Raw genomic sequence first — 72,089 nt, 5'->3', positions numbered from 1 at the left:
TGGTGGGCTGTCACACAATTAGTTGGTTTCATTATGTGGATGGGAGGCTAAAGGCAGTCAGTTCCAAGGTTAGCCCAAATCCTTTAAAAGGATTTTAAAATGTAAATCCACATTGAAAAAAAAGCAGCATGAGCAATTGATGAACAAGAGGATCAAGTATACTTAATGTGGTTCATGTACTGGGAATTAAACCACTAACCCCGTTGTTTGTGGACGACCCCATCTATGTAGTGAGCCACAGCCGGCCCAGCTTAAGTACTCCACTGTGTAAGGGAAGCGCCATCTGTGTTTTCAATATGAGGCAAAGCAAGTTTGTATGACTCATATCAACATGTTAGCTGCTCAGAAAGCTCTCCGTGTGCTTGTTCTGGCTGTAACTCCATTCACTTCGACAGTAGGTGCACATAACTTTGTTCCTGTCAAGAGAAACTGGCAAGGTCAGGTTAGTCAAGAGAGTGAAGCCTAACCTGACGGTCAAAAGACCCCTGTCTTAATCCACTTCTGCAACAGGGCCTATCACTGCGGGTTGAACTTGAGATTCTGTTTGCTTTCCATAGCAGTACTGTTGCTGAGAACACTAATAACAATAATAATATTTAGTGGTGCAGTTTGCCCTAAGGTTAACTTTGAGACCCCTATAATGAATTAAACAATCTTTTTTTCCAGGTGTTTGTATCTGTCTCCAGCATGTCATTTACTTTAGCACAAATCATCCACTTTTTAAAACTATCCCAAAAACATGAATTTATGGACTGTACATAAAGAAGGATGGCATGACATCTCCGGAGTGGTGAAACCAAAATTTCTGAAAATCCACATCGTGAACTAATGACATTATTTGTACTCATCTGAACAATCCTAAAGAGCAAGCAAACATTTGATAGGTAAATGTAGTTAATATGTAGCTAGACAAACTAGAGACAAGCCCAAATGAATGATCATCTTGCTCTGTAACTGGATATGGAAATTAGCAACTGTTTCCAAGAGTTTAAAACTAAGCGAAGTGCCTTGGGGATTAAAGCTCTGCTGGAGTTTGTTTCAAAAGTTTTCAGACATCTTCAGAATGTGCAATGAAATATTCACCACAGCCTGCACTGGACATATTGAAAGAAGAATTAATGAGAAGGATAATCTGAAAGAGGTCGGCACTTCCTGTACACTTTTCTGTTTGATCAGCTGCTCAAGTTGATCCCCCATTAGTGCTGCGATCCACGGTCAATCAAGTTTATTGATACAATCCTAGTAACAACAGCGTGTTTCTCTTGTGTTTGCTGGATTGTATTTTGTCTGTAGTAGACCACCGGGCAAACGTTTTGGCTCAAAGGCTACACTGGGTTTTAAAATTTGACAGACAGGCCAGGTCAGGGCCAGGTCAGTAGCATTATATTGTTTTATAATGTTTTATAACGGGGATTATATTGTACTCTGTCTGTAGTAGACCACCACTGGTCTACTCTCTAGACCAGGGGTGGTCAAACGTTTTGGCTCAAAGGCCACACTGGGTTTTAAAATTTGACAGACGGGCCAGGTCAGTAGCATTACATTGTTTTATAATAGGGATTATATTTACCTGACGTACCTAATGAAGTGGTCGGTGTGTCTATATATCTCATTCATTCATTCATTCATTCATTCATTCATCTTCTGTAACCGCTTGTTCCTGTGAAGGGTCGCAGGGTCTGCTGGAGCCTATCCCAGCTGTCATGGTGCGAGAGTCGGGGTACACCCTGGACAGGTCGCTAACACAGACAGACAGACAGTCATTCAAACTCACAGTCACACCTACGGCCAATTTAGAATCACCAATTAACTCCACACCCGACCATGCAATTTCGTTGTACGTTGTATAATGACAAAATAAAGCACTTTTACTTTTGTTTCAGTTTTTTCTTATGTGGATTTGATTGCAGTGTTTTGTTCATTTGTTTGCACAATTAAGAATTATTTTTGTGACAGAATAACTGCAGAAAATGAGACACTTATTGCTTTTCATAAAAATACTGAATGCAATGTATTTGCTGTGTTGTGTTAAAATATTAGGCTATAAACGATACTAAATAAAGAGCCAGCTCTTCTTCGGGAGCCGTTGCAAAAGAGCCGGCTCTCAGAAAAGAGAAGACGATAACTTCTTCTTTTCATCTCAAGCACCCCCTTGAGGCAGCTTGCGCACCCCTGGGGGTGAGAGTCAGAATGCCTTTCTCCTGCTGCCCCTCTCTTTATCAGCAGCCTTTTCTTCTGTCAAGGAACATATAACATTATTATTATAACTTCTACTGTCTTAACAAAAGCCCTTAAATATCTACTATGATGTTATTCCAACTATTAAAAACTGTTTATACAGTATGTGAAATGTCTGCACATGCACACATAAGATCATGCGTTTCGTATCTAACTAATGGGGAGAGAAGCTTTTTGTGAGCAATAGAGCAGAACACAAGCACAACATTGTCTGAGACATGCAGAAATATTTTTGATTCGTTATGAGACCATGGAGGAGCTAATTAGACTCTGGCTGGCCGACGTAGTATATACATTGAATGGGAAACCTTGGTTGTTTGGACAGTTTTATAAATGCTTCACAGGCAGGATTAAACAGTATGACCCGTGGCCCGTAGTTTGCCTACCACTGCTCTAGACAATTAAAACCACATTTGCGTATGGCTCCAAAACTCTCCTGTCAGTCTGCTGAAAAGATCAGAATCATCTTCTCTGACAGTTAGCATTTGTCAGCCTGACATTTTTTTTAGCTCACTCATCATCTCTGACAGCTTTTCTCGCTACAATCCTGCAGAAAACACTGAGCTGTTTTTCTTCAAATTGTGGTCTCTGAATGCCATCAGAATGTCCGTTTGGAAAAACTGGATTAATAAAACTGTCTTAATGCCGACTGACTCTGAAAACCAACTGAAAACGCAAAACGGCTTAGCAACATCAAGGCTAAATGAAGGAGTACAAGTGCAACATCAAGAACATCTGATGCTGTGAACATGCATTCTGTTGAAGTATGTGTTGAAAACACCTCTTGTGTAGACTTAATGAGACATCTACACGGGAAAACCTGTGAGTGACTCAAAAGAAATCTCCTGGGGAGGAGCCACAGAGTCCTCTATCGCAAGTCATTCTCCATTTCACTATAATTTCCTGTCACCTCTTCGCTGTTGCAATAATAAACTCATAAAGTGTGCTTTTACTGCCTAATAAGTTGGTAATAGGTTGACTGACACAGTGTAACTGAAGGACTAATGCACCAAGACAAAGCCAAACATCTGTGCATTTTTCTTCTGTGCTCATATTTGTTCTGTTTAAACTAAATACAAGGCAAAATACCGACTAGGGTGTGCAAAGCTTTTTGTGCAGGTTTTCTTTTATTTAAAACATTAGCTTCTTTTAATATGACACAAGGGACATCCATGTAGTGGTTGCTGATGTGTTAATTGTATGAAGTTTAATTAATAATAACAGCCCAGAACTAATAGGGTGTATATTTCCACTGTGGATCAAGACGGCAGAACTCCAGCAGCGATCAAGAAGTGTCAAACTCTACAAGAACCCCTGGGTTTATCCTCTTGATAAGCACTGCTATGTGAGATTATTATTTCAAAGCTGTGTTTGAAGTTCTTTCTGCATAAGAGAGTGTGATGGAGCATTTTCTGCGGGTGAAAGATCAAGCCTCACAGCTAAACAGGAAACCCTTTCCATATTAACCTGAAGTCCATCAGACAGTGACCCTGCTGAGAGAGGCAGACAAGCAAGAAGAGGTTTTAATTTCAGCACCATTAATTATGTTTAATACCTGCTAGGCATGACTGTTAAATATAAATTGAAAAAGCAGAAAATGTCAATTTAAGGAGGAGAAAAGGCAGCGCAGTGTGAGAGTGCTCCTGATTCATGTCCCTGGGAGGTTCCGTGTGTTCTTCCGTGTGTTCACTGTATCACCTGAAATGACCTTCGCTGAAAAGTTCCACCTCGGGCTGGATCCACAAGATTTCTGAAGAAGAAGAAAAAAAAAAAAGTTGTCTCAGTTCAGAGATTTATGAAACGTCTGTCAACAACTTTCAATGAAAGTGAGTAAAACTTTATCTTAGTGAGAATGTGCGGTTGTTATTTTGGTAAGTTGCTGATGATAGGTGTTGTGGAATTCAGTCTGTACATAGTGTACTGAATTCTCAGAAGAGGGCAAAATCTCAAATTGATGTGTTTGTCTAAAGAATTCAGAAGTTTTGTCTGTAATGGGGCTCGAATAGCCACTGCAGTCTGACTGTGAAGCCTGTGGGGATGTTCATTTTACAGCCTTCATCTTTAGACTGTGATGTGATGGTGTTATTGTGAGGAGCTGCAGGGATAGAGAGGGTTTCTCTTGTTTGGAATGAACCAAGTCAGTTATTAATATACACATGTACAATATAACTTTTATATTATTAAATGACCTAACATGACAAAACTAGTCAAATCACTTATTGAGTGTCATTAGTATAATTCCAGAGAGTTTACATTCTACACAGATACAGATCACAGATCATTGACATACTGTGGGGTCTAACAGTGTGGGACCGCTTGTGATGGTACTCCTTTATTGCAGTTGAACACGTACACGGGGGCGGTACAGTGATGTGGTGCTTAGCACTGATGCCTCACAGCAAGAAGGTTCTGGGTTCAAATCCATGGTCCGACTGGACCTTTCTGTGTGGAGTTTGCATGTTCTCCCTGTGTCTGCGTGGGTTCTCTCTGGGTACTCCAGCATCCTCTCACTGTCCCACTGGTTAGGTTCATTGGTAATTGGTAATTGGCCATAGGTGCTCACCAGCGAACATCCAGGGAATGGACATTGACCAAGTGGACTCTTATAAGTACCTGGGTGTTCACCTCAACACCAAGCTGGACTGGACTCACCACACTGATGCACTCTACATGAAGGGACAGAGCAGGCTCTGCCTTCTGCGGTGACTGAGTTCTTTTGGAGTGAAAGGGGCACACCTGAAGACCTTCTATGACTCTGTAGTGGAATCAGCCATCCTCTACAGATCCTCACAGTAAGGGAGAGGAAGAAGCTGGATAAGGTCATCAGGAAGTCCAGCTCTGAGAATGAGAATGAGATGAGAAGCTCTTTCCTTCCTGCTGCTGTGAGGCTTCACAACGGACACTTAATATGTGTAATATTATTACATTCTCAATGCCCACAACTTGTCTCTCGTCTCTTGTCAACTGGTCCTTTGGTACCACTAACAGAGATTCTGCTGTTGACAGCACTCTTCATTTAGCAAATTCCTTTGTATCTCTCTCTGAACCAAGCTTGATATATTAATCTTCTCATGGTCTGCCTGGTGATGTATTGGGTACAACTGATGCAGAGTCTACTAAGTGTTTTAGAGCTCCATCCACTTAGAAACTTTCACTGTAGCCATGATGTGAAACTGCTTAACAGTCTGACGACTAACAACTTCACTGTCTCTCTTATCACAGTGATATTGATTACTAAGTAGCAAATAATCCATGCCCTGCTGGAAACTTAAGGCCTAGCCAAAGTTGATTTACTAGAACAAATTAAACTCTGATGACTGAATGCTGCTTCAATGCAGCTGTCAGAAATCTGACCTTTGATACAGAGTTAACAGAGTCAATTCCAGAGATAGTATAACTATCTAGAAATGGTGCAGTCCTATAAATAGAGCTCCAGCAGCTGAAGTCACCCTGCACCAGCAATCACAACATCACCATATTGACAGGAAAGCGCACTTTTCAAATTAATATTCGGTTGACAACTGCAACTAACTTGTCATTTTCTGCTCCTTAAATTGACATTGTACCGGTACAGCTGTTGTACCCCAGGATGCCAGAATAGTCAGGGACAAGAAAAGGAGAAATCAATTTATAGGATTGCCAAAGATCCCGTAAGACGACAGAGCAGCAGTCTGGAGTCAGCAAATCAAGTAGCTCTTTAATAGGCCCTATACAATATAATTCCTGGCACAGCAATCCAGAGAAGAACTGACACCACTTGGACATATAGCACCCACCTAGACCAGACCAGACTCCACCACCCCATAGCAATGGCACTCCTTGATGGCAGCAGCCATCCCCAGCAGAATGCAGTCGTCTACAGCGGCTTGGAAGAATTTTAGCCCATTCCTCAGCACAGAACTGCTTCAGTTCTGAGATGTTGGTGTGTTTCCTCACATGAACTGCTTGCTTCAAGTTGTCCCACAAGACTTCTGTAGGACTAAGGTTAGGACTTAGCCATTCCAACTTTAATGTTGTTGTTCCTTTCTATTCTTTCATAAATTGTGTTCTTGGGCTTGTTGTCTTGCTGCATGACCCAGTTTCTCTTCAGATTCAGCTCATGGACAGATGTCCTGACATTTTCTTTTAGAATTCACTGGTATAATTCAGAATTCATTGGTCCATCAATGATGACAAGCTGTCCTTGCCCATATGCAGGGAAACAGGGTCAGACAAGGACATTACCACCTCCATGTTTCACAGACAGGATGAGGTTCTGATCCTGGAATGCAGTGTTGTTTCATCTCCAAACATGAGCCTTTCCTTTACGTCAAATAATTCTACTTTGGTCTCATCCATCTACAAAACATTTTCCCAGTAGTCTTATGTCTTGTCCACATGATGTTCTTTTTCTAGATCAGCCTTTATCCTTGCCACTCTGCCATGCACACCATGGTTGTTTAGGTTTCTCCTGATGGTGGATTGATTGGTAAATAGTTGCTTAGATATAACCCTGGGTTCCTTTGTGACCTCTCAGACTACTATGCATCTTGCTTTTGGAGTGATCTTTGTTGGTCGACCACTCCTGTGGAGGGTGGCAGTCTTCTTAAATCTCGTCTATTTGTTCACATTCTCTCTGAGTGTGGATTCCAAACTTTTTAGGGATGTTTTGTAATCTGTTTTGTACACTCTAATTTGGCCTTGAAATGAACTTATAATCCTAGATGTGCACTTACTCTTTCCGCTAACATATGTGTAACACTGATTAATTTTTTTGACGTATTGTTCAACTTTTAAGTGGCACTGTAGTTACGGAAATCCTCCCCGGTCACAGTGATGTCACTGCTGTAAATATCCTGCTGAGAGTGTGAAATGAGTAAATCTCCATGACTATGTGATGCGGCTATTGTTCCTCTAGAGGCGTGTAAAATTACCTCTGATGGGGTATGTGGCTGTGGTATAATTAAACTGTGGTGCATTGAGGCAAACATAGTTGTAATGCCCTAGTTTTATTGATGTTCGCATTTCTGAACCTAGTAAATATAGTATGACTGGTCTTAGATAGGTTTGCCCCACCTGTGCCCTTCCAAACCGCCTATGGTACTAATATAAAAAAGACCAAATAGAGTATTTCTGGCGTTGCTACATCTGACGATATCTGCTGCATAACTTGAAATGTCCTTTACTGAAAAGCCATAAGATCCACCTGGAGCCAGATTCACAAACTTATAGCAAATACTCTCAGGGAGTTTTAAACTCAACCTAACAGCTCTGCAACAGCTCAAGTTTCATTTTGTATGACTCAGAGTCTCTCAAAGTGTTGGAGTGTGATTAAACTTTCATCTAAGTGAGAAAGTGTGGTTGGTAGCAACTACAGAGAATGCTCTAAAACTGAATTATTGATACATACGTTGGTTACAAATAAATGCAAAAATAAAAGTATTGTTAGCCGCAATATATCAAAATATGATGGAGACACAGAGTTTTTTTTTTAATTTAGAGAAGATATTGTCCAAACCAGCAATTAAGCAGTTATTTTGGGTTAAAGCAGCAACGTTGCCATGTTTATCACAGATCAGACGTCACTGAGGGAGTTTTAATAAGGATCTGCGGTGAGAAAACCAGCTCTATATCCAATTAGTTCAGTGTGCACACTGTTTGACTATGTGATTCAAAGGAGACGTTATGTCTAGAGTACAGATTATGTGCTTGAGGCTTGCATTGTGCATTTTTCTTTTTGCACATCATATAAAATGTTTTGTGAGCCACGTATTAATATTTACAGTATTTCATTTAAAAAAATAATTATATTTAAACATCCCAGTGTATCTGGTTCCAGAAACCCATTCATTGATATACTGGCAATTTTGGCATTGCCTGTGTTACGTTTTCTGTTCCTTCTGCCATCTTAGGAGGGAAATAATTAACACCAGCTCTTCTTTTAGTTCTCTTTTATTCACATCTCTTCTTAGTAACACACATGGCGGAAGAAAAAGTTCATAATAACAACAAAAAACGCGCCCACAACATCTCATTGGCCCAAGAGGCTCACATGACCTCCACCAAACGTACAGTAAATGAGAACACAGAACCCAAGAGCCTGCATATAAAAAAATGCATGAAAATGCAGTTTCTGAGATTTAAGGCTGGATTATGCTTCCGCGTAGTGATCACGCAATGGTCACGCAATGGCCACGCAGTTGCTTGGACGCAGTCGTGAGACCGTGATGGTTCTGCGTGGGGTTTACGTGTCGAAATGCAATTCAATGCCACACCGGTAGAGGGCGCTATGATTTTTTGTGACCGACCGACCGAGACTCTTGTGACGTATCTCGCCTCGTATAGTTATTTACCTTCTGGCTTTTGTCGTAGTCACAGTGTACGATGGACACCGAGACAGAGAGACTGGCGTTGGAGCTCCAAATTATTCAAGCAGAGGAAATTTTAAAAATGGCGGTGTTTATGAGTGGAAACCGGAAAAGCGGTCTCCAGCGGATGTAGTTAGCGGACCAATCACAGCCAATGCCGCTGCGTTGCTGCTGCGTTGCTGTTGCGTCGCCTCGACGCGTGTCGAGGATTTTTGGGAGGTGCACGTCTGGCCCTTGCGTAGGACGCACGGGGGTCCGCAAGGACGCAATAGGTCCGTAATAGGTCCGTACGCACGGACGCGCTGTGTCAATGCGGAAGCATAATTTGGGCTTTAGTGGAACACAAAATTCAGCTACCTGAAGTAATTTGTGTCTGATCCAAAGAGCTACAGTGGGCGGATTAATAGAAAATATGCAATTTTGAAATGAACTTTCCATCTCAGCCCATTGTCCAGACTGTAACCATGTTTTACTCCTGCAATCATTTTAAATATCATTAAGACGGTGACAGCCTAGGAAATCACAGAAAATAATTATTAATTTACTAACATTTATGGTCATTTTCTTTATTTCATTAGTTTTAGTTGAATAGTTTGGTCTTTATCATTTCTCCAATGTAAAGCTCGCTGGTCTTTCTTTGTTGCTTTCAGTGTTGTTCTAAAATAAAATGTTTAACTGTAGGGTTTATATTTTTTCTCAAAGGTTTTTTCCATTGTCATTGTTCTTGTTTAACACATTCTCTCATGTCAAAGAAAAAAGCTGTGCCTGGGTGTCACTGACATGTGTTCTTGTTTTCCTTTTTCCATGTGTACGTCTGTTTGGACCTGTCATGGTCCTGGGTTTCCAGTGCTGGTGGTTTTGTTCTCTTTTTCTGGCAGGAGTACATGACACAGCTGCGACCACCTCTCAATCAAACACTCTCAAAAGGTTGGCCGTGGCTTCCCTCCAGTGCCAGATAATTCCGCATGTTACGGTTTGTGCCAGCTCTCCAGCGTCGCCTTGCGCCTTTAAGGTTTAACCTTTTGCAACTTTGGATTTATCTCTTGTTTCTTTTTCTTACCTTCCAGTACCTCCCAGGGAGAGCCAGAATCCTGCCCCGGCAGCCGCTTTGACTTTTTGTTTTGTCCTGGAGTTTCCAACGCCTTTTGTTTGTCTTTTGCATTTTTGTTTTATTTCTGGGACTTACCACCAAGTTGAGTTTTGTTAATAAATTCAAAATACATTGACTTTAATACGTGGTTTTGTCTCCTGCTTTGGGGTTCCGCCCACCAGCTGGACAACCCTCACAGGACCATTGTTGCAGTATCTCAAGAAAGGCTTGAGAGAATGTCTTCCAAGAATATTCCCTTTGACCCAGGGATATAGTGGTTTCATATCTGACTCAATTGTACACTTAAATTTGAGCAGGAATAGATTAAAATTTGTTGGTCAAAGGTCAAGATCAACGTTTAATTCATTCATATTCATATAGAGCTAAATTCTGTTATGGTGTGACGGAGTTGAAGTACATTTTTGTAGTTCATTGTTCAAAGAAATACTATCACAGGTTTGTGTATCTTGTGAAGACCAACTTTTTTAGTTTGAACTGCTTTTATCAAGTCTCTTTGTCCTTTTAGAATTCTTGCAGTTAACGTGTAATGTGTCTTATGACACCAAATGTCATGCTTCCAATGTAGTTAATAAATGAGTAAATTATGATCCAACCAATTCCAGTGCAGGAGTATCTTCCAAAGTTTCACTGCTGAAAACTTACTTTAAGCGCAGGAGCTGGTGATGTGTTGTTCATGAACGAGCCGGCTCTAAGAGCCAAAGCCTCTGCTGCTCTTGAGAATCAGGACTTTAGGACTTTATTTAGATGGACAGCCCATGTGGCCATGCCAAAGACAGGGAGTGTAGTGTCATGGGCCAGATACACACAGACCGACAGAGAGATGGGAGAGAGACAGATTTAAATACAAACCCTAGGGAAAAAAGGAAGAACTGAGTAAAAAATTGATTTAGAAGCTGAGTAAATGCCAACCTGACAAGACTTTTATCTAAAGTGCCATAATGTTTAGACTTGGGCTTGTATTTATTTGATTTGTTTGCTGTGGTTCAGTTGTTCATTTAACACTTTTGATTAAAATGTTTAACAATAGCAACTGTATTTTTTTGTAACAAAAGAAAATGCATAAAAATTAGGCTTCTATGACAACAGCAATTGAAAAATTGATCACCAACACATAAACCATTCATAATCACTAAATTAGAATAAAATAAGAATAGAGGGCTAAGAGTGAAACTAAACAAAGAGCGATTTGAGCGCCATAAGCTAAAAGATCTGAATCTTCAAAACGAGCTGGATTTCCCATCACAAGCAGGAGCATATAACTGACAAAACACAGGAAGTCTATACAGTTCCTCATCCTTGAAAGCATTTTGTCAACTCTGCATTTTTAACTGTGTAACTGCTATCCTCCTCCCTGCTGAAGCTGTCTAAATTCACTGATATACAATAATCTGCACTGTTAAAGCAATTCAGGGAGAGCACGTACGGCAAATTTTGTGGATACCTGACCATGCACAAACTTAGTTACACAAAGACAGGATTTTAGAGTTGCCAAATATACTGTTAAGTGGCTGGAGTTTTGTGAGGACAGACAGGACTTGTGCTTTCAGTGCTTTTCATTTTGGTTTGAGGACTTAGGAGGGTCATGGATATATACATTCTGTATATTTGTATGTGTGTATGTGTCTTAGAAACACCCCAATTTTCCATGTTTTTTTTTTTTTTTAATTAAATTTCAGGCAGTTCCAATGAATAGCTTGAAATGGTACAAAGATAAGTAGTGTACTGCCAGAGGTGAATACTTCCAGCCTCCTCTGTCTGTATAAAAGTAGTGTTGGAACACACTGAGGTACCAGACCCTCATGAGCATTATTTGTACAGTATTGTACTGTGGCTGTGGCTCAGTAGGTAGAGCGGGTTGTCCACGAACCAACAGGTTAGCGGTTCGATCCCCGGAATGTGCCACATGCTGAAGTGTCCTTGAGCAAGACGCTGAACCCCCAGTTGCTCCCAGTGCGTGGCACTGGTGTGTGAATGTGTGTGTGCTTGTGTGAGCGAATGGGTAGATGTGTCTATGACTGTAAAGTGCTTAGAGTACCAATAGGTAGAAAAGCGCTATATATATATAAAAGCAAGGCCATTTACAAAGTAGTGTGTTTCTTTAGTAATAGTGAGAAAAAGGTGATTAACAATGGAAGAGACACAGGCCATCATTACACTTAAAAATGTAAGTCTTTCCTACAGAGAAATTGAGAGGAAAGTCAAGGTGTCAGTGAGTACAGTTTTCTTCACCATCAAAAGGCACTCAGAAACTGGGGGAAACTCTGACAGGAAGAGGTGTGGCAGACCCAAAGCCACAACTGAATCAGAGGACAAGTTTGATAGGCAGCTCACAGGACAACAGCTTCAAGCTCTGCTTAATAGTGGTCATAGTCGGCAAGTCTCAGTTTCACCTGACAAGAGAAGATTTTGAGTTGCAAGTTTGGCAGGTCGAGTAGTAGCAAGAAAGCCATCACGTCAGAATAAGAATAAGAGGCTTGACTGGACTCTGAAACCGAATGGACTACTGAAGACTGGAAGAAGGTATGAACTGATGAATCAAAACTGGTAATCTTCAGTTCATCACACAGGATTTTTGTACGCCTTTGAGAAGGCGAAAGGGTGGTTCCACAGTGTGTGACATCAATTGTCAAAATCAACTGAGGAAGTGTGATGCTCTGGGGCTGTTGGATCAGGGTTGGTGACTTGTATAGCGTGACCGGCACCCTGAACCAAAGCAGCTACCACAGCATTCTGCAGCACCATGCAGCACCCTATGGTATGCGTCTCGTTGGTCAGGGGTTCATCCTACAGCAAGATAATGACCCAAAACTTAAGTCCTTAAGGCCAGACTTTAACCCCATCGAGCTGGTTTGGGATGAACTGGTCAGAAGAGTGAAAGCCAAGCACCCTACAAGTGCCACATACAGTATTTATGGGAACTCCTGCAACATAACAGGGAAGAACGTTCTACGTGGCTACTCGAAAAGCTTAGAATACATTTTGGTTTATAAATTGATTGCATGATTTGTTTTTTAACTTCAGCTGTTTATTTGTTCCAATGCTTCCATTTCAGAAAAAAATGATGCATTAAACTGCATAAATTTCAATTGAAAAAATTTAATATTGGAGTGTTTTAAAACTTTTGACCGGTATTGTATGTGTTATGTGAATATGTATGTATGCATGTATGTGTATATACACCTATACCTTACCTATTATTATGTTCTTAGAATATATGCCCCCTACTAATATAATTACTAAAATTACTAATACACAGAAAGAGGCAAACAAAGAAACAATAATTATCCATACATTTTTCACCACAGTGCATGTGGCTCCAGACCACTCTGGGGCGCTGTTAAGAGTTGAAGCATAGGTGGAGGGAGTGGGGCCAGGCCACGATCATCCATACCTCCATACAGCATCTACTGCCAGCTCCCTAAAAAAAAACATCCTTCCTCCTCAGGGCCTGGGAGCTGTTTTGGAAGAGATCTCCTGATCGGGTCTGGGGGCGGCTCAGATTCACAAAATGTTTCAGTTAAAAAAAAAAACCCAGTTGCATCACCCTGCCGATGGTTATTTCCTCATTTCATGTTCCCTTAATATACATCCTTAATATTTTACTGTTTTGTTTCTTTGTAGTGTAAGCATTCTGTATGTGCATACCACACAAATAATCTATATCCATGATTCATATCCATACCATAGTAATCACCACTTTCATATTATGCCATATATGTTACATGTTATTATACTATATCTGTCACAAATTAACAGTGTTCTTTCTTTATCCTTTTTGTCTCTCTTTCATGTAATTATTTATGTACCTGTTTTTCCCCCATCTCCCCTTTTTCTCCCTTACATACATTCTATACCATTCATACCTTCTAGTTTCACTAGTTTCACCATTCACCCACACAACACTGGAGGCTTGCCAGACCTCTCCAAAATCACAGCAAAAATGACCTTCATGTATGTTTAGTAACAAAGAAATAAATTAAATACAGCATATGTACGACCATGGGTCAGAGTAACACGTTCATTAGTGAGCTTTAGTGCTGGTGGTAGGTGTGATTTTGACTCTGGAAAGAGCCATGCTAGTAATTTCCACCTCCTACCTAGTTTTGAGGCTTTTTTCTGTATACAGCTATGTAATGAACAAGCACTCACAGAAAGAAAAAAAGAAACATATTTTTCATTAATTAAAAGTGGAGAGCAAATATAAGATTTTTCCCCTAACTTTGACATAATGCTGTTTCTATACAGTATGCTGTCTCAGAGTCTTTTAGTCTCTGGGTTCCGTAAAGTATCTTAAAGCAATTTGCATTGTAACTAACGCTACATAAATAAAACTGAATTGAATAATCACCACGAAGAGCCCCCTCACATTCTGAGAAAGACCAGCTTGTGTTCTTGTCAACTAATTAAACTCTGCACTATGGAGGACTGTATAAGGTGGATGTGTTTAAGTACCAGGATTTCAAACCAGGCAGGACATTAATGTATGCACAGCATGCAGCAGACATGCGGACACATACATTAAAGGCTCAGCTCACAGCATGATCCTAATCATGTTGTAATACATGCTTAGAAAATGATTTCTGACACAGTTTAAAACGGAAAGAGAATTTAATTACTGTTTGACACCGGAGTGCTGTGAATACTGATGACGCAAGGCAAACCCCCCACTGTGCCTACATCTCGAACCCCTCGTCTGTCTTTCATTATTTTGTGATCTCCGGTTTTTCGTGCACAGCAGGACAGTGTTCCCATGCTGCACTGTAGAGAAAGACCTGGAGGGGGGGTTTGGGGAGATGCTTGAAATCAGACTCATTAATTCATCTTAAGGGCTCAGCCTCAAGGGTTCTGATCAGCGTCTGGACAGAACACCAAAACAAGTTTAAAAACTCCATAGTGTGTTATTTCCCTGTTTTGAACCATAATCCTCCACCGCCATTCATTTAAGAGATTTTTGAAGATAATTAACACAACAAATGGAGTCCAAAGACACAATACAGACACAAAGAGACACAAAGTGACACAGTGCAATGACATGACGTGTTCTTTGAGCCATTCTTTATTGACTGTTGAGCCAGGGAAAGGTGAATTTGTAATTGTCACTTCAGAGTGTCACAAAGATGCTGTAACTACATATGTTGGCGTTGCTGACACGTACCTTTTAAAAAATGCAACTACATGTCAGAGCTATCTTTAAAAAACACAACTGAGCCTAGGTTTGAATGAAACATCCGCCTAAGATTATGACGCTATCAACAGATCAAATCCCAGCATGTCATAAATGTTTCCCTAAAATGTTTTGCAGACGAAAACAAACCCTAGAAGAAGGAAGTTTAATAGGTGAAAGGAAAAGGCAACGGAGAAGGCATGGAGACATGGGAATAAGACAGGAGAACACAAAAGAAAACAGCATAGGATGTAAAAAGAAGCCCTGAATTAAAGGCCAGTAGAGGGGGGAGAGAAAAAAGGAGGCAAAGATTAAAAGGAAAAAGAGGGGACATATGGTGAAGCACAAGGGGCAGCAGGAGCATAAAGGACAAAGTGAGTCAAGATGAAAGGACTGCAAAGGTTATATTAGGAGAGGAGAAAAGAAGAGAGCAGAGAGGAAGCAAGAAGGAGAACTAAGAGGTAAGGGAGACAAGGAAAAGAAAATGAGATAAGAGGGGGGAAAATGATGAAAAGGGAGTGGAGGACAAGAGAAGATAAGGAGGAAGATATGGGGAGGAAATTATCACAAAATGTTCTAAATGAGAGTGAAAACAGAATGGAGAAGACAGAGGAAAAGAAAAGAGAAGATGACTTAATGGCATGAAAAATATAAGTGGAAGAGAGCAAATAGTAAAAAAACAATTAAAAAGGAGTGAGAAGAAAAGAGCAATGGAGGCGATGACAGAGCGGAGGAAAGGGAAATGAAGGAGATAAAAGAAATGAAGTGGCGAGAGACACTGGATTAAAGATGAGAAGCTGAAATGAGTGGGCCACAAGGAGAAAAAACAAGGAGGAGTGGAGAGAGGAGGAGAAGGATTTGCAAAGGAAAGAGAAAAAAACAAAGGTGGGAAGGAGAAGAGGACAGATGTATCTTTTGGCTCTGCTTGATAGGCAGAGTCATTGAGTATTTATCATCTAATCTTGACTGTTTCTGTCCGACTCACATTCACTCTCACATATTATACTGGAGCACTGACTTATTTTGAGTATTTCCAAAGAAAGGAGAGGTTTTAAACTGAATGTGTGGAAAATCCAAAAGTATGTTGGTACTGTGTCAGCTGCAAAGATTCAGTGGAAGGGTTCTAGTCATACTGCATGGATGCTTCAGTTTCCCCCTTCCCTACTACTACTATTGTCTCTGCCCCTGTGCTCCTTTTTATTCCTATAACAGTGCGTTTATGTGCGCCTATATCCACTAAATATTTCTACAATAGATATTTTGAATACATGCCCTATCCATTCTGTTTAATTCATTCTCAATCTCTAATGTCATATGCATCAGTTACAGCTTATTCTCATGCTGCATGTATGTGAATTCATCTCATTCCTTCTCCTGTCCTCTTTTTTCTTTTTTCTCTTTTTCTGTCTCTAAGAGAAGACTGATCTCAAGCATTTGGTTCCATATAAGCTGGGTTCTGCAAAAGTTTCTTCCTGTTAATTATTCTTGTTAGTATTTCCTTGCCACCATTGGTTTAGTGTTTGATCCGGGCCGTTATGCTCTGGGTTCTGTAACTGAATTGAATTGAACTTGTGTTTTTTCCAGTACTTTTGTAATAAATGTCTTTATTTGACAACCTCCAGTATTGTAACTGGTTGGCTTCATTTAAAAAGGTTCAAATATTGAGCTATTGTTATAAAGTAATGTTTCTTCTCTTCATTCCCTCTGAAATGACTCTTTTCTTGCACTGATCAGTAATGGACGTTCTACATCAGGAGAACACACGTTTAAGACCTCTATCTGTTGTTGACGTAGATGCAAACACTGTCACCTCGGGATTTTCCACATTTTCTGGCACAGCAGTCTCTCACCTCCCATTTAGCAGTCAAATCCATCTTGGGGCAGTCAAACTCATTCTCCAAGGAGTGAACATTAGCTAGCAGAATGGACAGAAGCCATGTTCTGCATGGGTTAGCTTTCAGCTTGGCTGTATGCCCCGGACTGCTGGTGTCACCAGCGTGGCAGTCCAAGCTACGCATACTCTCCAGAGTGGTCATATTCACAATTTCTACACTGCTGGATGTACATAATCCTGCTATAAACTGGTCATTCCATACTAGTTTACATTACTAGGCTGCAGATTTACAGCCAATCTGAGTGGTTTAGTTAGAGCAGCCGCGGCTGAACAGGGCATAACTCAGGCCTCCTGCCTATATTCTAACAATCCAAAACAATCACAAACAGTCCCCAGAATATTCTGAATAATCCCAAATGTTCCACATGCTCAAAAAATATGCTGTGTCTGCATGGTCTGACTGGCATGGTCTGCCTTTGGGGAGGAAGGTTCTTTGACACTTTTGATCGGCAAGTTCAGCAAGTTCTGCTCGTTTGTCTCTGCTTTCTCTCTTCTTTTTCTTCTTTTTTGGGATTTTTGTCAGTTTTGACGCAACAGGGCCCTTCCACAGCATTAGTGCTGCTTTGATCACGTCCTGATTTCCCAAACTACAGTCCAGCCTGAGGTCATTATAATAGATGCATGAGTTAATCACAACTAATATACACATACAAGGAATTTGTTCTATGTCTTTAATACTTAATGGCTATTCAGCCATGGACGTTAAGTGCAATTCAAGCTAGTAAGTCCACTTCTCTAACCACTAGTCCATGGCCCTAGTCAACAATGCCATACCGGTACATTGTTGAGCAGAGAATGTATTGACATAAATGAGTGCGTAAGGCAGAATGTGTCTGTATTGTTCACTTGCCAGTGCCATTAACAGAGAATAGAGCTGTGCTTCTTGACAAACCTCCAGCATCGTATGGCTGGAGCCCATATTTTCTAACTCAGCTAAACAACTTTATGTTACAGTAGGAAACTACAGCACAGCTGAAAACAGTAGCTGTAAAAAAAATTTGCTACACGTTTTAATAATAAACATTAGTAATTCTTTGCGCTCCCTAAGTTTTGAAGGGCTTATTCTAAGCTAATGAAAAACACTAATGGTGGTTAAACACTCATTAAATCATAATTAATCTAAATACTGCATTACATTTTTTGCTAATAGATCCTCTTTAATCCTACACAGTATATTTCCTCAAAAACACAGCCTCATTAAACATATCCTACAGTTAAGAGGGTGAATGGTATAAACTAATGTGAGTTTTGTTCAGCTGAGGGCTGTTGCTGTAGGCAGTAAAATTATCTGGTAATGGTTAATGGTAATTGTCAGCTGGTAATGAGTTGATGACTTTGTGTTTGTTGCATGAGCATGCTGTGTTTCAGTACCTGCACTGCACAAACTAAGAGCACAGGAGAATTTAATGCTCCACAATTGTGTAATTACCACTTGCTATTGGCGCCACTCATCAAAAGTTTCACAGTGTTGTTTTAAGAGTTCAGCAGATTCCTCCAACTGTTTGTATTTAACAATGTTCTGGTGCCACAAAGTCTGAAAATGATTCTTGTTCTGTTGCTTCTGTTTTGACACTAAGACACTAGAATACCATATAACTGCCATTACTTTAGTAAATAGAAAATTAAAGAGGGCAGTGTTGTTATCTCCTGATTTAATTCATGCTGGCACTGTTTAAACCAAACACAATGATACTAAGTGTATGTACACAGCATTTTCTTTGGAATTGGAGTGTTCTGATGACAACAGCTCTGCAGTGTACCAGTGGTTAGAGGTGATGAGGAATTAGTTTTATTCCATTCATGTTTAAAAGCAGAGCCACAGCAGAAAAATGACAAAGCCAAGACACATCCAAGTGATAGACCGAGGAGACGAAGGGACTGATTCAAACTGTGATAATAGTGGGAGAAAAGGACTCGTGACTTGACTGAACTCTTATCCAAGTAATTACCTCTGTTTTAATTGACTTGTGGCAGTTCCAGATTTTTTATTTAGGGCCATCTTTTTCTCATTACTCACCTAAATCTTCTAAAACGGAATAAAGGCTTGTTAACAACTTGAAGGGCATATCAGGATGTGGTTTTTTGTCAGGACTCCACAGTATTTGGCAGACGGATGGTGTCATGCCATTGTTTGTGGTACAAAAGCAAGTAAATGAACAATCAGAATGGAGCATCCTGATGAATGTCTAGCAACTTCCAGACGCTGCTAAATGGACCTGGACCTGAGCCACACAACTTCCACACCACAGAGGCCTATAAAGAGAAAACAATACACAGACAGTACAGGAAGAGATGTATATGTAATCTATCTGGATTCATACAGGACCATCCAAAATACCAGTAGAAATGAACCTGTCATTAAATACAACAGTGGTGACTAGGTAACACCAGAGAGCGTCCATCCAAACCCTGATCTGGGTTGGCTTTGGTTAAATGTAAATTAACATTGTTGCAAAAGTATAGAAGACTGTTTATCGTCTGGTCGCCATCCACCGGTTACTGTGAAGTTGTCCAGAGTATTGCATTTGGTTGCTAATGAATTCAATCAGGACCGCCAAGTCACAGTACGTTTTTTCGACGAGCATGTCCTCTTGCATTTAGTAGTCGCTTCAGATGTCTCTCACTTATATGAAAACTGTGTTTACGAGCAAGCACTGATTTAATGTCTTTATATTTGAGACCAATCTCAAAATAAAACTCTATGAACCTCTCCCACAGATGAATGCTCTCCATTGTTGTCTTCGTTTAGAGTCTCTGAGTCTAAGCAAACCCCGAAGTACATCAACTTAAATGAAATGAGATCTCGCAAAAGTTCATCTTTTTTTTCTAAATTTTGATGTTTTTCCATCTCCCTTTAGGGGATCCGTAGGTTTCTTTTTAAATGAATGTGCTGGTGAAAAATAGATGAAAAAAGATTTTTGTTTTTTTTTATTGACAGGAAGTAGCTGAGAGAAGAGATGTAGTAAAGGTCACAGGCTGGAATCAACCCTGCAATGAGGACTACATCCTCAGTTTATGGGTTGCCCACTCAATCAGGTGAGCTATCGGGCTGCCCCAGGGTTGATTCATTTGTGTCTCTGAACTAATCAAAATACAGGCTGACCTAAAAGTTCTGTAGGTTTACTTTTCCTCCCCTGGCAAATCCAAATTATTGTGGTGTAAGTTTTGAGAAAACTACAGAGCTGAGAGGGATGAGGTCTGCAAAGACACACCCAGTACACTCACAGCAGACTCAAGTGTTGCTCAGTCATGTTCAGTCAATTAGCATCCATCCTGGGACAGAACATCTCATCTCATGATGAATTTACACCACAGCATACAATTAGCCCATTAAATGTACCTTTTGCAACATCAGCCTGGTGTGTCTGCTTGAGAAATATAGCAGTTTAGCCAGTTTGACCTTTTCTCTTTTTCCATGATATTATTATATTTCTTTTAAATCCCAGTGCTCCCAGTGCAGAGTACTGCTCTCTGTTTACATTATTTTTGATTTTGAATTTTTAGTTCTTTCCAAGAGGGGCCCTCAGCTTCTGGGCTGACTTACTGTACATGTTCATGTAATCGGATGTTTACTGGGACCTTTGTCTCCTTTAGACAACAGAATTATTAACCAGTGGAACTGCCAGCCCAAAACCACAAGGCCTTGGTAGAAGAGAGACAGGGGATTAATTGCAGGGGGATTAATACGCTACTGCCTGTCAGTAAAGAGAGATTACTGTGAATGCAAAAACTATGACTGTAAAGAATGTGTTTTGCCAACATGTACTTGAACATGAACAACAAAATTAAAATTTATTTGTCTCTTCTTTTTTTGACTTGGGAACACTTGGAGTGGGAGTTCACAAAGGCAAGCATAGGTTTGTGTGCAAGTAGGGATGGAAACAACAATACACCCTTCTCATCTGAACCAAAACTGTAGAGCTTGGGTCACCATGGTGATCAGGCTTTGACACTTCATATCTAGGTGGATGTATGAAGCACACCTCAGAGCTATTAAGCCATTCATTTTAAATTAATAAACAGTGAGTTGATTAAAAACAAATCAAACACAACAGCTAGACCACCAGTTGATTAATTAAACACTCTCATGTCTGTACAGTAAAGATGAAGCTACAGCCAGCAATCAGTTAGCTTTGCTTTGTATAAAAAGAGGCAAGCTGACAATATCAAATATCACCCTATAGCAACAAAGAACATGTATGAGTGGGAATAAATCCCTAAAAATTAATTGCATAAAAAGTAATCCTACATATAAATGGCTGCTCAACTGCAGACAAGAGCGCACTGTGGAAAGACATCAGAAAAGCTGAAATCATATCATTGGATGCCCCTTTCCTTCCCAAGAAGACATTTCCAGCCCAGGTAGTAGTGGGTGGAAACGTGATGCTGTTTACTGACTCGAATTTATATGAGTCACTCACCAAAGAGAATCAGATTTTTTGAGTCACTGAGTCAGTCACTCCGCACACTCTGAGTGACCCACTTTCAGTCCCCACAGATTCATACTGCTAAAACCACTGATCGGAGATGGGAAAATTATCAATTTCATTGTTTAAAAAAAAAAAAAAAAAATGTGAACGATCAAGGGGAAACATTTATTTTTCTCTCTCTAACTCAAGGGGCGGCTGTGGCTCAGTAGGTAGAGCGGTCCCCGGAATGTGCCACATGCCGAAGTGTCCTTGAGCAAGACACTGCACCCCCAGTTGCTCCCAGTGCGTGGCACTGGTGTGTGAATGTGTGAGTGCTTGTGTGAGCGAATGGGTAGATGTGTCTGTGACTGTAAAGCGCTTTGAGTGCCAATAGGTAGAAAAGCGCTATATAAAAACAAGGCCATTTACCATTTACCATATGAAGTCGACGTGTTGAGGCCCAGTATACGTAACGTACTAGCAGCAAATGGTGGTGTAACATTATTTCATTCCGTCCATGAAATACAAAATTTAAAAATGAATTCCAGGGATTCAAACAGTACGGACAATAATGATTCAGATAAGAGTTTTTGTTGATATACTTTTTTTTTTTTCACACATGGCAAAAATCATTTTTCCAATGTCAGTTAATAACATGATGTTGAAAGGGCAGAACTCGACAGAGAGTGCACTGCAGTACGCAAAAAGTAGTGAGTTACACACTAGAATTGAAGTTATCTTCAGAACAGACAGTGCAACAGGATTCTTTTTATTTTTTTTTAATTAGACAATTTTTTTTTAATTAGACAAACAGACTTTCAAATTCAAGTAAGGGAGTAGCTCTCCCAGCAGTAAGAGAGTGCGGGTATGAGCAGTGAGTGATTTGTTTATTTTGTGAGTGGGGCCAGGCTACTGGGAGCAACTGAGCGATTTGTTCATTTCGCAAACAAATGACTCACTTGCTTGTTCACAAAATGAGCAAATTACTCGCTTGCTCAATCCTAGGCCAGCAAGTGAGTGATTTGTTTATTTTGTGAATGGGGCCAGGCTACTGGAACTAACTGAGTAATTTGTTCAACGAATCACTCAGTAGCTCGTTCACAAAATGATGGAATCACTTCTGGTATCTTCTTTGCAGTTAGCTAGCTAGCAGTAGCAGTTATGAGTCAATGAATGAGTTAATAGAGAGGAAGACTCGTGACTCATGAATCAATAAAATGACTCTCTGATTTTGAATGATTTGTTCAGGGCTGGCACATCACTAGGGGAGTTAGGGCAGTACCCGGACTCATCATGAACTGCTTGCCATCTTGCCCTCTGGGGGAGCTACAGGAGCATAAAACCCAGAACAGACTCAAAAAGGTTTCTTTCTCTTGGCCACCAGCACTGTGAATGTTGCAAAGGCATGATTTTATTTTATTTTTCCATGTGTCACTGATGTAATGTGCAATAATTGTTCATGCTGTATTTTTACATCCATCTTTAGTTGTACTATTTGTCTTGGTTCACTTCGTTTTTAATGAATGCACGTTGTCTGTTTCTTTTAAGTTGCACTGTTTCAGAAGTGGCAATCCTAATTTCGTGAGAAATGAATGACAAAGTATTCTGTTCTATTTTATAAACACAAGATCTACAGATTAATTTCTTCTGAACCCTAATCATAGGCCACATGAAGGAGATATCAGCTGCACAGATTTGATATTCTATCTTTCAGCTGTTGTTATTCCTACTCATGGTACAGATAAAGACAAGCAGCAGCAACTACAGCTGTAGCACTTGAACAGAGTGCCACTTCTGTTCATCCATTCACGTGAGGTATGAAGCCAGAGGGTGATAACAAACAAACAGAAAGGTCTATCTGTGTTTGTATGTCTCCGTACGTGAAGAAGTGAAAGTGGGAAGGATGTTATTTACAAGATGTGACAGGAGAGCAGATGCACAATCTCAGACATAATTCAAAACAACCAGCAGGACCTGCCTTGAGGGAACAGCACATTCAGCTGAAGAGGAAGGCTTACACTTTCTGAATAAAGGTTAAGCATTAGGCTGCAGCACTTTGTGAGTCAATCATGGTGTACTGGAGTACTCTGAATAAATCTTGAATTTGCATGTAATACATCTGCAGGGACAAAACCAATAGAAAACTCTCACCGCCACTGCAAGGAGGCACACAACACCCAAGTAATCTCTTATGAGCCGTTTGCGTAGTCAAGTTGAAAAGCCCCACAGCTCAATAATAATAAGCAGCTGTTATCACCCCAGCAATGAGGGTGACATTCGGAAGTGAGTCAGTTGGCATCTTTGAGCTAATGAAGTGGAATATTTCACATTTAATAAGAGTTTATTAGAACAGCCCAGAGGGAAGTGGACTTCATTTTGAAGAACTTCTGAACAATGAACAGCCTCCGATGAGATGTGAGGCTCGGTGTGCCTTATATTGTGCTGATTGTGTAGCCTCAGAATTTTTTTATTATTAACTTTGAAAAACAAAAACAATTTATCTGCTTTTGTTAAGCACAAGAAAAGAAAATGCATGGGAGTCTATCATAATCTCGAATCTAATTTCAGAGCTTGTCTCACACAGCAAAAACAAGAACAGAATGCAGCCTTTATTGAACAGCGAGGGGAGCTACATTAATCATTTCAAATCTTTTACATGTAGGGTTTATAAACTGAAACTATGGATTGTTCTGCACTGCCAACGGGTGGGCTGTTGAATGCAGATTAAAACTTTTAAAACAAAGCTGCTGTGCTCATGATACACATCAATGCACATTGCAAGTCTAGCCCTATCCTTCAGTAAAACCAAACTTAGGTAGCTTTTGAGATATAGCTTTTTCTTTATTTTTGGTAATCAGGATGAATCATCAGGACTCATTTTGGCACTTAAAATGAAGGTCACAGATGGTCACACGGATGTGGCTTATTAAACAGCCTAAACATTTTGAGTGAGCAGTTATATTTTTTTAAGTAGTCATGTACACAGACTTAGAAGGTCCCAGGTTCGAATCCATGGGCTGACTGGGCCTTTCTGTGTGGAGTTTGCATGTTCTCCCTGTGTCTGCGTGGGTTCTCACTGGGTACTCCAGCTTCCTCCCACCATCCAAAGACATGCTGGTTAGGTTCATTGGTGATTCTAAATTGGCCGTAGGTGTGAGTGTGAATGGTTGTCTGTCTCTCTGTGTTAGCCCTGTGATAGACTGGAGACCTGTCCAGGGTGGACCCCCGCCTCTTGCCTGATGACAGCTGGGATAGGCTCCAGCAGACCCCGCGACCCTTCACAGGAATAAGCGGTTACAGAAGATGAATGAATGAATGAATGAATGACTACACAGACTTTTGACTGTTCGACTGGGGGTGTTATCGTGAGTTTATTCATGTGCAAATTGAATTGTGACAACCTTTACAACTTCAGAGCAGACAGTCCACATGATGGCTCACATTTAGGAGTCCAATCACAACAAAGTAGGATACAGTAAATTGCCGTTTGCCAGACATTATAGTAAGTCCAACAGTAGTTAAATTATTTAATTCATATTACTTCATTTCACTTCTCATCATATCTAAATATGACACATGACTTTTAATGTGACGACCCAAAACAAACATATAAATTAATCCAGGGCAATTGCTGCTGGCGTCATAGTTAATCATTAAGTTAAGTTAAGCACTTTATGATATTTACAGTAACCATTTTCATTCCAGGATTCATCACACGACTATTACGCAGCTTATGTAAGTAACTGCAAAACTAATGTCAACATGGCCATTAGTTAATATTGTTTAGTTTTTATTCACGTCAGTAAATTAGTGACAAAGATAACACAGAAAGGGCAGTGAACATAACTGATAACTGCTAGCAAACTAGTGACAGATGTTGGACTCTCTGTAAACTAGCACAATGCATGTGCACATGAGCAGGTTGAGAGGAGTCTGCTTTTTTGTATGACAACATGACAGTACTGGAAACATCACATCAGTGCCTAGATGAAGAGTCACACACCAAAGGTCACAGAGCAGCTATGGCTCTTGCCTCACCGTTTTTTTTTTTTTTTCATATTATGTCTATATTCATTTTAATTATGATCCAATTATATTTGCAGTACACTGTTAGCTTCAAACTACTGATAACACTGTGACATTGCTAGATAAAGTTTAATAACCAGGCATTGCACACAGAACTCAGGCCTCATTAAAAACAACTTGAATGCCACTTTTATTATAAAATGCACCACAGTCCTGCAAGTCTGTTTTTTTGTCAGGTGGATACAAAGCAACAAAACTCTGTTAGCATATTTACATTGCAGGCCCTTCACTGTTGTAATTCCCAGCTCCATGCAGTTGGATATTTCCCACCTGACAGAGTGAGATATTGTATTTTAAAGCGTTTTTATTCCTCTGAGAGCAGCTTTGACACAGCAGGGGGGTGTTTGTCACAGAGCCAGCTCCATAAATGTCTGTAATGCGCAAGGCTTTGTTAGAAAACATTTGCAAACTGCTAAATGATTTTTCAAAAAGGAGTGACATATTAGTCAGCGTCTCCCGCTGGGAGGCATCGTTTATAGCAACTGTATTTCTATTGACTATTTAAATTCTGTTAATTACATGTGCGGATTTGTCTAAAAAATAACCTTGCTGTGGGTCATTGGGTATCCTGAGCTGCATGCAGTGTGGTATTTAAGGAATTTAGTTTGCTCTGTGGCTGATATGAGACATACAGCGAGGACATCTGTTGCTCACTGGGGGAAAAAGATTAGTCATTTATTTAGTGTGTAAGTGGCTCTTGTTTATAACAGATAGCATCGACTCATCCTTGCAATGTCCTCTGAGACTTGCAAAGAAATGCCCGGAAATGGCCTTAATACATTTTGCTTTACTCTTTGCGTAGTGCTGGGGAGGTAAATAAAAACATTCAAGGACTTTTTTTATCCCCTGCAACTGTTTATTATAATATACCCCATTATCATGGTTTTACTTTCAAATTGGGTGCTGATCTGCATTTTTTTATTTTTATTTTTTTTATCACTCTGGCAAAAGGTGCATCAGAATGAACTGATGCCATCATGTGGAGAGACACTTTGAAAGGTATATCAGGCTAATTCATTGAACCACGAATGATACATTAACTCTCCACTAAATATATAAATATATATACCGTCTTGCCAGTCAGTGTAAATGAAACATGTCCAACGTCTGGCACAAGGTCAGATTCAGCACAGGCAGCAGTTTTAAAATGTATTCTTTATTGACCGGCAGCATGGTCAAACAAAACATACAAGGTCAAAATGGAATTTTTGCAGTGCCCCTATCATTCTGCTGCTCTGCCCGGGTCTGGCCACATACGTGTGACTATGTGTGACCTCCTTCCAGCTGCATAGCTACATCACTCCTGTGTTGGAATCATCCCCATGGTGGAGGTCTGCAGCCAGACTGTCTTGTTAATTTTATGCTCCGGTTAAAAGAGAAAAGCTGAGAGCAAGGGCTGTGCTTCCAGAAACAATTGTATTTGCTTAATTTGTAAAGAGATGCGTTCATGTCTAAAATATCCAATGTACAGAGACACCATCAGACAAAATGTGGTACTGCATATGACAAGTTGTCAGCATGTGTTCTTTGATGGTCCTAGGCTGGGATCTGGTGATGGCCGTTATAGTCAGGGCTACAGTGGCTCAGCATGGGATTCCTGACATCCCTCTCTCTAGCAACACATTCTAGTTTTTCAAGGGTTAGGGTGTCTTGTAGCAGCTACATCACTACCACCAGTACTTTCATTAATACACAGGATTAGATGTTGCAATCCCTTGTGCCAAGACCCCAGGCAAAACACATTTAGAGGCCCTGTCCAACTGAGAAACCCTAACAAACCTACGGTCATGTGATATGACGATTAACCTACAATCTAAATGAACTAAGTAAATGCTGCTGGCTTGTAACCCCCACAGAGCAGCAGAGGATAAATTCAAACCTTGTGAAATATAAGCTAACCAAATGCTGCTGGCTAGATTAACCTACAATCTAAATGAACTAAGTAAATGCTGCTGGCTTGTAGGCCCAAAGAGCAGCAGAGGATAACTCAAACCTTGTGAAATATAAGTTATAAGTTAACATAAGTTATAAGTAACCCCACAGAAAGATTCATACTACATTTTTCAAGAAAGAGAAGTGACAAGTGTCAAGTTAGGCTCCACAAGGCTAATGGCTTTTGAGCTATGTAAATACAGCTCTATTAGGGATAGATTTTTTCACCCCCACCCAGAATGAGAGCAGCCTTCTGAAGAAGCATGAAGTTTTCCAAAAATGATGACCAAACAGCAGAACTCAGAGATCTGATCACTTTAATAACAACAGAAAACGTAACCTGGCAGCAGATGCCACACAAACAAAAATGAGACCCAGAATGACTTAACACATGGTCTTAAGTGCATTTGGACTAAACCATCTTTAAAGGAACAAAGGTAGAAATGAAAACAACCAAACCTAGAAACTACAAATGTAAACAAGTTTTTAAATGAAACCCTTTTAAAATACATTTACGTCAAAACAAATATTTTAATCTTAATATTAGGCTTAACAAAAAGAAAATACAAAAGAAAGCAATCCCATTCTCTCCCCCTCTAAATACTAGATGGTCTAGTCTGGATTGGAAGCACCTGGTGACTATGTGGCGTTCAAGTGCGTGCTTCTTGAACACCACCTCGACCGGAACACCTCCAAAAGAGAAAATGGTTAAAATCAAAACACCAATGAAACAAGCCCTGGAGAAAATATATTAACCCAAGTCAATGTATTAAATTAAACAGCTCCATATTTAGTTAACAGATATTAACTAAATAAAAAGATACTAAATAAATGTAAATATTCAAACAAAGAAAGAAAGGGCTGACCTGACAGGTGAGGGAGTGAGTGCAGCTCACAAGCTCACTCAAAGTTATTTAGAAGAATTCCCTGATTCTTCCCAGACTATTTGATACATGGAAGCAACTCAGCGGAACAAAACTAATTACTTTTTGCCACAGGAGTCAGGCAGAAAATGTCTTAAACTCATATCACAACTGTTTTCCTTCCAAAAGGCCCTGAGGTGCTGCAGAGCTAGAGCTGCGGGGGATGAGCCTGCCAACTTCATCAGTGTCCCTTCAAGCATGTTAGATGGGATGTGATCGTGTATATTCTTGAAACAGCAGGCTGTCACATATTTTATTCATGATATCTGACCAGCAATCAGTGTTCTGTTGTTTCCTGCAGCCTAAAATGACATAACCGCCTTGCCACGCACACATCAAGAAGCCACAACACATGAGAGATTTGATTGGAACTGAAGCGCTGCTCACGCTGTGATTGGGCCGCTGTCTCCTTGCCTCAACTTCGTAGAGATTTGTGCACAATCGCTTGCTGCTAAACCACACGCTGCTGATTGCTGAGGAGATGTATTACTATTTACAAGGCTGCCTGAATGTGTGTGTGTGTATGGGTGTGTGTGTGTGTGTGTTCCAGCAGGTGTGCTGTTGTCCACATGTTTCACTTGGCACAGCTGGTCTGGACAGGATTAAAGAACTGAACATGGTCACATGCTGTGACAACTACATTTAAATCAGCTGGAGGGGTGCATACTCAGTCATGCACGGACAAGTAGTCAAATGCTTTTTATGCCCGTCCGTAAAGAATTGGATACATGAAGCAAAATAAAATGTATATGGCAATAAAATGAAGATAGAGCAATGAAGATTCATGTTGTATAAGCCTGTGTTGTATGTGCATTGATTTTGCGGTGGTGATTCCAATCTATCTCAGTCTGTCCCAGCTCTCAGAATTTGCTGAGGCTTTTTTTAAGTAAAATATTTCAGAGCAGTTCAGAACAGTACTCTTTTTAATAGGAACCACGTTACATTTATGTGACTTCTGATCAAGGATAGAGATAAATTTTAGTCTGTACAAACACACGAGCTGAAAAAAAGGACAGTGTTGAGCCCAAAAAGTATGTGGATAAATATAAAGCACTTTATTACTTTACAAAAGTAAAGAGAGGAGCTGGTTTAAAGAACCTCCTTCTCATCAGTGTCCTGCAGTTCTGCTAGTGATTAAAAGTCAGGCTATCTAGGCCTCTGCTGCTTTGATTTTGACCATTCTTTTTAAGCCATGCCAGTGCCCCATTCTAAGGACAGCAATGCATTGTCTCTTGTCCAGGCCACCACTTTATGTTTTTGATCTGGAAAGAGTTCAGCCTCATTTTAAGAGAGCTGCAATGTGAAAAGAGTAACTTAAAATGACATATGTGCAGGAAACTGAGGACAGTGCAGACATTACAGACACTGAACAGACTATCTGTGATGAACTAGTGTCAAGACTTTCCAGAATGTCACCAGAAGCCACTGTTATGCTATTACAGTACTGGGCACCAGTGATATATAAAGACAGCTCAGCAGTTCTGCACACGGCTCATTTACTCTCAAGCTGATGGATCAGATCCCAGTGGAGCCTTGGCAGAGGGAACCGAGTTAGCAAGAGACCTAGGATGGATGGCAGAGAGAGGAGTGGAGGACATTTGCTAGATAAACTACACAGAGAAAGGAGGGAAATAGCTTTTTTTTGAATGAAAAGATCCATACACCTTTACACTGTACTTGTAATTCTTTAAATGGGGTGATGTAGCTGATATTCTGTATTTTTGACTAGAGCCAATCCAACAATGAATGTATCTCAGTCATTGCTGGATACAACCACTTAAAACCAAGTAGGTGCAAATATTGCACTGGTACTGTACTGTATTGCACAATTTCAAAATGACCTTACTTGTTTATTTGTATTGAATGCTATGTTGCCAATACCAACTCCATTGCAGATCAGAGGCAAATATTGTGCATTCTGTTCCACAATAAGAAGTGACACAAACTCAAAAAAATGTGGGAAGGTGTGTAAACATGAAGTGCTTTACAAGAAAGCAGCATTTTAAACCAATACAGAAACTGACAAGCAATGAGTACTAGGGTTCCTTCTTATTCCTTTGGGTCTAATAGTTAGAATTCCAGATGATTTCTTAACCAACAGCAAGTGATTTCTAACTTACGTGGGTGGCTCAGAGGAGAGCATTACAACACTGGGCCTGATGATAAAGAAGCACGCATATTCTCTTTTTACCCATGGACAAGGTGTTGTTGTTTTTTCCCCAGATAAAAAGCAGTTTCTCTCTCTAAGCTCTTGAATCAATAACTAAATTTTCCATTACACTCTGCTGGAGCTGTGAAAGGTTTTGTAACATCCAAGCACAGACATCTAAAAAGTTTTGTGTTGGATTAAAGACTAGATTAAAGAAGCTAACTCTCTGCTGTGAAGCCATTAAAACCAGCATTCATCCTTGGGACGCCTCTAACTGTAAAATGATGCTGAAGCTTTGATGCATCAACATTAACAAACAGATAAAGTCAAAAAAAAAGCAGTGGCCAGCTGTTTCAAGAAATTACAGAGCATTTTTTTTTTAAAAAAGCAAACGTGAGGTTTTTTGGTGATAGCTATTTGAGGACAGGCAAGGGAAGTCAATCATTCAAAGCAGAGTGTTCTTGTTGAGCCCGGTTAGTGCAGCCGTGGCAATGAATCCTAAAACAACAGATGCTTGCCCCAGTGGGCTGTAACAGTGAATCAGCATGCACAAATGCAGGAGTTCTTTCAATTTTTTTGCGGTAAACATGAGCAAGTATTTTGACGGTGGGACTCCAAGAGCGACAGTATTCCCAGGTGACGAAGGAACGTAGGGGCAGGACACACAGAATCTAGATGCTGGTGTTGGGGAAGCATCAGTCGGGGTTGAGGTGAAAGTGACAGATGTGCAATGAATTTAAAGTACAGGGGAGAATGTACGGATCGGCTGAGAAAGGGCAGGCAAGTAGAAGAGATGAGGAGTCCATAGCCCTCATTCACAGCAGAGGAAGGGAAACAGAATGTGAGGTGCTTCATTAGTACACATGCACTTTAACTAGAGTCATCCTTGAGCAAATTCAACTAAATACAGTAAGAATACTTTTACCCAGGAGAACTGACTGTTATTAATCTTTTGCTAAAATGTTTTTCAGTAAAACTTTCTCGTTTACTTGATATTTGCTTGCTCACTAACATGAGGATAGAATCATTTATAATTTATAAACCTAGCTTTGCTGGCAACTAGCTACCAATGTGTTCTTGCAACATTAAATTTACATTTTGATTAGTTATATAATAAATGATTTACTAAATGTATTCCAGGCCAACCATTCCCTTTCTAGAAAGGCTTTGTACCTGTGTTAGAGTGTGTATCTGTTGGACGCATTTGGATAATTTGCATACTTGCATAAAATTGCATTTGTCGTGTTGTCAGATAGCCAGGCCTGTATATCCTATTCCTTTGGAATGACTCCATCTCTATCTTGGATAATTGTGCCTACAATTGTTGAAACTACTTTGATTATAAATAGTGGTTCTTAAACACTGATGCAGCAAACAATTTAGTAGTGGATATAAAATCATCCACAGGGCCTCTCCTCTGCAGAATGAATATTTTTGAACTTAAGTAGGACTTGAATCATATTTAATTTATTGGACTATTTGTAAAATAATAAATGATATGTGCCTTAATTATTTTAATACTTCTTCAACCACTGAAAAAAAGAACAGCTCAGGGTATTTCCATTAGCTCTGGGGAATGGTTATGCAATCACCCTGGCCTTCCTTACAGTTCCAGTATAGCCCCGGTCTGTGATCAAAGCCACAGTTCAAATGCCATGCAACAATGAAGCCTCACAGCACTGGCACATCCAGCAGTGCAGGGTGGTACGGAGTCTGTATCTCTGACTCTGCTCCGCTGAATTATCAGCTTGCCTGACAGTGCAGACTGAGAGCCCTGCAGGAAAGCCTTTGATTGCAGAGGAAGGAGAAGAGGTGATTTGCATTCGGTGTCAAAACAGTACTTTCAGGACTCTAGTAATGAAATGGAGTGTTAAGGAGAGATGGGAGAGCATAAAGACTGCTGCGCTGAGTCGGGTGTTAGCTAAATTGGAATTTTCTCTCAGCTCAGTGTTGCGATGTGTGCGTTTCAATTTTGTTTGTGTCTTGTTCACTTTCTTCTTACACACGATTCGATCCTGTTTTCAAAGCATTACCGTAACAGTTCTGTACTTTCAAGCTACGATTTGTATTTCATCCTGATCAATTTGCACATTTCTAGGCAGCTTCACCAACCAGGTCTGCCTGCCTCCTTTGTCAAAGGTTATTTTATGTTCTTTGTACATAATAGACTCACATAAATTGCAGTGTGACAAGTACGACTTTACATTTTGTTCTCATTTTCAACTCAACTTTACTTTTAGCTTGGATCATTTTGTTCAGTTTTTCACTTTGTGAACTTTGCCCTGAATTCCTCGTCTAAACTTCTGTCCACCTTTGCATTCATAATCATTATGCAACATCCCACACAGTATCCATACATCTCTCAATAATCAACATTATATGCTCTAGACAAGCAGGTCAAAACTGGACACAGTTACGTTTTGGCATTTGACTGTCCACACAGCAAAAAGTGTTTCTATATATATATATATATGATTCGCTCAGGGCAGTACACCCATATAGTTAGGGGCCTTTAGAGGGACAGAGTCAATAAGACTCCAGTCATGCAATTTGCTCTGTGGTCCTAGGATTTTCGTAGCCCTAAACAGAAAAAATGCAGCTTCTGTCACATCATTAGCGTCACAGTGCCACTGGAAGCATTGCATGTCCATGGACATTACTCACTCGCTCGTGTTGTTTTATTTTTTTTTTTGGTAATCATGTCTTTCTATTCTCGAGGCTTATGAATGGTCTCTAGACCTTGTGATGAAAGCTCTATATTTGCTCAGAGCTGACATCAGCTGCAGCAACATACTGTATCTCACAATTACACTCAACTCCAATTGTCGTTTCTTCTGCTCATGATGTTTGGTCAGGACCAACAGTGCCCCCAAAAGGTGGTGAGACAACATTACACTTAATGGACAGCTGATTCCTGAAAGTGTATCCTCATATTCACTGATTAGCCATAACATCATGACCGCCTTCCTAATATGGTGTTGGTCCTCCTTTTGCTGTCCGTTGAGTTGTGAGGTGGGGCCTCCATGGATCGGACTTGTTTGTCCAGCACACCCCACAGATGCTGGATTGGATTGAGATCTGAGGAATCTGGAGGCCAAGTCAACACCTCAAACTCATCGTTGTGCTCCTCAAACTATTCCTGAATGCTTTTTGCTTTGTGGAAGGGCACATTATCCTGCTGAAAGAGCCACAGCCATCAGGGATTATTGTTTCCATTAAAGGGTATACATATTCTGTAACCATGGTTAGGTACAGTAGGTGGTACATGTGAAAGTAACATCCACATGGATGGCAGGACCCAAGGTTTCATCAGACCAGGCCATCTTCTTCCATTACTCCATGGTTCATTTCTGATGTTCACGTGCCCACTGTTGGCACGTCCAGCATTGGACAGTGGTCAGCATGGCCACCCTGACTGGTCTATGGCTATGCAGCCCCATACTCAACAAACTGATGCACTGTGTGTTCAGACACCTTTCTATCTAGCTCGTCTGTTGGATCAGACCACACAGGCCAGCCTTCGCTCCAAATGTGTATCAATGAGCCTTGACCCTGTTGCCGATTAACCATCATTCCTTCCTTGGACCACCTTTGATAGATACTGACCACTGCAGACTGGGAGCACCCCATGTGACACCCCTTGTCAAACTCGCTCAAATCCTTACTCTCGCCCATTATTCCTGCTTCTAACACATCAACTTTGAGGACAAAATGTTAATTTACTTCCCATTATATCCTGCCCACTAACAGGTGCTGTGATGAAAAAACAATCCGTGACTGACACTTCACCTGTCAGTGGTCATAATGTTATGCCTGATCGGTGTATGTACATTTGCCTAACCCATGCATGTCACAATATTAGTGTGTGAAACAGAGCATGCCCGGTTTGGTGTCCTCACGACTGCATCCCTTTCTTTTGTAGATGATGTGAGCCTGTTGGTGTCATCACGCTGCATTTCCAAATCCAACTGCAGCCTGCAAGTGGGGAGAACATTAATGGCAAAGTCAACATGTACTTACCAAAAGATCAAGACTGAGGATACACACATATAAAATTAATTTCCTCTTTAAGGTCTGTGGACACTTTATAGTGCATAAAATTGTTCAAAAAAAAAGTCTGATCTTCAACATCTTAATTGTGAGAGACTGATCTCCTGATTCAATGACACGAATGAGGCATGTTACTGTCACACACAGTAGCTTTTAATATGCAACTCTTTTGTACATTACATATTATTTTATAAAAATAATCACCTATAAAAGAATCATATTTTTCACTCAAACTTGAATGTAACTCCTCTCATGAATTTACAAGACTTTTAAATATAATCTCAGGAATTGATGAAAACTTGTTCACGCATTTTGTGTGTTAGTAAAGAAAAGGAGATCAAGCGAAAGATCTGGCTCGGGGTCTGCTTAAATGACAGAAAAAAAACAAAAAAAAAAACAGTTTTATCTGGCCTATTTCCTGACGTTGCCTTGAGCAGAAGTCAGCAACAAACACCTGCTGCTGTTCAGTGAGAGGTCATCCAGCAGGGAATGATAAATAAGACAACACACGTGCTGTTTTGTTCCCGCTTCCAAATACCCCAAACTCTCCTGAGCCTACGCAAGCCTTCAGAAGGATGCTCAGGAATCCTGTGACTAACACATTCAGGCACTGTGGACACACACATGTATAATTGACGGCTTCAAAGCGTTTGCTTCAGGCAGGTGGGCCGTACTCCCGTCAGTCATCTGGTTCGGTAACACACTGCTCGACAATCTCTCTCAGGTTGGGGTTTTCCATGGCGGCTGCCACTCGCTCCTTATCATTGATTTGTTTGTTAACTGGAGACAAAAACAGCAAATTTATTCATTCATTCAATCACTTACAGAGACAACAAAAACGATGTTATACACTGAAAACTCAACACTAGTAACCTGTTGTAAGATTATTTAATTCTCTTTGTTCTGTCATCTTCTGTTGAAATATGTAGACAGGTTAATAAATGCCAGTGTCTGTTATTTGGGGTATTAATCATTAACTGATTAACTCCTAAGTAACATGTTAAATAGATTTAAAACATGAACCACTAACAACAAAGGAATGTGCTCCATTTGCTGTAAAGCACCTTTTCACCAGGCAGAGCCTTTTATTTAACATGATGCCATCAAAGGTATAGGCAGACCCCCTGTGAGGGCCACACAAACAGACCTTTTTCATGGCTCAGTTTTTGACATAGCAGGGACAGTACACATGTACTGATGATGGCTGCATTCCAGCTGTGAGCATGCTGTCCCAGCCAAGGCATGATTACACAGGATTCAACACAGCTAAAACCAAACTGAAGAACTGTAACACTCTCCTGCTTTGACAGGATAAGTTGGTAGACACCTTTGATAAACGAAAAATGGGCCTGATTTTGTTTCATCTGATATAATGAAGTCTGGAAGCCGTGCGGCTGTTTACTGTGTTGAATGCTTTAGGTTTTTGTTTGAGTTTCAACTAACTGAATAGGGACACTGAACCCCGGCCTTGGCACTGGTGTGTGAATGTGTGTGTGCTTGCGTGAACGAGTGGGTAACTGGGACCTTCAGGAAGAAAAGCGCTGTATAAATACAAGCCATTCACCATGAGTATGCACACCACTGAACTATACTTGGTTGAAACACACTTTGATTTTATGACAGCACTTGTCTTGGGAATATTTTCCAAGTCTTGTTTGTAAAGATGTTCTAAAACTGTCAAATTTTGAGGGCAGCTCTTTAGGCTCTACCAGTCCCCCTACAGATTTTCTATAGGATTCATGTCTGAGCTCTGGCTCGGCCATTCCAAAACATTCCTTTCTTTTGCTGAAGCCATCCCTTTGTTGATTTGGATACGTGCTTTGTATAACTGTCAGGCTGAAAGGTGAGCTTTCTCTTCTTTTAAGATTTCTAGCAGACAGCAAAAGTTCCTAAACTTGCTGGTTCTTGGACTCATGATTGATCTTCACTAAAGCCCTAAGTTCAATCTAAAGAAAAGCAGAGCCGGAACATGATGCTGCCACCGTGCTTCATTTGCTGCTGCACTGTGTTGTTTTTGCATCACCTTTTACAATTTGGATCAAAAAGTTCAATCTTGGCGTCATCAGACCATAAGACATTTTCTGCATGGCTGTGTTCAGCTTGATATACGTTTAGCTTTAGCCTTTGATGTGTTTTTTCGTCACCTTGCCCTGTAGTCCAGACACAGGGAGCAGCCACTACTTCAGAAAGAGCGGCACCTCCTTTAATGTTGTTGCTGCCATCTTCCGCTATTTCATCATTCAGAGGATGACGAGAATTTGGTTCTGAGCACAGCCATATACCCACTTATAATATGGTGCACACTTAGAACGGTTAGATTATTCTTTATTTACTTTTAATTGGTTTTCACTGCCATTGAAAAGATTGCATTTTTAAAATAAAGACTGGGAAGTTCTGATATGATTATTGATCTATTTTTTATATTTATCTAATAACATTTTTAGATGTATATACAGTGTATATTGTATATATATATTTTCACATCACAAAAAAACTGCACACATGGGTTGGCGGCCATTATATGCACTGTATTTATACTCAGTGTTACAGTGTTTAACAATCTTCCCATACCTTTATGCGAGTGCTATCCCATTGTTTGTGTGAGCAGATTTACAATTAATAAATATGCTTGTAAAAATATATGATCAAACTATGGCTTTGAGCTAGTGTTAATAGATTTTGAAGAATAACTGACTAAGTTAACTGACTGAATAACTGTCCCAAGTATGGCACCAGAGGAAAGTTCTAGGACCTTGTTAAAGCTCTGACTCAGACCTCACTTGGTTCACTTTTACGCACTCAATCAAACGTCAGCGTTTTATGCAAAGTTGACCAAAACAAGTTTCCAAAATGGAAAACTTTTAAGGCCAATGTCACAATTTGTAGAGCTTCGGCTTTCTTTTCTAGAGACCCTGACACATATGACATCTTACATGTACAAAAGGTCAAAATGTCATCAAAATTAGGATTTTGATTAGGAGATACCTACAGCTCATTACAGGACAAACAGACATGTTCTGAACCACAAAGTAGAAATGTACTGAGGAGCAACTTAGTTTTGTATAAAAAGAATTAAATACAACTGTACAGTCACAGCTTAGATAATGTGGCTTCTATCTACACTTACCGTGAGCTAAAGAAAAAAATTATTTAGGCAAACATGCGGCCTTTGTTGACCACATTTCTAGATGACATAAAGCAGTGTGCAGTACACCCCACCTGACTTGTAACTGTCTCAGTAGGAGACCGTTTAATCCAAAATAAAAATAAAAATAAATGTACGGTACATAAAACAGACTTACTATCTTCCTCAGTAGAATGGGTTCCTTCTGAAATGTAAATTTCCAACTGAGAAGAGAAGGGAAAACAAGTGATGTTAAAAAGCTGCATGTTTCTTACTATCTTCTTCAATAGAATGGGTTCCCTCTGAAATGTAAATTTCCAACCGAGACGAGAATGGAAAACAAGCAGTGGTAAAAAACTCCATGTTTCTGTCTATTTATTAAGCTGTTACTTAAGAAATGAAATTAAGAACAAAGGAAATATGATTTATGCTTGCTTGGTGTAAAAGAGAAGAATAAATACACAGTACAAGGTGTGCTTTAACAATACAATCGGTGCTCCGAAGAATTACTGACATGCTAGTCTTTAATTTTGTGCTTTTTGCTGCTGGGCAGGTAGTATACTGATACTGTTTAATAAAAACAACTTTACAGCAACACCAAGAATGTGCATGTGCAGCAAAAACATGGAAGGGGCTACAATTTTTAGTAGAGATGGTCATTTGATACATTATTAATAAAAATTCTGACTTTTCTACAGTCCAGTCTCGCTTTAAGTAAAGTTCTTTCTTTATACTGGTACTTTTTCCTAGCCTGGCTCCGCCTGCCTACGTACTTCCGCTCATTTGCATTCCCTACAGTACTCCGTCTGGAATAGCTTGATCCGCTAACGTTTACTCCGGCCAACTGGTTGGCGAACCAATCAGCGAACAGAGGGCGGATCTGAGAGCGATTACGTTTCAGTTGCGCGCCGAGTTTGAAATGTTTACACGAACGGAGACGGATATACTCGAAGCCATTCGCTCCGTTGTGGATATGCTTCCTGGCATTACAGCACTTTTATTCCAATTTCGCGTCCTTAATTGCAATTGATGGTAGAGTAGCGATTTGTTTACTTGTTGCGTTCTTGAAAGCGGAAGTACGAGGCAGCAGAGCCTGAAGGCTCCGGAGCATAACATACGTCATTACCAAACGTTAGTGATTGGTTAAAGGATGATTTTAAACCTCAAACTGTGCCCTCCCACCAGGAAATAAACGTTTGCCAATGGAGCTAGGCCAGACTCTCTGCGAAGTCAGAGAGTCTGGTATCCAGGCTAACTTTTTCCACCACAGAAATGTGAAGCTGCAGTGTGCTTGTTATGTTCTCTGCATTGAGCTGATGTTGAGCAGCTCTGTGATAAAAACACTCTTTGAAACAAAAGGCTACTCATCTCATCTGTAAAGGAGATTTAGTGGTGTACGGTTAAATCCCACTGCTCTCCACCTGCCTCCAAACACTGCGGGCTGTCTGATGACTGTCCAACAACGCCTCTGTCCCTGATGCTGGACCTCTGACTGGATTATAAATAAACATTAAATCGACTCAATCTGTACCTCAAAGTTCTACTCGTGCAATTGCTAATGAAACAGCTGTGTCATGACTGAAGTGAGCTCCAGAGAGTAAAGAACGGCTCCCTCAGATAACCTGGTCTCTGCAATCATCTGACTACCAACCTAAGAAATGCAGCAAGCGCTCAATAGATGTGGGAAGCCATCTAAGCCATCCTTTTTTTTTTTTTTTAACAGAGGAGGTTTACTGAGACTGAGAGAATGAGATCACTTATTAGCGTCTTACAAAGCAGTCTGAATATTTGTCTCTAAAAAGTTCCACCCCCATCCACTCTTTGAGGCTAGAGTTTCTGGCCATTCATGGGGTTTTTCAGTACCATGAATCATGTAAAAAGAGGAACCATTCCAGGTTATTCTGCACAGTATTTGGCAATTCTGGTGACTACTGGGTTGTGAGCAGACCCTGGATATGTGAGTGGACCCCACCAACAGAAATTCCAAAGTAGAAGACTCCCCGGCAATCATTTAGAACTGAAGAAGCCACTTAGATGAGAGATAAAGTGTCTTCAAGAAAACTCAAACAAGTTTAGTTGCCTTTTTTTGGTTTAGCTTTGTAGCTATACCATGGCCTGGATGATTGAGAGACGTCACGGACATACAGTATGAGGAACCCCCTTCATAACTGTTGGAAAAGCTTTCAAGGTGACACCATGCAGCTGACTGAGAAAGTTATGAAGGCTGTTATCAAAGCAGCTGTTGCCATGAGTGCCGAACATCAGTAGCCTCAGCAAGAAGGCCTAGCAGAGGATGGACTTCCCGTGGCAGCTGATGAATTTCAACCTGCCAAAGTCAGTGATGGTGCACTTGTGGTAACAGCTGCTTTGGAAACAGATCACAGATGAATACCTACTTCTTCACAATATTGTCCAGTGCTGTAGCTGCCAGAACCGAGGGCAGACAGCCACATATCATCTCCTTTGCTGAGAGCTCTTTAACAACAAGACACCATTCTGGTACTCACCTTATGTTTAAATGGCAAACACCGCTGTAGCTTCACTTGTAAGCACAGGCCTGCAGACACAAAAACATCACCATTAGAGAGTCGTGAACAGAGCTGTTTCATCAAAAACTGATGTCTCCTTGGAAATAATGTTGTGCTGATGCTCTTGACCAACAAGATGGCGATTATAAAATATACAAATGTTAATAATTAACAACAATTTGCAATTCATGTATGACTGACTTGGTCTCATGTCCGACCAAATGGCAACAACATTGCTTGAAATTAAAGAAAATGAAAGAAAACAGATTCTTAAGTAAAAGTTATATTATGTTGACTGAAAGGAAATGAGTAGGAATATCAGGGTTATGGGGATTCTTTAAAGAGAGACTTTATAAAATGGATGTTTGGTTTATCACAGCAGTACAACCACTGTTCACAACATTCTTATCTGCAATTACTTGATCAAGTAGAGTGAGTTTTGCCTGACTGGTAGTCAATGCATGGGAGTCGATGTTGTGTCCCATGGGTTTCAAACAATGAAGACTCCCTTGAGCATACCTAAAAAAAAAGCAACTGGACCTGTTGCGTCTTCTCAAAGATGTTTTAGCACTCATCCAAGAGTCTGAGGATGGCACAATTAACAGAAAACCCTGTCTGCCAACCAGCTCTCAGCAAGTCCAGGTGCATTTGTTGTAGTTTTGTTTTAGATACGTGACCTGGATGACTGAGAACCATTACACACATACTCCCTAGAGCTAATGGCTACAGTGATGCTTTCTAGTGCATTTGCAAGTAGCTATGCTAATTATTGGCAGAATATAACAAATAACTGACTGACTGAAACAGTAAAGTTGCAGCCCTAAAAACAGCAGCAGACAAGATCTTGACATATCTGAAAGTGAATACAGTATATGATTTGATGCCACTACGGCAAAAATGCATTTTTTGGTCTACCGTGAACTATGACTATGCTTTCTGTATGTTTTTATAACAACAAGGAAGCACTGACACCTCTAACTGACTGACATTAAACCCTGTCATTTACTTGCTTTGGTGTTAATGAGGTATTTGTGCTCCCAATTTCTGGACCAAATGGACAGCAAAATGCCCTAAAATGGATCCAGAGACGCGAGTCCAACCACCTGCAGCTGTGTTAAAAGCCTCCGACGGCAGCTCTGCTCCACAATGACACAGCTGGTCGCTTAATAAAGGAAAGTGAGGCGGAGGACGAGCAGCCCCCTCAGGTTAACAATTTATCTGCTGCATGAACAGAACCCCCTGCGTGCTGCTGGAGTCAAGAGAGATGAAACACCTTGGCCTTAATTTTCCATCCTATTAAGAAGAACGTCCTTAGGGCAAATCGTTTCATGCATACTCAAACTGAGTGATGTCTGCTGACATTGTGTATAGGTACTGAATAATAGATCAGCCTAACGGCTTTCTGCATACACTGTATAGTGGCTCAAAAACCGTGTATCTTTTAGCACAAAAAGGAATGAGCAACAGAATCCCTGAGCATATAACTCAAAACTGCAAACAAGATCTCTTTGCGAGGCATTATGAGACATGTCTATGTCTGTTTATGTGTTGAAGCACACCTGTGTGAAAAGACACCTAAAAGACGAAAGACATCTAATGGAACTGCATCTATAGCCCTAATAAGGAAAGATGTTTTTACTATATTCTGTAATTAATCAGCAAAGGTGGCGTTGAGCATGATTTAACTTCCTCCGTTTTTGATTGTAACTGGAAAAACACCTGTTTTTCCAACGATTTATTAACATTAATGGAATTCTATGTTGTTTACAACTTGCAGGAAAACAGTATTGTCATGCCTGCCATTAGCAGCTGCTCTAGGGAGTCTTTGGGGAGTTCTCGTCTGAAAATTGCATGACAATCCCTCTGCACTGGCTACAAAGCAGGAAAGAGACGAAACTCGCTGTAATAGACGAGAAGGTCCATGTATTATTTGTCCTTTTAATACTCTATTGAGAATCCAAAATCAGTTATTTTTGCAAAAGCTTTTTTTTTAATGACTGTGATATAGGAAAAAAAAAAAATAAAGGTCAATTTTTCTCACTTTTAAAAACTGTGCCCAAGGACAGTATTAAATCTGTATTACGTTTACCAAGTTTACCAAGATAGCACCTTCTGGAGAATTTGCTCCAACACTTTCAGACATGTGATGTCAGAGCTCATTATGAGTGTTGCCAGATACAGCTGATATTATTTTTTTTTTGCCCAAAAGCTGTTCAGAAACTGCCAAAGCGCACACAAAACTACTTAAAATATTCACTCGATACTTTTATTATAAGTTTAACTAACCAGATTGCTAACACTAGTGGAGTCTATCAGAAAAACAATGCAGCTTAAGCACAGAATAGTAAATGCATATTAGTTTTGTTTTAAACTAGCATTAAAACGTCATTAGATAAACTACCAAAATGACCCCAAACCAGCCCAAATTTTGTTCACTCAAAACTTTTTCACCTAAGAATATTTTTTTTTAGAACCAAAGCAGTGCATCAGTTTTTGTATTTTTAATTCTGTCCCTCTTCTAAATTATGTCTACTGCTTTCTAAGTAAACTGAAAACACCTGAAAAAACACAAAAAGCTCCTGAAGCCATTCAAAAATAAAAACAAGTCATCAAACAAGCCATCTTTGCCAACACTAAAAACACAACACCTGTATCAACCTTCCAAAAGTTGCCGTCTCTTTTGGAAGCTGAGGTCACTCAGATCCTAGGCACTCACCGATCAGAGTAGCCAGAGAGCAGTGAGGGACGGTCGGAGAGAACTTGATAATGATGAGGTACTCGTCCTCTGAGAGCTCCTGGACTTCCACACACTTCTCTGTCACTACATCCAGCTCTTCCAGGGTGTTGGGCTTTTCTGGGTCACGGATCGATCGAATCACATCTGACAGAATGAAAGAAACAAGACGAGCTTCATTAAATACTACAACACTGAGTTGAAAATTAGAACCTAAGCAATGTATAGTGTATGATGGTAAAAAACGAAAGCAAAAAACTGAAACTATGCCACCGACATAGTAAATAAGATGATGACAAATTAAGACGACAAGAGATGTTTTTATGGAAATGACCTCTGTTCACACAAACTTCCTGTGTTGAACAGAGCTGGTCCCAGGACTATAGGATCTGTTTATCAATCCAAACGATATGCACAATACTTGAGATCTGTAATAGTTTCCACCGTATGTTTCATTTACTCTGACAAAAACAATCTCAACTCAAGTTCTGGTTCGGGATTCTGAAACTAAAATACATTACCCAGTTTCTTAACAGACGAACCAAATGCCAGCCTCCATATCTCAGCTGGCCTTAAAGACACTTACCGTACACTTCTAACGCTTTCTCTTCCATCTTTTTGGTTCTCAGGGCATTCCTGTTATCGACAAGTCCTGTAAATTGTAAAACCTTGGCGACACTTAACGACACAACGTTGAACACTATTTCCATCTTTTAGAAAACGCCATAATAAAAGGGAACGACTGTGGTGACTTTGACAAGATGTGTGTGTGTGTGTTTGTGTTTGTCGGCGCGCAGCTTTAGCAGATCTCTATTCGCGTAAATAGAATGAACAGCTACACACACTAACTGCAAAATTGTACATAGGTCGAGTTCAACGGCTAATACTTCATTGACTTCCGGTTTCCGCATAGCTTCAGGGGGAAGCAATCGATTAACGATGGTGACGCAACGCTAGTCATCATTGGCAGGTTATGTACTAATGTACTTATACTTGATGGGAGGTTAATTGAGTTTCAACCATTTGGAATAATATGTTACTATAATACTTATTATGCGTTTATTCTTGAACAAATATTCATGGAAGCTGCACTGAAGAGTTTGTTACATGGAACACAAATGCAGTACTTCTATTGTTGTATTATTTACATTGTGGGACATTTATTCAAATGTAATTTTAGTGTGTGTTGTTGTTTTTATTTTTTATTTTTATTGTACGTGGAACGGTGTATAAACTACAGCTTTTAGCTTTTAGCTTTTAGCTTTTTAGTTTACTTGCAGTCTGAAATTTTAAATCGTTAACTAACATCGTCTCTCGATTAAGTCGGCTTTGCAGTGTTTTCTATTGGCCAGTCTCGGTCAGCTGACAGCGTACAGCGCATGTGACTAGCAGGCTGTTTACATGACAGGAGGAAATGGCCAAACTTCCCTAACACAGCCTTTTATCTGTTGTGCAAAGGGGGGTTCTAACAGCTGTGTCCCCCCGAAAATGTCTCTTTAACTGCCACGTGAAGTCTCAGTTTGCTTATTAAGCTTCCCGTTATCCGTGGGACGATGTTAGAGACGGCTCAGCGGCTGGAGAGTAACTCCATAGAGGTGGCAGTGATCCCAGAGAACCAGCACTGGGGAGAGGTAGCGGACATTCAGAAGGCTGAACTAGCTCCTGCAGGATCTCTGCTTGGCTGTCTGGGCGTCCGGGGACAGCTGGTGGTGTGTGACCCGGCGGACAGAGAGGCTCTTCCGGCTTCTGTGGACGGCTGCTACAGAGAGTAAGTCCTCCCGTCACTTTACGTTTAAAGAATACCACTCATGTCCCATGTGATGGATGCAGGCCATAGGCATCTGAAGTCTCTCCTTAAATAATCAAGTCAACTGAAAAAAAAAAGTCCTATCCAACTACAAAGCATGAACTAAATGTTAAAAGAAATCATGATTTCTTTTAACAGATTGTCAGACCCAGATGCTGTACAGCTATTCCAAACACAAGTTAAATTAACCACAAACGTATTGTCCACACATGCAGGGATGCAACAATAAAATCACTAAACTCTGTGCAGAGAACCATGAGTCCCAATGATATGCACATCCAAACCTATGCACATTTAATGTGTTAACGCACAGAAGAAATGATCTATTTAACCCACCTTTAACCTACTGTTAGTTAAAACTGACTCTAATTTAGTCTTAACATGAAATGTCTGGAGAGTGACTTAAAACATGCGCCAGATAATCTACACTGATGTTTGCAACAAACATTCAGTTCACCGACATTATTCAGCACGCTCCTCTGATCGAGTAGCCTTAACACAGTTTGCTCATGACCAGTTCTAGATTTCTAGATTTCATTATAAACTTTATATTCCCTCACAGAAAGTTCTCGGCCAAAGCAATCAGCACACTGAATCAATACAGCAAACAAACTAACCAAATGAAGCATAATATTCTTTATGGATTGAACTAATCCCTGCTCTACAGAGTTAATGAGAGTGAATGATCAACAAATTAAGTAATAAAAAATAGCGAGAGATGCAGATGAGCATAACTGTTCTTTGAAGGGTAAAATAAAACAGTTGGACTATGGGAAAAGAGATGTGTTTAATTATTCTAGAATTATCAAGCATGTAATATTGAGATTGGAGGTGATAGATGTTCAGACATCAGTTAGACAACATTGTGATATTTTGCCAGCTGGATGCCTCCTTTGATTGGATCTCCAGACTGTTGCTACAGGACCTCATTTATCACAACGGTCTCTGTGGAACTTTCAAAGTTGTCTTTGAAGACTTCTCTCTCTGTCAATACACCAGTGTTGTTCTATCGGTACACAAATGTGCAACCTACAGGTCTCCATGTAAGAATTATTCACATTCTACTTTCCTTAATTATGATTAATAATCTTGAACAGAGTTGTTTGGCCAGGTAAACTTTCCTAGGGAGGGACAGAAACAAAAACTGGAGAAGAAGAAAAAAAGGCAAAAAGTTGGAAGACAGAGAGACTCTATGTTAATGATGACGGACTGTTTGTAGAGTCAGTTGCAGTTTGCAGTAATGGAACATAAACTACATTAAGGCTGCTTTGATATTAGATGATATAACTCAGAAATGCATCATAAAAATAAAACATACAACCATGGAATTTAATGGCACCCTGTATGTGCTTTAGTCTTTGTATAAAATGTTTCTACTCGTTAATACAAGACCTTAACCATCATTAAGAAAGCTGCTCCCTATTGTTGGATTCAAATGGTCAGAACCGTGTTGTGGAAGAATGTTCGCAGAATGCCATGATGCCAACTACACTAACACTTTTTTATGTCCCTAGCTTTTTATGGGAAGAGGTGGCCACCCACAGTCTTGGTTTCAGCAACTTCAGGTTGTTGGCCGTTGGATCTCAGTGTGACCTCAAGTTGCTGGAGGTCAAAGCGGAGCGGTCGGCCTTTATTTCTCTGCTCAGTGTGTCTGAATGTCCTGCAGACCGTCTACTCCAAACTGTCAAAGAGCAAGACCACAGTGAGTACTGCAACCATTTTTAGAGTCCCACCGCAGAGGTCTAAATAACCTATCAAATGTTTAAAGGCACCGAAACATATCTGTTGCTTTAGGATTATGGTTATATATCTTATTAATGTGTCAGTTTTACTGATTGAGTCTTTATTTCCAGGTGTGTGTGAGCTGAAGTCGGTGCGTGTGTTGTCTTTTGCGGTTGGCCGCTGCTACGTACTGCTGAACTGCAACTGGCTGCTGCAGCTGCAATGGGATCAGGCAAAGGAGGAGCCACCGACGTTATCCTGTTGCAGCCTCCACCTGACTGACAGTGAAAGACTCACGGCAGCCCATCACTGTGTCACCACAGACACCCTTTTCGTCCTCAGCTCCACAGGACTCATATGTATCCTCCACTTGCAAAGGCTTTAAAAATTAGTAAATAGGGTGGAACTATAGTAACTATTATAATGAAAGATATGTAAGCTAAGGCTTATGTCTCCTTAGCCGATGTTTGGCCAGCAGAGGGTAACACCGCTGGTTCATATGAGTTTATGATCTCAGTAGCTACTTTTGAGTTTTCTTCAATACAACATTCAATTCAATTCAATTCAATTCAATTTTATTTTAACATGATGTTCATTTTGGAAAATGTTGTCCTTTAGAGTATAGAGCATGGGGTGCTTTAGGGAGTGGCTAAGTTGCTGCCAGTTGGGCAAATATGGTGTCCATTGATTCTCAGATCAGATCCACACCATGATCCGCACAAATCCTGATCCGAATGTGGCCATTTGGGCTAAAAAATCCAAAAACTAAGCAGTGTAGCCAGGTGATCTTCATTGTATTTGTATGAAAATGGAGTGCTGTATAAAGCTTTTGTATACTGTGAGCATCGGTGACTGCAAAAACACTGCAGTGTGTGCTATTTTCAAAGCTTGATTATTCATAGTGCATTAACATATTATGCATTAATGATATCATGATAAGACATGTTTATCAATCCCACGTATGGGAAATTACCTTGTCACAGTAGCGCGGAATTTGGCAAAAATATATACAAAACAATAACGACTTTGACAGGGGAATTTACCCAAAAAAACACATGATAATGTAATAATGTAAAACTGCTGCAGGTTCTGACCATGCAGTGAGATATAGGCCCCACTCAGACCTTGCGTTAACATCCGTCTTGGGTTATCTGACCGCAAGTGACCAGCTTTAGGTACGTGTGTTTAAAATGCGCCTCCAAATGCGTCTCCAGGTCCGATCTCAGTTTCATTCATCTTCTGTAACCGCTTCTCCTCTGGAGGGTCGTGGGGACGCTGGAGAATATCCCAGCTGTCGTTGGGCTTGAGAGTACACCCTGGACAGGTCTTAAAGAGCACCTCTGTCTAGTAGGCACTCTTTAATGTGACTTAGGATGTATTGTGTGTTCACATTACCACAGGAATGTGGACATATGCGACCCATACAACCTCCAAATGTGGTCAGACATCGGATCCCTCAAATTCACCACACCTGTACTGGTCACTTGTGATCGAGTTATGATCGATGGATGTTAATGCAAGGTCTGAACGGAGCCACAGAAAATACATGGTCCTGTAGTTGGAATAAGTCATGTTGCTGAGCCACAGCAAAGCAATGAAGAATTCTGATCATTTTGGTTGTGATTACACTGTGATTACACTGTGATTACACTTCCACTGCTTTGTAGATCTCAACAGTGTTTTCTTTAACACTTTACCCCAGCTGTGTATAACATCACTAATGGCAGTCTGCTGGCCAGAATTAACCTGCCAGCCTACCTGACGTCAGGCTTGGCAGAGGAGGCGCTGACCTCCTCTCCTCTCTCTTCCTTCTGCCTCATCCAGGTTTCAGCTGATCTCAGTACAGCTGTAGCTCTCACTCAGTCCCACACAGCTATAGCTATCGACCTTAACCACTATTTCAGGTACAGAAGCATGAAACCTACTTTTCATGAAGTTTGTCTTTTCTTTCCATTTTGCATTTTCCCCTTAAGCCCTAGGTTATTTGTCCGGTATTTCCACCTGCACATTTGATGCAATAGAACTGAACTTCTTTATTTAGAGAGCTTTGGAGAACTGATTGTGCCACGCTCTGTGACCTGACATTCAGCAGGACTGCTACTGCTAATCGAAAGCCCCACTGCAACAATAAAACACTCAGAAATCATTATCAAAGTGAGGATTGGAGACGTAATTTTCAGGGCAGACAGAAAGCCTATTACACCGATAACACTGGGGGAACAATTTGAGCAATGGATTTGTGTGCCCACTGAGCAATTTTGATCCTGTTTAGCGAGAGCTTGCCATCTTCCAGGTTGCCTTTTCAGCCAAATTCGTCATGCCGAATGGTCTAATGTGAGTTATGATGATTCACTGATTCATTACAACAAACAGGCGAAATCACATCAGCATAACAACTGCCTTCTACTGGGACACAAGTGAAATTTAATCAGGAACAGTCTGACTTTGCTTTGTTTAAAACCAACACAAAACAAACTTTTGTATGTGTGTGTTCCAGTATGTATCCAGACCACCTACTGTGTGCTGTCCAGCAGTCTCGTCCCCCTCTGCGGCCCCAGCCCTCAAGTGACCAAGACAGCTTGTCCAGCTCCAGCTACAACCCCGCCGCCCTCAAATTGACTTTCAGCAGTGACCGGTACATTGCTATACATAAACTTAACTTTCATAGACTTTCATAGTCTTAAGGTCTTCCTACAAGAGCTTTCATTTGGATGTTACAGTTATGTGGTATGAGCATTAACCTTTAGGCTGAAACCTCAGAATGACACAATTTATACAACATTTTAGCAGAAATCTGTAGGCTCCAGTAAGGAGCAATCATGGATTTGGTGCTAATCAGTAAAGCAGGTGTTGATATTTTTCACAGCCATTAGAGTTTAACCTCAATGGATCCATAAGGTCAGGAGCAAATTCAGTGACAATCCATCAACAAGCTGAATATCATGGTCACACTAGAAGAAAAGTCGGTGAATCATCAGAGTCATTAGGATTCATCCTTGTGAAGGATGTGTACCGTTTTTGCAAAAATGATGCTTAAATATACAGTGCATTCACAGTGCTTCACTTTTTCCTCATTTTGTTATGTTACAGCCTTATTCTAAAATGGATTAAATTAATTTTTTTCCTCCAAAATTCTACACACAACACCCCATAAGATTTTTACTAATTTATTAAAAATAAAAAACTAACAAATCACATGTTCATAAGTATTCACAGCCTACATGACTACGTGTTGAGCACTTTTGCTTTGGGGAACTTTTTCAATCAATGATATTCATGTTGATAACATGGCTAAGCCTGATCCTACTAGACATAATAATAATAATAATTTTATAATTTCAGAGTTACAATGATAAGTTGATAGTTCAGTCAATATCTTCACTCCAAATGCCAAATCTTCAGTGTTATCTCTCTTATGCAGTCGTAAACTTTGTGAGAAGCTTTTTTAACCATTGATTGACATTTAATTGAACATTACATTTGAAGATCATCCGTATCTTTTACCCTGACCTCTAACATTAACTGTAGCTCGTGGAAAGCTCGTCTGGCCTCCATGTACAACAGAGCCAAACAGGCTGCCACTCCTTCCTCCTCCCCCCAACCTGCCGGGACCTTCTGGGCGTCTTCTCTCCCCCACTTGGAGTCCCACCTGGCTCCATCCTCGGCCTGTAGCAGAGCTCCTCCTGGTGGGACGATTGTTGAGTTCTCAGTTCCTGAATCATCCGCTGCATCTCTGCTCACAGTCTCTGAGTTCTCTGCCCTGCTGACATTCGTCAGCCCTGGTAACAAAGAGACTACAGTGGCCTTATGGGATATGGAGTCCGGGAGCGTGAGCTACCACAAGTCAGAGGCTGAGGCAGCTCCGGTTCAGTATTGTGGAGAGAGACACCACAGGCTGCTGCTAAAGAGTAAGTCAACCACTGACACAGCAGCTATCATGAACTTTGATAGCTGATGATTACTTTGATAGGTGTCTAAACTAAACATATAGAAATGAAAACATTAATTGAAAGAGCATGCAGTCCACTCTGTTGTTTGAAAAATGTATGTCACTTCAACAGTTCAATACAAGGGGACCAAAAGTGATTACAACCACTTCCCAATCATCTGATATATTGGTTATAGTTTTTCATTTCTCTTTCATCTTATCATTTAAAAATTGGATGTTCACAGTGAACTCTCTACATCAGTAAAATATTTAACACAGTATGAAAGAAAAATGTACATCATTTCTCACATTTCACATCAAATCTGTTCTAAAATGATCTAGTCAGCAATTACTGTATTAAGCAATTACCTGGTTTTTGAGTGTTTTTTCTCTGGCTGGGCTGAGACAGACTATTTTGGCGACTTAAGTAGTAAACCTCTAATCTCATCTTCCTGCCTGCCTTTTTGTCTGTCTCTGTCTTCAGAGGCTGGTGTGTTCCAGGTCCTGTTCTCTGTGTCCCAGCAGAACCTGCTCAGTAAGTTGATGTTGTTTGGCAGTGCAGCAACCGTGGATGCAGTTTGTCACCTGAACAACTGGGGGCGCTGCTCCATTCCCATCCACTCCCTGCAGGTAGGAGACGACACTCACTTCTACTGATACATCACACATCCCCTGCTGCAGAGGTTGCAATATATAGTAGAACTTATATTTCGACCTCTATCAATCCTTTATGTAAACATTTAAACTGAATATACATTAAAACAGTTTCTGCTGGTTTTCTTAAAGCTGGTTTGTGTTTCATAGGCAGGACTGAAGAACCGTCAGCTGGACACAGTTGATTTTTACCTAAAGAGCAAAGAAAATATATTGAACCCATCAACAGCGTTCAGTGCTGCTGATCAGCCAGCAGCCCCCACAATGAGCCTGACAGAGAGTATGTATACAGGCTATATATGCTGCTTATAAAACAGTTGTTTTTTGTATAATCCTCTAAAAGAGTTCGAAGAAATATTATTGTCTTGACTTTTTAATCCGTCAATAATGCTGTAAAACATTTGTTTAAGTTCTCCTTTGTATCTGTGTGTGCATGCAGATGTGCGAGAGTTGTGCCCTGCGTTGGACTTGTTGTGTTCAGCTGTCAGAGATTCAAACAGTGAAGCTCAGAGCCGGCAGTTTTCAGAACAGCTGCTCAACATCACTTTGAGCTTTGTCAACACGGAGATCCGTTCTGTGCTGTCCAACACACAGTGTAAGGCTCTTTAGCAGTATACGGTTAGTTCAGTTTTAACCCACCTGTTATTGCCTTCTGAGAGCTGAAGCAGGTCTGTTGTGTCAGCAGGCGAGGACTCGGATGTGCAGAGCTGCTTGGACATTCTGGACCGGTATGTCAATGAGCTGAGGAGTTACATGAAGAGATTTCCTTGGTCTGGAGGTGGCGACGCATCCAGTGGCATTACTGCTGCTCCTGCTCAGGAAGACCCTCAAAGGGATGAGTGGGAGCAGCTGACAACGGAGGTGATATATATTCACATAGAGGCATAATATTTTCTGTAATCCATCTGTCCTGGAGATTGTTGTTCCACCATGTGATGCTCTTGATTACTCCTTTAACACAAAATACATTTAATTCCTTCAAAGTCTTTATTGCATTTACTTCATAATATTATATGGACAGAGATAAATCAATTGGCAGAGGTAACAAACTGCAAGGCAGTCATTTTGGAACTTTTATGTTCGTGAAAGACATTCATCTGTCTAATCCATAGACTGTATATAAATATGGACAATGCGTCCCCACTTCCTTGCTCTGGCCAAACTGATGCTAATTTCCCGGGGATACGGGCGGTGCCATCTTGCGAGTTTGGAGCCAGAGCCTGTGCAGTACGGTCTGAGTGGAGCAACGTGAAGCCACGTTATCGATGACCCGCCCACACTTCTGTTACATCCACTTGCGTTTTCGTTTAATCAGTACTGCACTCTGCTCTGCCTCCACCAATTACAAAGAAATGTTTTAGTATACAATGTATTTATTTGTTTATTTATTTTTTCCAACTCTCATGATCCTACGGGACCTCTTCACGGAGTGGTTGGCGTGGCAATTTGTTGTCATCAAGATGTCACATCCTGTTTCTATAGTGTCAAATAACTGAAACGAAACTTATCAGGAAAACAGACACATGAATATGCATCAGTATTATATTAACTACCTAAAATGACAGAAACCAAAATTGATTTGACATGTATTTTAGTGTTAGTTTGGCCTTCATACTGTCTATGGTCTAAACACATCTCACTTTATATGTGTATTGCAGGAAGTGGTCCATCAGTCCATCTTGACAAATCAGATCCCCAGAGCTCAGACTATCCTGCGGAGGCAGAGCCAGCCAGAGCATCGTTTGTTGGCTCTAAAGATGCAGGGTCTGCGTCAGGTTTTCTCTTGCCTGCAGCGCAGAGACCTTCAGACTGCCAGCACACTTCTCACCAACATGGTGAGAACACTTCACTGTGGGAATCAATCAATGAGTCATGCTACTTCCAGAGTTCAAAAAGTCTCTTACCATCACCTCTGGAGACCACTCACATAGTGTGCTTTTAGGAAACAACTTTATTTCAGACACTTGACAATCTTGACAAACAGGATAAACGTACACTCCAGAATTCCACTTATAAAACAGGAAAAAGATCAATTCTGCTTGTGACTGCAGCAGTGGCTACTTTAAGTTTTCTACTGATAATATTCTGTACATCCAATGGGCACAATCAACCTTTTTATACAGTGTCAAATACAATCCAGATTATCTCAAGATGATTTACAGATGCTCTATTGAACCCAGAGCCTGAGACCCCTGACAAACAGAAAGGAAAAACTCCCTTTAAACAGGAAGAAACCTAGAGCAGAACTCAGCTCACACAGGGGCATTTTTGAAAAAAAAAAAAACATGGAAACATTATCCTCAAAACACACAAACAAAAGCTCCATCCAACTACAATAGGCACAAAAGCATGCTAAAATTAACTATCAGCTAAATGTAAGATTCATCACCGTAGTAGTAGTAGTAGTAGTAGTAGTAGTAGTATTTTTCCCTTTAAATCTAAACAAAGTCAAATATTTAACAAGTGGTATTTTTCTGTTTGCAGGGTTTTAATGTAAAGCAGCAGCTCCACAGTATCTGCCTCTACACAGATGACAAGCAGCTCAGAGAGTTACTGGTGAGACTGATATTTTTATTTTAATGCAACTGACAACCTTATTCCTACATGACAGCGTAATTGTTAATCAAGTGGAGTTCTAAGATTTTTTTTAACTTTACCCAATATTTCACCTTTAAACTGCCTGGTATCCAAGAACGCCTTATTACCCCTTTGATTGATTGCCCGGTCAGGTGGCGGAGCTGACAAGTCGGCGTCACTTCCCAGAGGAGGAAGTGCAGAGTGTTCTGTTCATAAGGGAGATGGAGAAGCTTGGGTCACTGCCGCCGTTCCGCTGCCCAGTAAAGACCTTGTCACGAAGGTAAATATACTGATTTACCTTTTAGTTGATGATGGAGAAGCCTTCATAATCCAAACCTGCCTGATTCAGCCTGATTCAGATCAGAGCAGACAAGTACATCAGAGCACTTGTTAAACTGATGAAGACGATCGTCTTGTTCGTGTTCTGGTCTGTTTGTCTGTTTTCTTATGTTGCAGTGTGTCGAGCTGTCTGGTCAAGCACACATATCCACTAAAACACAACTGTCTATAAATACAAAAGTATATGAGTATGAGTTTTCAAAGAAGAAGTTTTTGAGTGTCTATCTGTGGCCATTAATTCTCATCATGTAACTGTTCTTCTCAGCCACATCTTTGATCTCCAAAACTTCCGCATTACTTTCCTGCTCTGAATTTTCTTTGTGCAGGCTTTGTTGTTTTTTTGTAGACTCTATCTTCCTGGACTTCATCATCTCCTTTTCATCTCCTGTGAGCCTCCACTTGCTCTCCTCTGGGCTTTCTCTGATAAATGAATTCCAGGGGACCCTCCTTAATTTATTCTTTCCATGCCTCCGAATAGTCATGAGTGCTCTGTCTTGACCTTGAGAAACTAAAATCTTTCCAGGGTTGTTCAGATGGTTCATAAGGAGTGGGGTGGTGAGGAGGTTCTGAAGGAGCTGGGGGGACAGAGGAGGCTCGGGGGGGAGGAGGAAGGGCTCTGGACGAACATCAGACTGGACTGGGTGAGGAACTGGGACCAGAGCTGCCAGACAGTTGTTCTCTTGTCCAGGCGCCAACACACAGGTAAAAACAAAAGTAACAAAGTAAAAACAAAATAGAATCAACAATTATACAGTGGCTCCTAGAAGTCCAGATTCAGCACATAGTCATACATTTACTGTGTTTTCCTTTCTTTTGTCAATCAGAGTTGAGTTCCTGTGACTCTTCAGTGTTGTGGTGGTACCTGACTTCCCTCCATGACCAGCATCGTGTGGTTGACTGGATCCAGAACAGGGAGTCCTTTGGTGCTTCCCGGTGGCCAGAGTTAACCCCAGAACTGGTTAACAACAGCACAGTCTGCAGCACCTATCTGAGGGAGAACATCCTGGACCTGCTGGCCAGGTATAGCCGCTAAATTCACCACTGTACCTGTTTGGAGACCTAGTAATAGTGATAAATGAAACAAGGCAACGACTGCATTTCCAAGTGTGCACAGTTATCATGGTTTTAGTCTCATCCTGTTATATGGCTTGAACTCAACATTAACAATATACTGTATACTAAACTATACCAAAACTTACTGTGTGCATCTGTGTACTGTAACTAATGTTTTTGATATATTTACTTTCTTATAAAACATTTTCAAAGCATATTTTACAGTATTTTAAACCCACCATTGTAAATATTCATGTTTAACAACTAGCAGTCTTCTTCTTCTTCATTGCTTTTAAAGCATGCATTCATTTATATATTGGTAGCGAGAACATATACCTCAGTAATGTTCGAAATTAACTCTAACTATGCAGTCAAGTATGTCAATTACAAGTTACAGCGAAGCCAATGGTTCAAATGAACACCCTTTTAGAATGTGCACTGTATAAGTTCTTTTGCATTCTTTATATTTTCTCATGTTGCATACATTTGGGTTAATGTCTGTGCTTTTTCCTCCAGGAGAGGCCTGTTCATCCTGAAGGAGCTGGCAGACTTGGAGCAGCTGTTGTGGAGACTTGCTCAGGGTGGTGGGCTGATGGCCTCATCCCCTCCCATCCCTCAGTACCGTTCCCCCCTTGGTCTTGACCTACACAGCGTTTTTATCACCTTCTGTCTGGACCATAGCCTCCAGTACCTGCTCTATGCCTACCTGGAACACTACAGGTGTGTGTGTTGATAGTATAATTGGCACTTATCAGCTTTTTTTTTTATACAACTGCTGAGTTCTGCATCTTCTTTCCACAGACTGACACCGAGAAACTGTTCCCTCCTAACCAATGAGAACCTGTCTGAGAGTCAGCCCTGGTTTGAAATGCTAGTGAAGATCCAGGAGATCACCAGAGATCTGTCAGGTACTATACTATTGCAACAACTCACGCTCATACCAGGACAGCAATTTAGCTTTCTTGAAAGAGGGTTCTTATTTTAAATATAAACATGTTAGGTCAATTGCTTTATTTGCCATCCATCCTTCTTAAGCCATCTTCTGGTCAACAATTCTGCCAGTAACACTACCCTTAATAAATATTGATTTTTCTTTGTACAATGATGCTCTTCTAGAGAATAAAGAGGCATTTTAAAATTCAAATGAATCCTCACTTTCTTATTTTTCAGTAGTTCTTTGTCTCCACGTCTCTCTGTCTCTCTGTTGTTCTAGATCCAGGACTGGTCTTTCAGGCTAGTTTAACCAGCGCTCAAGTACTGTTACCAGGCAGCCAGGCATCTCTCAGCAGTCTGCTGTTAGAAGGACATAGTCTTCTGGCTCTGGCTGCCATCATGTTTGCCCCTGGAGGAATCGACCAGGTAAACAATGCTTCGACTACACTGTCTGGCCAAAAGAAAAGTTGCCACCAAAAAAAAAAGGTCACACACTCTAATATTTCATTGGATTATTTGCATCCAGTGTCGCAATAATTTCTCACCAAGATCTTGTATTGATGATGGGAGAGTCTGACCACTGCACAAAGCCTTCTCCAGCACATCCCAAAGATTCTCAATGGGGTTAAGGTCTGGACTCTGTGGTGGCCAATCCATGTGTGAAAACGATGTCTCATGCTCCCTGAACCACTCTTTCACAATTTAAGCCCGATGAATTTTGATGATTTGCTGTGACCCATGTGCTTGCTGTGTGCAGGTGATGTTTCAGGGTGATAGACTCAGCAAGTCAGAGAGGACAGTTGACCCCCAGCTTCTGAAAATGGCACTGGGCCCTTATGCCAAACTGAGGGCCGCCCTGTTCCCTGCTGGACCTCGTGGAAGCAGCCCATCCGACATTTCCATTTATCACCTTCTGCAGGTACCTTCACACTTGTCAGTGATAGGCCTCATAGAAATACTTAGCATACAGGAGCTAGAGGCCCTGCTCAGACTTTACATTAACGTCCGTCCCGAGTAATCGGATCACAAGTGACCAGCGTAAAGTACAGGTCTAAACACACCCGGGGTGCATTGAGCACACATTTGAGTAATCCGTTCTCAAACCACACATGGAGGTGGTCTGGGATGCATTTGACTGCCTTCCTTTGATAGCGTCAGCACGGAATGTGTCGTGGGTCACTTTAAAGGCGACCTACTCAACAGAGGTGCTCTTGGGCAAGCAGTGTTTTGCCTTATTCATTCAGGGGAATATAATTGAAAAGATCGCTTGAAAAGAAAAAAGCACAGTTAATGATGTCTGTTCATGAGTAGAGATCATTTGTAAATATCCTATCCTTGTAGCTGTTAACTACTAATTATTAGATAAACCTAAAGAAGAATGAACAAATTAAATAATTTTTTATCAGTACACTGTGTGTGATTCCATCATTAAAAAACATAGCAACGTATGTTTAATAACTGGTACGACCATCTTGATGGAAAAGGAGACGTGTAGAGTTAAGTGAGGGAGAGATGCTTCATAGCTTGCTTCAGAATATGTATCATCTCCTTACAGTGGTAGCGATCCTTTAGAGGCTGCACCCATTTCAAGATTCTGCTGCTCTGCTCATGATGTCAGTGTTTATTTGCATACAGAGATACTGTATGTACTGTACTGATACATACTGAGACACGTGGGGTCTGTTCAGACCTTGCATTAAGAGCCAATCTGGGGCTATCCGATCGCAGCTTTGTGGCCAGCTTTAGGTACGTGTGTTAAGACCTGGTATTAACACACGTCTCCAAATGCGTTTCCAGATCCTGTCTCAGTTTCACACACGCTGCTGTCTCTAATGGGTCTCTACTTCTGCTCCAGAGCCAACAACAGTCCTATTTTATGTGTGTGCGTCAAGACTTTGGCACACACGTTATTATTTATTGATCTCCTCCCTGATGTTAGTTAGACCTGCACAATACTCAGATTATAACTCCAGCCCTGGAAGCTTCCATACGCACCATAATCTCCAGTAATAAGTGTCTTGATCCAGAGTGTGACCTGTAATTATACTGCTGCCTGCTGGTTTTAATGAGTGTTCTCACATTCTGTTTGTTTTTACATGAGCAGAACAGTTGAACTTTGAACAGTGGCTGGTCAGCACTTTGGCTTTTCTGTTTGTTAAGAGTGCATTGTGTGTATTTTGAGTGCATGTTGGTGTATTTCCCCAGTCTCTGCATCCTCTGGACCCATCCAAGCTCTTTGGCTGGCAGGCGGCAAACACCCTCAACTCTACCGGTATGATTTAAAAGCATGAAGGTCGTGGCCACATGTCACTATCTGGCGCAGTCAGAACCTACTTATATCTCAACTATGTCCTCAAATTTTGTTTATGAAACAATACATTGTTAGAATGTAGCATTAATAGTTGCAGCAGAAATATTAGTAACAGATGTTTTGTAAGCACAAGCAATAGTAGAGGCAGCAGTAGGAGAAATGGTTGCAACAGTAGCATAAATAAAAGAAGTGGTACAAGTAATAATTGTGCCTTTGTGGTGTTTCTCCACAGAAACATCAGATCTGCCTCATTTCTCCAGCCCTCATCTGGTCAATAGGTTTGCTCTGGTGGAAAACTTGGACTTTCTGTACTACCTACGTCATGGCCGACCATCTTTTGCATACGCCACCTTCCTCATCCAGCAGATGAGCAGCAGCAGTGACGTCAGGCTACTGTGAGTTGGCACAATTACCTACAGATGAGCATAATGGGAGGATGAATGGAGCAATAAACAAAAACATTGATCTATGTGTGTGTGTGCGGGTTGTGTTTCAGGTTGCAGCGGGCCTGGACACAGGTGTACAGGTTGGCCTTGCAGTGTTTTAATTTGCCGTCGGTGACTTCTGCTGCTGTTTGTTTCTGTGAACTGCTGGGAGCATGCAGCCTCAAGCTGAGAGTCGACATCAGAGCCATGAACATGATCCTGCAGCACTGGAACCAGCACAGCCCGCACACCAGTCCAGCACAGCATCTACATACTCTGGGTAAACACACAGAACACACACATACACGCATTGCTCCAACAGAGCATTTAAACACACTTTTTCATCCTTTCTGGTCTCGATGCAGTGTCTAAAGGTGTAAAGCTGGTGGAGGCAGAAGCTGGAGCGGCGGAAGAGCTTATTGGTTACCTGGAAGCCGCAGTGACAGACAGTCTGGAGCAGAAAGGCATCAACAGGTCAGTCCACCTTGTATATACTAATGTCTTCATGCATCATTAATGTTTTCTGAGATTTGCTCTTGCAGTCTGGATGATCAGACTTTGCAGTTACATATAAAGGAGTAATGAGGAACAAACACTGTGCGTAGCTCGAGTGAAGACGCCTCTACTCACACTCTACTCAGATTTAATTGAATTGAACTTAAATGCTCTTCTGTGTTTTCTGTCAGGTCATCGTATGAGGCAGCTCAGGAGTGGGCGTTACCTGTTCAGTTCTGTCAGCTCCACGGTCTGAAGCTCAGCTCTGTGTACCCTACCCACTGCGCAGTTGACAGACAGTTCATCCTCTTCTTATTATTTGTCCAACTGCACAACTTCCCTCCGCAGCAGGTGAACACACACCCAGCCGCACAACGTCCTTACATTAAAGCTCCAAGTGATAACAGCACCGTCATAGACAGACTGTCAGAATGTTTTACTGCTGTTTGTTGAAGTTACAGTGCTTCATGCATGGCACAACAACTTCAGATTTATTCTAATTATATTTAAAAACGTCCTCATATAGAGGATATGATGCCGTGCCTTTGTTTTAAAGTAAGTAAATAGTTTTTGGTCTGCTTCTGTTTCTCCCCTCCAGGTGAAGTCAATGGCTGCTCAGTTTGGCCCTACATTGCAGACCCATCTGAGTCTGGCCTTTCAGGACTTACAGTTGTACAGTGAGAGGAGGGGCCGAGACCCTCAGGAGCAGTCAGGTTGCCCGAGAGCAGACGAAGCTTCGGCCAGACCACAGCACCCAACGGAGCTGTTCCAGGTCCTCCTTCAGAGCCATGAGGAGCCAGTGCCCTGCAGGTACCTGCTGCAGCAGGCACTGGTGCAACACTGCCCCCCATTGGCAATACTTGCTGCCTGTCTGCAGGTAAAAGGACAAAACACACTCAGCAAATCCTGCTACTCCTTTGAGGACAATTGCTAATTTGATCAGGGTTGAGATACATACAGGTATGTACAAATATAGAAGGGGGAAAAAAAAATAAACAGATGTTTGGGGACCTTTCAGATAGCCATAGTGCACATATTCCATTATGGGCACGTGATTGACACCTTTAGTTGCCTTAGTTGACATTGCTTTGCAAATTCCCAAACAAATTCAGCAAATTTATTTTCTAACTAATGCATTACAGGTAGTGAACCTGGTACTTTGTATCTGCATATATTTTATTTATGCTTAGAGAAGAAACTGTTCAAATGAAAACTAAAATTATGTGTTTGTGTAAATATTGGACATACTAACATATTATACATGAACCCAGTTTGTCTTCTTAAAAGTAACAATAAAAATAATAATTTCCTGAGAATTGACAAATGATTTTCAATTGTTTCAATTGGTTCAACAAAATAATAATAAAAAAAAACAAACTAATGAAACTGGCCTGGACAAAAATTATGGTACCCCTAACTTAATATTATGTTGCACAATATTAAGCACCATCATTTTTAATACGTTGAGGTAATATATGTTACATTTGAACATACTGTATACTGTGAAATTGAATGCAGGACAACCTGTGGGTGTATGTTAACATTTACTCTTTTATTTGAGAAGAAGTGCTGCGACTGCAACACGAATTATGAACAATAATCCTAACATTTCAGGATGAAATTAAGTTAATAATTGAAACTTTCTTAATTTGAATTCTGTGTACAGATCTGAATATTCCACTGAGGTATGAGAAATATCAAATGAATCATCTCCTCTGTCTGGTTGTCTAGCACACCTGCAGTCGCTCCACACTGGAATAAGTGTCAAGGGACAACATTTTAATTCCAATCTAGGGACTGGACTTGAAACCAAACATCGGTTCTTGATAATATGCCTCCTGTCTGTCTAACAGGCATCAGAGCTGCTGCCATGCCTCTGTGTGTGGGTGCTAACCTCCATTGACGACGCCACTGCTGGGGAAGCCACCTCCCACCTGGCTGAAGCACCCCAGGACCATGAGTGGAACCTGCACGATCTGTCAATCATCTGGAAGACACTGTTAGGACGGGGCTACGTCAGGCCCCTTATACGAGGCTTTGAGCTTTTCCAGAGGGTAAAAACATTTGACATTCAATTAATTATATGAGTGTACCACAGTGTCTCTATTCCTTGTCTGACGTTTAATTCTTTTCTAAAGGCAGCAGGATATGTTGACTGGGCCTGCTTATGTAGGTCAGGGTTAAAAGAGTTATGAAAGAGTTAAGTGAAAGAGTCACAAGAAGTGGTTCAGAAAGGATTATACATACTGGATTAGAGCATACTAGGTCAGACATGCTTGGGGGCTTCTGCTCTTAATACTGTAGCTGATACCATGTAACCTCGTCATTTCTAGAAAAAAAATCAGCTTTTCGCCCACACTATATTATTTTCAAATGGCAGCATTTTAATGTCCAACTTACTGAACTGGAGGTTTTCCTCTTTTTCTCCTTTACTAGACTGTCAGGGATTTGTTATTTCTTTTTAAATGTCTAGGTTTTTTTTCCTCACTGTTGAACTTCAAGTGGAGTTTTTTGGTTGTTTGCAGTGTGACTGATTCTTTCTCATGTGTTATATTTCCTTTTTTCTTTATTAAAAACACTCTGCTATATAACCATTGACAGGCATTTGATTGCATACAAATAAGACAAAAAGAGGAGAAGTAAACAATACAGGATATCCATTATTCAGATAATATTTCTGTTTATCTAAACGAGATTATGTTGCTTGATATATTTTTTATTTTTTTTTCACCTCTCAGGACTGTCCTCTTGTGTTGGTGCTCAAGATGTTTGAGTTATGTTGTGACTACAGAAACTTCACTGAGGCCAAATCAAAGCTGCTGGACTTCCAGAGGACTCTCATTACAGTGAGTCCCACCAAGCGCTCTGCATCACTGCCCATTTTATTTCATAAAAACTACAGTTCATTAGTTAACCTCTACTTACAGATATAAAAGTACATACATTTCACCCTTCTTTTATGTGGTTAATGTAGTTGTGCACACTCTTGGGTGGAGCTTTTCATAAATCCCATGTTGGCTGTAAACTAAGAAAGAATATAGCTTTCACCCACAAATATTGATGCTTGGAAATCAAACCAGCTAGGCAAACAAGTACCCCAAGAAAATTGTAGATTTCCCAGTTTTGGTTGGAAGGTGCTGGTGCTCTAAGTATCTCTAAGAAGTCGGTCATTCTTTATTTTGTGTCATTTTGAGTAAACCTCCTTCATGTCTGCATGACTTCAGTATTATATATATTATATATTAGTATATATTTTACTGTTTGATAATAATTAAATCATTTTAAAAAAGAACAAAAAACCCAAATAAGTAAAGCTAACTCATATGCCAGATATTAACCTGTAGAAAATGACCTACATGTATCTGGAACCCTGCCAAACCAAGTTTTAGGTCTGTACTCACTGATTTTCATGCTGTATGCATCAGTCAACTGAACTGACACTGAGATTGTCTGATCTGCCTCCTCTTCCACCCTGCTGATATAGCTGAGAAACGGTGGCCCAGTAGCCCCTGGCAGCTTCCCCCTGCAGTGGGTGGAGAGCCAAGCCTCTGTGCTGCTCCTCACAATTCTGCAACGCTGCTCCTCCCAGTACGACCTCCACCGGCTACTGCAGCTCCTGGCTGAGGTGGACAAACTCCTCAAATCAAACGGTGAGATGTGAGAGAGCGCTTAAAAATATGTCCGAAAGTGTCAGGCGTATCTCAGGAGATGAGCTTATTAAGTAGCCCTGTCACAGTTTTGATTACCACATCAGAAAGCCACATTCTTCCAGGTGCTGTTGCCTTGCTGATGTTTGACACTTGAACACACTGTGCAAATCAACAAATGTGCCAATTTTTTATTTTTTTTTGTGTTTGTATCTGTGTGTGCACATAGGTCCAGACTTCAGGAAGTTGAGTCAACTGAGTCAGTTGTTGCAGGGGTCAGAGGTCAGCCTGTCTCCCAGGCTGCTGCAGTGCTGTTCTCCCTCCATCCAGCAGGAGGAGTTCCAGGCCGCAGTGGACGCTCTGCAAGCAAGGGGGCGCTACAGCCAGGCCAGGCAGGTCGCCCTGCTGGCTGGCCTGCCCGTCCATGGCCTGCTGCTCAACCAGGTCTGATCCACCAGAGCTCATTGCCGTTCTAATTTACATTTTAGGCTCAGCCAATATTTTTAGAATGTAATAATTTAGAGGTGGCAGAGGTGGTCATAAATAATTTGGTCTTGAGAAGGTTTACCGTCTTATGATCAATACAGTCTATTTTTCATGTCCTAGACATATTACTCAGACCCTCAGGCCTGGTATAATGATGATGAGATCTATCACAGAAAAATATGAAATGATGTAAGCAACTGTAACAAACCACTTCATAATCTCCAGATGAATTTTGTATTTACTTTTCATAAATAATTAAAGCCCTGAGTCTACAATATAAGATTATATTTATTATATAACTGACTTACGTATATTTTGGTAAACAGCTGAAACTGTTGTGTCAGATATTAAATTAATAAAACATACTTCAGTCCTCTCATCTATTTGACTGAAACTTTGTGGCATCATGTTTGACAATTTTGTTTTCTGTCTTCCTTGTAGCTACTACAGGAAGTGAACTCCCAGAGGTCTAAGCAACAGTGGAGGAGACTAGAGACCCGGATAACTTTCTGGAAGAAGTGTCACGACCAGCTGAAAGCAGACAGCAGTGATCCAGAATCCGTCTCTAAGTTCTTCCTGTCTCAATCTGAAACTGGTTCAGCCATATCCCCAATGGGTGCAGAGTCTCAAATGGAGCTGCTAGACATTCAGGAACGTTGCCTAATGTTCGGCATTGTTGCTCACTGGCTCTCCCATATCAGCCCAGTTCCCATGAGTGAATTGGAGAGCCTGGAGAAAAGGCTGTGGCTCAGCAGGGTCCGTAAACACATCCTTACTCTCGCCATGGAGAAGGAGAGCGTTTTTAACCTGCCGCAGCCTGCGGGCACACCTGAAATGAACACATACCAAGTGCTCATGAAAGAGTTCTCTTTCTCTAACATATCAGTTCTTAATACAGAGAAATGCCTCAGTTTGGAGGGACTGCCGGGTTCCTCAAAGGAGCAGGAGGAAATGAATGTTGGATCAGAATTAAGTCAAGAGGAGAGGAGCGTTCTGGCTGGACTGATAAGCAAGTTATTAGATGAGGGCAGTATCCATGAAGCTAGTCGTGTCTGCCGTTATTTCTCCCTGTACCACCCAGACATGTGGGTGGTGCTGCGCTGCCGATGCCTGGCATCTGGAGACCTGAAACCTGAACCACGAGAAGAGGCTTCTGAAGCACCAGCAATAAAGAGCCTCACTAGTTGTAAGCTTCCACTGATTTACATATTATATATAAATACCTGACCTGCTCTGTTATCAGAATATACTGCTAAATCTTTAACTGTTCATTAATCATTAATCATTATCCACCATTAGTGGCAATTATTCCCTGAGAAAGGTAAATGCCATACATCCCAAATTTTACTTGAGTAAAATTACAAAAGTATTGGCAACAAAAAATGACTTTTTTGTCTATGATCTTTAATCTATAGACATACATAATAATTAATTTATTTGTATAAAAATAACTTTTAACTGAACCTTGAAATAAATCTAATGGAGCAGAAAGTAGAATATCTCCCTCTGAAATGTTGGGCAACAGAAGTTCTTGAATAAATGCACTGAACTGCTTTCCACCAGAGTTACAACACAGTTTTAAAGCACAAACGACAATGGCAGCACTTCTGTGTATCATTAAATTCAATTGCTAAATACAAATATTATATATCAGGAGTTTACAAAGGAGACAAGTTACAAAATAATAGGACCCGAAATTGAACCTGGTGGAACACCGCCACTAACAATTGTTGCCAACTGTTATTTTCCTGTTTGATATGAAGATATCTAGAGTCTGCTAAAATTTTGCAGGGTCCTTTTTACCAATGCAAATAAACAATTCTTCGGAAACGCTGCTTCATTGAAGTAATCAAAGTTACATGTTATGTTTTCCTGTCCCTTTCTATCCCCTCCAGCTCAGTCATTCAGCAGCCTGTCCTCATTTGTGATGCTGCCATTCCCTGAAGATGAGGTTGCTTTCCATCTCCAGAAACTAGTGGATCAGTGTCGCCATGGCAGTAACTACTGCAAACAAGTCCTCAGCCTCTACCAGCTCTCCAAGGTATGCCTGGACTGACAGGGAGGAGATGTGTTGGGTAGAGTGAGTTAGCACAACATCTGTTTTCATTCAACATCAACCTTTTTATTCTTGTTGTTAACTCCTGTGCCCTTTGTCCCCTTCAGGAGCTGCAGTGCTCCTTCACTCAGATCTACAGGGAGGAACCTTGCTCTGTGCTGGAGAAGCTGCTGCTGTCAGAGCAACCGGAACGCTTTAGGAAGGCTCAGGCCTTCATCAGAGCTCAGGGTCTCTCTGCAGATACTGTAGCTGCGCTGGTCTCTTCTGCTGTGGTTCAGGCACTGCTGACCTCCACCCAGGAGCTGCAGTCTGGTGAGAGCAGAGCGGGTTTGCCCGTTTGAGGTCACATACTGTATCATAGTGCTTAAAATGTCTTTCTGTACAGTGTTGTTTAAAGATACCCCCCTCTCCTTTACAATGTTTGTCATTTCTGCATAAAAATGACTAATTTTTTCACATTTTTCACAGAAGTCCTGACAGTACACAAAGAGAACACAGTCAAACAAATGAAACAGACATATTATGCATTTGTGTTACGTTATTGTACATATCTGTGAGATGCAAAAATAAGTCAACCCTTGTTTTCACTATCTGGTATGACCCCTTTCTTTAGCAATAACAGCAACTAAACATCTCTCATAACTTCTGATCAGTCGTCTACAGCTTCTTGGAGGAATTTTAGCCCAGTCCTCAGTACAGAACTGAGGACTGAACTGAGTTTTGTGTTGCATCAAAACTCAGGAACTGTCCTCCCAAAATGAACCTTTGTGTATGTTTGTGTCTCCAGTGGAGAAGCAGGTATTCAGGATGTCGGAGGGAAAAGACTCACTGGTCCAGCTGATCAAACTGTGTGAAGACCCAAACCTGGTGGGACTCAAGCTGCTGGAAAGCCTCAACACAGTGCCTCTGAGAGACCTAAACTGCAGTATGACATACACACACAACGTCAAACATATCTACAATATGCTAAGACAACATATTAGAAAGTATGCGAATATGGAAAATCATTTTCTAATGACACTGTTTGTATCCACATGAGAAGAAAGTTGTGGTCCTTTTTCTCATTCAGATCAAATATGAACTATATTAACATCTAGAAATCACATTTTTATGTCAGTCACTCAGATCACAATCATTTTTATGACAGCATTGTTCAGACTGTCTCAGTCGTCATGTCTTTATTTCCTTTGTGGCAACCAAACACGTTACCCAGGCCCTTAGAACACACTTTAATAATATATTCCGACATTTCTGATATTTGACAATACTACTCCGTAGTCAAGACTTCACGAAGGCAGTTAAATTATTTATTTTAGCTGTAAAAGAGCAGCTGTTTGGGAGCATGTTTAATATAACTATTTTAAAATGTAATTCTGAACAATTAGAGGAACAAAAAATAAACTAAAACCCTTTCTTTTCTCCTGTAGTTGTAGAGCTGCTGATTGTGGCTCATGACTGCTTCAGTCTCACCTGTAACATGGAGGGCATTGTGAGAGTGCTCCAAGCTGCCCGTCACCTCAGCCATACTTACCTGGCTCCAGGAGAGCACCACAGCCTGCTGGTAAGCCTTGAGCACAGTTCCACAAGCCACAAGGATTCTGCCATTCTTGTTCACCACAGACTCTGCTTTCACAGCAAAGTGTGTAAATTCATTATCATTGGAAAAATTAGACTGAAATTTCCATTACAAAAAGCTAAGCACATTGTACCAGAGGTCCTTCCTCCTTACAGCGTTTTCTTGTACCCTAGGATCCCTCATAAATGATGAATATTGTACATAATCTGGTAAATAATCTGACCACATAAGATAAGTAATTCTTCCACTTTCTCCTGGGTCTATCCCAGAGCCTCCTCCCAGCTGGCCCTGCCCTGTAAAGCTTAAAGAGGAGGCACCCAGTAATCCTCCCAAGATATCCAAACCACCCCAACTTTCCCTTTTTGACACCAAGGTCAACTTTCTAAGTCAACCTAGCTCCCTTGTCACCATGACAGCCCAGCACTGTGTCTGCATTATTGCTGACACTGCACCAATCTGCCCATCCATCTCCTGCTCCATTTTACAGCTACTTATGAACAAAACATTGAAATACTTCAAGTCCTTTGCTTGGGGTGGCAATGTGGAGACCTACCCACCATTTTCCTACAAGGCATCATGACCTCACACTTGGAATTGCTCTCATCTTGGCCACTTTACATACCAGGTTTGGTTGTACAGCCTGTGGTAACACTCCTTCACACAGCACGAGTAAAGCAGTCACTGCTGAACGCACTGCCCAGTGCTGTTAAAGCACCATGGAGGGGGTGGGACTGGTTTTCCATCAGGGATGACAGCTTTGCTTCCATCCTCCGATCACCCACCACCTTCACAGGCTCAAGAGGGCAGCCCAGAACAGAGCCAGCTTTCTTCACCAGTCTGTTCAGTTTCTTTTTATCTGCTGCTGAGATGCTGCTGCTCCAGCAGACCACTCCATAGAGGATGATTGATAGTGTTCCCTGCACTCAGAAGGACCTAGGTGTCGTCTGGCCTTTCTTATTAAATGCCCTAGCATGGTCAATCCAGTCCAGTTTTTTGTTCGGGTGAACACCCAGGTACTTATAAGAGTCCACTATCTCTATGTCCGTTCCCTGGATTACTGAAGAAACATAGCATTTAGCAATTTATTGGCACACAGCTGCTATGATGTGGTGCTGCAGTATGCTCCTGTTGTTACAGTCAGGTTCAAACCTGTGACTATAGCATGGATTGTTCCACTTGAGTTCTGTGAAAGGTTTTCACTTTTGATTCAGTAATATAATATATATAATATATTCAGGCTGCCTTTGTCAAACACTTAGCTGAACATATTCTGAACCTTCCTCAGTACAGAACCTACCAGCAAGAACCTGACATGGACATTTTGGGGCATTAGATTGTCAGTCCTCACCGAATATACATCCTCCATATGATAACAATCTTTGTTCATATAAACAGCAAGCTGTCTTTTGTTCACATCATTGCCTTCTTGTGTTTGTTGATATATATATAGACAGTTAAGGTAAGGTTGTGTTTGTAGGTGCGTCTGTTGACGGGTATCGGCAGGTACAATGAGATGACGTACATCTTCGACCTGCTGCATCACAACCATTGCTTTGAGATGCTGCTGAGAAAGAAGTTGGACACAGAGAAAGGACAGGTTAGACACCCACAGTAATAAGTAGAGACATGTAATTAGTAATCTCTGTCATATATAGTTAGTATTGACATATTTGTTTCCATTTTTTTGCCCATGAATTGTATGTTTATACTAATTATTACCTCCTTGCTGCAGAGCTCCAGTCTGAAGACGGCTCTGCTGGATTACATAAAGCGCTGCCTTCCGGCAGACAGCGAGAAATACAATATGGTGGCACTGTGTTTCAGCATGAGAAGGGAGATCGGAGAAAACCACGAAATGGCTGCCAGGACACTGCTGAAGATGATTGAGTCTCAAGCCTGGGGTGAGCTTTAAATATACAAGAATGCAGAAAAATCTTTATACACTTCTTTATCTTGTATGATCCTAGTGCCAACTATACTGTTTTCTCTACCAGTCGTCACTCCTGAGCTGAAGGCTTCATTAGTCAAGGTGTTAGGTCTGCTGAAGGACGCTGCAGAGAGCTTCTCCAAGGTGAGCTCCTGTGTGTGCACTTGTGTTTATACTTTTAATCACCTGACAGAACAGACTTTCACTGCACGTGTGTATGCTTTGCCAGGACTCATGTGTACGTCAGGCGAATCGCTGCGTCCAGACAGCTAAACTGGTTACTCTTCAGCTCCACTTCCTCAACCAGGGATCAGACTTGCGCATCATCAACCTGCGCCCTGCAGAGTTGCTGAACGCTACCATAGCTCTGCCCCGATGCTACCAGGTCTCTATCTGCTACACTTTCATGATTTTGTCACTGCTTAGGAACTGATTCTCAATTCTTGTCATTAAGGTGTGTTGTGCATTCAGGGTGAGCTAGTGATAATGCCTCCACGTGAGATGAACAAGCATTCTACCTGTTTACAAAAAGTGGACATCAAATTCAAATGGCTCGTAGGGACAGGAAGAACAATTAAAGAAAAGACACTTTCGAATAGTCTATGTTTGTCATCATTATGAAAAACATGAAAAACAGGGTTTCCCATGTCCTTTTTTTAGAATTTGAGCCTCCATTAGGATTTCATTATGGGGGTTATTTCAGCCGATACAGAGAAAAGAAAAACACTCCAACTCTATGGTAATCAGTTGACATGGAGGGCTACGTTGTTATTAATCTTCTTTCTATCACCACATAAAGCCTGCCCAAACAATTTGAATGGCCAGGCAGATTTTTCCTGGAGCATAATCAGTTCCCAATGGAATGACCCCAGATCAACTATCCGCCACAAAAAATGTGTTGTTGGGGAAGTTAGTTTGGCTTCCAGGCTCGTTGCCAGGTAGCCGTTAATAGGTCTTGTTTTGGTAAAATGATTTAGGATGACAGAAATGCTCTTTGACATTCTAACATGTTTCAGTGCCTCATACCCCAACGTTCAGTTGATTATACCCACTGTTTTCTGTCATCAGGTGTTTGTGGTGGCTGAGGCGTACAGCTATAGTCCAGACTGGGCTGAGATTTTGTACCAGAAGGTGATCCTCAGTGGAGACTTCGCTTATTTGGAGGAGCTTAAACGCCACTGTCCATTCACCTCCACCTTGTTTGAAGACATTTTCAAGAAGTAAGTCAATAGACATACATGAGTAGTGCACCTCCATCAGGGGTTATGACCTACGTTTTGGCCTCTAAACAACCTGTGCATCTGTTATTGTTTCAGGTTGGACAGCGCTCCCACCAGCGCCACTCCCAACGTCAAGCGCCTGCTGACTTACTGTGATGATGTGTACAGCCGCTATAGGCTGGCCTACCAGCAGAAGCTGTATGACATCACAAAGTCTCTGCTTCAGGACACCAAGACGTCCAACTACCTAAATGACAGGCTTGCAAGCTGATCCTAGGACTGACTGACTGACTGACTGCTAGACCGGCTGTGTTTAAACATACTAATAAAAGAAACATTTTTGAATTTCCCTCTGGCTTTTTCCAACTGGCTATATGGAAAAGACGAATTAAGTAAAGTAAATTTACTGTTTTGCAGATGATCGTATCTAAATGGTCAATGGATCGTTTTCTCGCTGCCATGCTACAGTTGATAAGCGATTGCTGTTTCTCATTGATTAAATTAGCACACAGTCCTAACAATATGTAAGATAACTGTAAAATTCATATTAAAGACAATTTTGAATTATTTTGAATCAATGTTTTGTTATTTTATTGATCCGAATCCTATGCTGGTTTTATTGCATCTACTAATCCACTCAGTCTTTCAGGGTGACCCTTCACCCTTCACATGTTATGCAGTATCACACAGTATAACAGTCTTGTATTGTCCTCTTATGCCATTTAATGGGTGTTTAAAGCAAACAGTAAAGCAGGTCATGCTGTTGCGCTGTACGTGATGTGATGGAACAACATGTACTGAACATGGAGAAAGAGAAAACCTTAAATTATTCATCAGTAGCTTTGTAGATTGTTTTTACTCTTTTTGCTAAATGTGGCTGATTCATTTTCTTACAATCAACTAGTCAGGTAATAAACTAACCATTTCAGTACTTAGGATGCATCATCAAACTGACTTAGGATGAGAAGTGATAGACTTACAACTATGTACTTTTTTTGTTCGTCTTTTGTGTTATTTCTTATTCAGTACACTTAGCATTGATGTGATGAAGTCAAGCTTGTGTTCATTTACGGAGAGGAGCATACCTCCTGATGTTTGCCACTAAAGATGAGGCCAGTAGGGTCTGCGTAGCGGTGCCAGTCACAAGGACACTGGTAATCCGAGTCATGAGGTTGACAGTATTGTTTACTGTCACAAAGCAGCCGCTGCAATCATGTTTTTGCAGAGCCTAACAACAAAAGAAGACATAAAAGAGGAATGGATATTTGATAGAAAAGGAAAGGGATTAATAAAGTCACTAGAGACTACAATTCAATTCAATTCAATTTTATTTATATAGCGTCAATTACAATACAAATCGTCTCAAGACGCTTTACAAAGACCCAGCCTGAAACCACCAGAGCAAGCCTGAAGGCGACGGTGGCAAGGAAAAACTCCCTTTTAACAGGAAGAAACCTTGAGCAGAACCCAGCTCATATGGAGGGACCCATCTGCCTAAGGCCAGCCGGGTACAGACAGAAGAAAGAGAGAAGAGAACAGCAAAGAGAGAAGAGAAGAGAACAGCAAGATAAACATACATTTGTCATAGATACACATATCTGACTAAAGCATACATGTGGAATCTGATGATACAAACTGATGATGTTACATGACAGTTTGAAAATGACAATACAATGACACTCCTCTCAGATTTAATGGCTCGAAATTAGCCATGTGTGAGATGTATCATGCCAACTTTGCCCCTAGTTAAGTTGGATTCAGATGATACTGTACATGTGGTCCTTTCCTCTTGGCCTTCCTTTGGTCTCGTGGAATTCTCTGTGGCTGAAAGGTGCAGTCCTCTGTTCTTCCACTAGATGGTAGCCCATGCTCAGTGACAATTTCCTGTTCTCAGTTCTTCATGCATCTTCTGTCATGTCTTCTTAATGTATAACAGGTCCATTGGGACAAATTAGAAGTCAGTGCCACAGTAAATTTGTAGACTGTAAGATCTACATCATCTCTCAGAATCGTAGTGTTGATCTCTGTGTGACTCCATGCTGGATTTAAGTTGAAACTGTAATATTCCACCTGGTGTGAAATTTCTGCTTTTTCACTCCCTCAGCTTTTGTTAATTTTTCTTCTTCTGGCATTAACATGATTTCTTTGCTGAAAATTTGCAGATGCTCTGCTTTTATGTTTGTTTGTTTTTTGTCATTGCCGCTGTAGGTAGCACTGGTAATAAGCTGCAGAGTGCACTGAGCG

The 72,089-nt window shown here is 40.9% G+C and overlaps 2 protein-coding genes across 2 annotated transcripts; one reads left to right on the top strand and one right to left on the bottom strand.

Moving 5' to 3' along the window:
- Nucleotides 1–34,434: 34,434 nt before the first annotated feature.
- Nucleotides 34,435–43,921, bottom strand: ciao2a (cytosolic iron-sulfur assembly component 2A). Its single transcript, XM_084554674.1, has 5 exons — nt 43,276–43,921; nt 42,672–42,836; nt 39,935–39,984; nt 37,606–37,651; nt 34,435–35,083 (listed from the first exon to the last, which is right to left on the bottom strand). Exons 1-5 carry the CDS (start codon nt 43,397–43,399, stop codon nt 34,983–34,985), a joined length of 486 nt encoding a protein of 161 aa, XP_084410800.1. The 5' UTR covers nt 43,400–43,921; the 3' UTR covers nt 34,435–34,982.
- Nucleotides 43,922–44,075: 154 nt separating this feature from the next.
- spg11 (SPG11 vesicle trafficking associated, spatacsin) lies at nt 44,076–71,140 on the top strand. Its single transcript, XM_084554958.1, has 41 exons — nt 44,076–44,457; nt 46,011–46,198; nt 46,350–46,577; nt 47,921–48,122; nt 48,716–48,853; nt 49,747–50,126; nt 50,631–50,776; nt 50,951–51,080; nt 51,240–51,395; nt 51,486–51,661; nt 52,459–52,635; nt 53,285–53,356; nt 53,530–53,657; nt 54,240–54,418; nt 54,541–54,736; nt 55,286–55,489; nt 55,571–55,677; nt 55,983–56,128; nt 56,460–56,621; nt 57,908–57,974; nt 58,246–58,408; nt 58,510–58,718; nt 58,804–58,912; nt 59,125–59,284; nt 59,532–59,810; nt 60,787–60,987; nt 61,672–61,779; nt 62,418–62,583; nt 62,810–63,024; nt 63,508–64,252; nt 64,962–65,107; nt 65,230–65,434; nt 65,910–66,047; nt 66,550–66,683; nt 68,176–68,295; nt 68,431–68,599; nt 68,693–68,769; nt 68,855–69,010; nt 69,694–69,845; nt 69,942–70,599; nt 70,963–71,140. The coding sequence occupies exons 1-40, from the start codon at nt 44,243–44,245 to the stop codon at nt 70,114–70,116; spliced, it is 7,224 nt and encodes a 2,407-aa protein (XP_084411084.1). The 5' UTR covers nt 44,076–44,242; the 3' UTR covers nt 70,117–70,599; nt 70,963–71,140.
- The last annotated feature ends 949 nt before the right edge of the window (nt 71,141–72,089 follow it).

Source organism: Chelon labrosus (assembly GCF_963514085.1).
Source record: "Chelon labrosus genome assembly, chromosome: 11".
Classification (NCBI taxonomy): domain Eukaryota; kingdom Metazoa; phylum Chordata; class Actinopteri; order Mugiliformes; family Mugilidae; genus Chelon; species Chelon labrosus.
This window is presented reverse-complemented; position numbering and strand designations above follow the sequence as displayed.

Coding starts and splice junctions, on each gene's coding strand:
- ciao2a (XM_084554674.1), bottom strand. CDS start 43,399: ATGGAAATAGTGTTCAACGTTGTGTCGTTAAGTGTCGCCAAGGTTTTA. Junction 39,985..42,671: donor CTCTCTGGCTACTCTGATCG/GTGAGTGCCTAG, acceptor TTGTGTCTGCAG/GCCTGTGCTTACAAGTGAAG. Junction 35,084..37,605: donor CCATTCTACTGAGGAAGATA/GTAAGTCTGTTT, acceptor TTTTGTCTCCAG/TTAACAAACAAATCAATGAT.
- spg11 (XM_084554958.1), top strand. CDS start 44,243: ATGTTAGAGACGGCTCAGCGGCTGGAGAGTAACTCCATAGAGGTGGCA. Junction 66,048..66,549: donor TCTGAGAGACCTAAACTGCA/GTATGACATACA, acceptor TTTCTCCTGTAG/TTGTAGAGCTGCTGATTGTG. Junction 66,684..68,175: donor GAGAGCACCACAGCCTGCTG/GTAAGCCTTGAG, acceptor TTGTGTTTGTAG/GTGCGTCTGTTGACGGGTAT.